The sequence below is a fragment of the Pongo abelii genome, chromosome 4, assembly GCF_028885655.2.
Source record: "Pongo abelii isolate AG06213 chromosome 4, NHGRI_mPonAbe1-v2.0_pri, whole genome shotgun sequence".
NCBI classification, from domain to species: Eukaryota; Metazoa; Chordata; class Mammalia; order Primates; family Hominidae; genus Pongo; species Pongo abelii.
The window spans coordinates 27,189,989-27,262,077 of NC_071989.2; positions in this window are offsets into that span (position 1 = coordinate 27,189,989).

Genomic DNA, 72,089 nt, shown 5'->3' on the forward strand with positions numbered 1-72,089 from the left:
GTGTGTGTCCCTAATTTTAAAAACAAATGAACAGTTTATACTGGTTGAATTAATTAGAGCTAGATAATTTATGTTATTGTTAATGTTAATCCTCATGTTTTTGAATGAAATCAATATCTTATATAAACATAGACTATGATAATGAGTGTATATATGAAAACTCATGGCAAAATTCAACATTTCATGGATTTTCTCATACGTACAATGTTAAATTTTATATTTAAGTCTAAAATTCATTTTGAATTAATTTTTGTATAAAGAAAGTCATAAATCAATCTTTTTGTTTGTGGATATTTGTTTCACCACCATCAGTTGAATAAACAAGTTTCTTCATTGAATTGCCTTTGCACCTTTTTTATAAATCACTCTATTTGTGTGGGTATTTCAGACTCTCTATTCTGTTTTATTGATATATGCATATCTACATTTTCACCAATACTATACTGTCTTAATTACTAGCTATCTTGATTACTGTCTAAATTAGTTAATTACTAAGTTTTCAAATTGAGTAACTTTTAACTTTGTTCTTTTTATAATTGTTTGGGCTATTACAGTTTCTTTTTTGCTTTGAATAAATTTTGAATTCACCTTTTTGGGATATTGAATTGCATTGGATCTATAAATCAAATAATGGGTAATTAACATCATAACAATATTGAGTCTTCCAATGCATGAACATAGTGTATCTCTCGATTTATTTAGATCATCTTTGATTCTACCATCAAGGCTTTACAGCTTGTAACAAACGTGTATTGCACATATTCTGTTAGATTTAGGCAAAACTATTTTATTTTGGGGGGACTATTGCATTTTGAAAATTCCAATAACTAGTGAGCAATGCTAGCATATTACGATTAACTTTTATATGTAGATGTTTTATACCACAACATTTCTAAACTCATTTATAAATTCTAGAAAAGTTTTACATATTTTGCAGGATTTTCTACATAAAAATTATGTAATCTGCAAATACAGACAATTTTGTTTCTTTATGTCTATTCTTTTTCCAGCCTTTTTTTCACTGTCTAGGACTTCCACTTGTTAAATTTAAAAAAAAAAAAAAAAAAGGGCCCAGTGCGGTGGCTCTCACCTGTAATCCCAGCACTTTGGGAAGCCGAGGTGGGTGGATCACTTGAGGTCAGGAGTTCGAGACCAGCCTTGCCAACATGGTGAAACACTGTCACCGTCTGCTAAAAATACAAAAATTAGATGGGCGTGGTGGTGTACGCCTGTAATCCCAGCTACTCAGGAGCCTGAGGCAGGAGAATCACTTGAATCCATTGAGTCAGAGGTTGCAGTGAGCCACAATCACGCCACTGCACTCCGGCCTGGGCGACAGGGTGAAATTCCATCTCAAAAAAAAAAAAGTCATCAGAAAAAATTATCTCCAAATATGTTGAATTTATCTGGGAATAAGCAAAGAGGATTATAATCTGGGATGCCTGGCCACGGCAAGCCACTGGTGCATCCAGAGAGAGAAGAGTAAAGGGAAGCTTGTATGGGCTTAAGGGAGAAGTTTACATAAGAGGCTCGGAATCAAAGTTGACTGGTTTCATAGACTCAGAGTCAGAGTTGTCAGTTTATTAGTGGAGATGCTGTTATTGGGCAAGTATTATTTTGAGAACATCTAATCTGAATTGCTGTGTCCTACTAAATATTTATAGAAAACTCTTGCCATAGACACATGTCCATAGGTGTGAAACGTGCAAGCAGGAGATGTGTGAAGGACATGAAGGGATTTCGTGTGAGGCTTTTAGAGAGTCCTTGGAAACAGTTATTTCAGACACGTAAGCATGAGTCCCCCTCCTTCATGCCTTTCTGACCATAATTTTTCTGGATCTGACTAGTGACTTTATCCTCATAGCTGTAACTTTTATACAGTATGATTTTGAAGAGGAGTAGGGAGAATTAACATCCTTGATTTTTTCAGAAACTTATGGGGTATATTAGTCTGCTAGAGCTGCCGTAACAAAAGACCACAGACTAGGAGGCTTAACCAGCAGAAATTTTTTTTGCATAGTTCTGGAGCCTGGAATTCCAAGATCAAGATGGTGACAGGTTTGGTTTCTCCCAAGACCTTTCACTATGTCTTGCAGAAGGCTACTTTCTTGCTATGACCTCACATGGCCTTTTTTTTTTGCATGGGCATTGCTGGTGTCTCTCCCTTATAAGAACATCAGTCATGTTAGATGAAGACCCTAGCCTTATGACCTTTAAAGATTTATCTTCAAACACACCACATTGGGGTTTAGGGCTTCAACATATGATTTTTGAGGGGAGACAACTCAGTCCATAACAGTGGGAGAGTATTCACTGTGTCACTATTAAGCGAGATGGTAGCTGTAGATTGTAGTAGATACCCATTATTAGATAAGGGCTAGGAACAAACATGCCTATTTTACTGAGAGATTTTATCATGGATGGGTTTTGAATTTGAATGAGTGTTTTTTTCTGCATCTATTGGGATAATCACACAATTTAATTTTCGTATTTAGTCTGCTAATATGGTGAATGACATGGATTGATTTTTGATTGTAGAACAACTTTTGTATTCCTGAGATGAACTCCATGGTCATATGGTATTATCATTTTATATATTGCTATTATAGGTTAAATTTGCTAATATATTATTAAGGATATTCACATCTATTTCCATGAGAGATATTAGTCTGGAAACATTATCTTCAATTCAATGTTTTCGTTGATTTTGGTATGTGACAGTCACTCTCTAAGAGGGTCCCTAATGATTGCCAGGTACTGGTATTTGTTGTCTAGGGCAAGCCCTTCCCCTTAAGTAATGTGCTTCTAATAGTATAGAGCAACACTGAGGGACGTCATATCTGTTATTAGGTTACAAAAAATATGACATCCATAGTACCAATAGATTCTCTTTAACGCTGGTTCTAATGAAGCAAACTCTCATGTTTGAGCCCCATTTGGCAAGAAACTGTGGGTGTCCTCTGGCAATTTTAATGAAAATGTTATTACAACTTTTATAAGTTGACAATAAAGTGTAACAGGAAAATAAGTAATAATAGTTAATAAAATCCTGTAAAATAAGACACGGAGAATCATGAAAAACAAATTTCAAAAAATATTAAGGAAACAAATATTATGAGATATATACATTTAAAATATGGCAAATTTAGTATTTTGATCACTGGTGGAGAGGCTGTAATATACAGTGCTTTATGTTTAATGGATTGTCTTATAATTTAAACAAGTACATTTAATTTTACTTTATATACAATGCAATTATAGATCAAAAACCTAAAATAAACATAAAATATTAAAAAAGTATTGGGGACAATTTTCTTGGTATGAAACCAAGTAATAATTTTGAGATTACAAACTACCACTGGAGAACAGTTTCTATTAAGAAAAAGCTACATGTTACATTTGAAATAGTATTTGTGACACGTATTAAATTAAAAATATATCCAAAAGCAACATGGCAACCACAAAGAGATAATAATATATGTTCAAATAATACATAACGGCAATTTATACCAGAAAAAAAGGGAAATAAACATAGGTAAAGAGGTAAAATGTGATAAAAATAGGACATTGAAATCAATGCACTCTATTTTAATTTTTGACTTTCCTTTTAGAAAATAGTAAAAATATTTTGTTAAATGTTAATAATGACTATTTTTGGAGAAACACACCCTATAACAGACTTAATGATATTTACAATTTCTAACCCATACCTCAAGGGGAATTTGGCAATACTTACTTATTTGTAACATGCACATAACTTTGACAATATGAATATGAATAGAAATGCAATAATATTAGATTAAAATTATTTGTAGATGAGGAAATAATAAATTTACATGGTGATTTCCACCATATAATGATTTTCTTGATTCCCTTCATTAACTAGGACAAAGGGATATTATTAAACAAGTTTTTATAAACCAATGGCTTAAGGATTTGTTTAGGTTTAATTTCTAGCTCTCTCATTTATTTCTAAAATATCCTCTAATTCCTTCCCCCCATTCTCCTCTCTCTTACATTTGTCTCTTAAGTCCTTTTATACTATTATAAATGAAGAAAAGGAGATTCAAGGAGTTATGAGCCTTACCCAAGGTCATAGACTTTAATATGTGTCAGAAACAAATGTAAATTTAAGCATAGCTAACTATAAAACCAGCAATCTATCTGATATAATAGAAAGGACTAATTCTGGCCAATATTAATCTACTTATGAGAGTAATAGTAAGGTGATATTTTTCTTCAAGTATGCAGATATCATACAAAATGTTCATGCCTAGCATTGTTTAAAATACTTGAAATATAGCAGTGTATATACAGAACTAGAACATGTATGTACTTAATATGTTTTTAGTTTTCATAGAAAGAGTATGTCACATTTTGTTTAACACACTAGAACAATTGTTGTTAAATCACTTCCATACCTGAGACCCTACCTGGTAGTGATTTGTGAATCATTACGTTTATTCATTAAGTAATTTAAAAGTGCTTTTTATTTTTTTCTATAAAACTCATTTATAAAACCATTTTATAAAAACAGAGTTTCATAATTACTACAACATTTAACACTTACACAAATTTTGAGGGTAGTCAAACCAGGAATTATTTTCTGAGGAGTAAATTAAGGTTCAGAGCTCTTAAGCTTCCATTTTTACTACCTGGTGGTGTAGGCACACAAATACCAGTCATTGAATGCCCTATCAGCTTTCCTACCATTTGTGTGTTTCTCCTGAATGTCATCTACAGATGTTAGCACATAAGATACTGATAACTTAAAAAAAGAAAAAAACTACCCAAGACAAATTTTAGTTTGTCTTGGGTAGACAAAGGAAAGAAACATGTCGAACCTCTATCACTCACGTATGATTCAATCCTTTATTTCAGAGTTTTATTGATTTTAATTTTTCAAATTATCTAGAAGTAGTCTTGTAGATAGATATATTTTGAACTTCTTGTAAAAACTGGCCTTCTTTTAATACTTTTGGTTTTTTGATCATTTACATGGTTGCTTTATGTAGTACAATATCTAAAATAAATAAATAATAGATGTATTCATTTATTTTTGTCTGAGGAGACAAAAGTAGAGAGAAAGTGCATTATTTTTTCAAGTATCCCTTTGGAATGATCCTCTTTTAAGTCAAGTAGAAAAAAGCTCTTTTCCGTTCCACTAACATGTTTAACCATTAGATTCTGTGTAGCTATGAGTCATCACCTTAAGGTTTGTTTTCCTAAACATCAAATGCATAGGCAAAACTCAAAGCAAGATGCATTCTTCTATATATATATATATATATATAAATAACATTTCTAGGATTTTAAAAATACTAGAAAAGCAGCAATATAACTGTCTAGTTAACTCAATTCTACTCCATTTCTTTAGGTAGCATTTTCAAACTATTTCTAAGTTTATTATTTGCATCTGCATGTAAGTCACACTGTTATTCACCTGAACAGCTTCTTTTGGATAGCTTCCCAGATTGGAGCCATTTATACACAAAATTGCCTTTTTGGCAGAAGTTCTAAGTGAAGTAAATAGTCTTGATTGGTCGGTACATAAAACCCACAAATGTACAGTTAGGAAAGGAAGAGTCTGTACTGTAATTGTCCAAAAAGCAGTGCGTGGCAGTTGTTAAATGAAGTATTTTTATTGGATATTTCTATACTAAGAAGAAGACAAGATTGCAGTTTTCATTTAGTGAATGGAATAAATTCAACCCTTGTAATTTCCCATTCACTTGAAGATCTTTGTTGCCATAGTGCCATTAGAGTGATACTCCACATTGATTTGTATTACTGCAGCTGAACCTCACCAGGCTTTTAGGAGCTACATAAGTGCTTACTGACTCTGTTTCATATTTGTATATTTACAATTACACCATAGCTTCTTTTTATCTGGGATAAGTGAGAAAGACTGTATCAGGCTACTAATGAAGACTATTAACATATATTGTACATTATAGTTAAAAGCAAAGGCTTTAAACTATTTGGATTCACATCTTGCTCAAAAGGTGAAATCATGGGCAAGTTCAAGGGCAACTTACCTAATCTCTACAGGATTCAGATTCTTCAGCCTTTATGGCAAGCAAAAATTAAGGGCATGGCTAATAGGGTAAGTGTGAGTAGCAAATGAGGCAATAGGTGAAAATAATTAATAAATGATATGAGGTAATAAGTGAAAATAATTAATAAATGATCTGTAATATGTGTTTCTCTTCATGATAGTAGTAGTAGGTTAATATTAGCAGTATTTAAATTCATTTAAATCTTTTGATGTTAACATTATAATAATTTTAAAATATAGTACTAATCTTTATTTTATGATTAAAGAAAATTAAGTACAGGGACATTGAGTCACCCCTTACTTGTCAAGTAGGAAAAGCAAACCCTAAAGAAAAAAGTCTATTTTTCTATTGCATGTGATTTAATATAAGAATAAGCATTCGATATTTGAGGGCTTTATTTTTCCAAATAAACATTTTTTCAGGTTCTTGTAATGCCTTAGTTTTATCATTCTAAGCACCAGTTATCATTCTTAAGTCCTATAATGGGACTGAACTTTTTACTTAGGTATTTTGTGCTTTAGGTTGTAAAGGCCGTATATTATAATATACTTCATCTTAAATATGAGATTATTTAGTTACTTCTTTCCCATTAAATCACAACAGAAAATTTGATTTAATAACCAGCAGAAGTTGTATGTGATACTGAAAAGAATCTCTCATACAAAACATAAATAATAACAATAATACATAAATAACTGTAGTAATAAAATTGGCTTTTCTCAACTGAGCATATTTATTACTTTTTAAAATAGGAAGTCAACAGTAGCATGAAATATGAGACATATTATCGGTAGAAAAATTATTCAAAATTATTAATTTGAAAGAAATATTGCTAAATATTATTCTTGCCCACTGAAAATTTTGTATACTAAAAATATGCTCATTTTCAATATTTTCCTGAGTTAAATATGTATCCTTAAATTGCTGAACAATTTAATTTACTCATTTATTTATGAATACATATTTAAGGTAATGCTATATTTAAAACTGTTAAACACAAAAAAAACACAAATCTGGTTGAAAGGATCTTACAATTTTCTTGAAAAGGTATCTATATTGAGAAACAGTTATGAAAACATTATAATTTATAAAATTATAAAATATGCATTAAAGAATGCAGAATTTTAAAAGAATCAAATTCTTCAGTGTTATGAAATAGAACACAAAAATAGATAAAAAACAAATAGTATGTAATTGGCAGAAAATAAGGAGCAGAACAGTGAATTGCTGGAGGAAACACATCATGAAGATGTTCTAAATAATCTCTATTGCCACAAAGGGAAAAGATTCTCACTTTCTGTGATTTGTCAGGAGAGTTTCAGTATTAGAGCCAGACAAATTTGATTATAACTGTAGAGCCAAAAGCTGCTAGTGTATAATACTGGGCTTCAATTGCACCATCAGTAAAATAGAGATAACATTCACTTTACTGAGCTGCTCAGATGATTACGTAAAGTAACACATTAAAGTATCAGAAGTCTATTAACTGAAAATTTTAGGAAATTTTAATCTCCTGTTCAATAATTCCTAAAGAAATATGTCACAGATGATGGAAGAGAGAATTACAAGGAAAATACAATTCAGCTTCTGAAGACTTTGAGGAAAGATACAACAGTTTCAGAGAGAACAGATATTTTTCCTATTCATCTTTACCCATAGTAGCTAATCATATAGGCAGAGTCTGTTTTACAAATTAGTCTTTTTAAGTCTTTCAGTCTTATGTTAGTGGAAGACACAGACTTTAGTAAATTATCCAATTGAAACATGCCCTGCGCGGCCGGGCGCGGTGGCTCACGCCTGTAATCCCCCAGCACTTTGGGAGGCCGAGGAGGGCGGATCACAAGGTCAGGAGATCGAGACCATCCTGGCTAATATGTTGAAACCCTGTCTCTACTAAAAATGTAAAAAAATTAGCCGGGCGTGGTGGCGGGCGCGGTGGCGGGCGCCCGTAGTCCCAGCTATTTGGGAGGCTGAGGCAGGAGAATGGCGTGAACCCGGGAGGTGGAGCTTGCAGTGAGTCTAGATCGCGCCACTGCACTCCAGCCTGGGCGACAGAGAGAGACTCTATCTCAAAAAAAAAAAAAAAAGAGAGAAAAAAGAAATATGCCCTGCTCAAAAGTGAAGCTGTACACTGAATTAGGAGACCCTCCCTAAAAGAGGATATATCACAGGGGATTTAGAGGTAATTTCTTGAGAAGGGAAGGCTTGTTCTGACATGTGAAGAATGGGAAACAGCGAACCGTGTGTAGAGGAGAATATAAGGAAATATTCTTACAGGAAAAATCTCGCTAACAAAAGAATGATGATAAGTAGAAGAGAATGGGAAAAAGGCCAGCATGACCGAAATGGAAAAATCAATGGATAAGACAGGGAGGAAGAGAGAAAGAGAAGAGAGAGAGAGGAAAGGGCTAATTTCAAGATCTTTCAGGATAATGCAAGCAATATTTGGAGGAAGATGAGTTGCTCAGATTTGCATGTTAGGAAGTGTTCTGCAATTTCAAGAACTGATTAGTATGGGAGAGGTGGGACAAGACTGAATGGTAGTAGATCACTCGGAAATTTAGATAATTATTTTAGAAAAATATACTTGTGTCCTAATTGAAGTGTTCTGATTGACTAAGTTATTGTTGACCAATAGTAGTTGTTTAATTTGTGGGGGATAATTGAACTTCTTTTTACAGCCTGGTTTATACCTGTGACAAATTTTCACCATTGAATTATATGTGAAAATGTCACTTAATAGAAGAAGCAGCTACAAGGGCCACTGTGGTCTCTTTTCTCACTGCCAGGAGACCAGCAATATTCCACTTAGAGAATACTCTATCAACTGTGTCTCTGAATTAGGACAACATAGAGCAAGGCTGAAGCCAACCTGAAATTACCATATAGTACAGGAGAGTTAAATTTTAAGCCACTGACATTTTGTAGTCATTGTTACTAGCGTATATTATCCTGATTGATACAGTGGAAACATTGCACATGAAGATAAGTGATCCAATTTGAGGGATATTTCTCATGTAAAATGGATGAACATCATGATGGATTGGATAATAGGTCTGCATCAGAGAGAGGTGTGAAGATAAACTCCATCTGGTTTCACAATTGAGAATCAGATGGATGGAGATTACTGAGCTTAGATAGAAAAGAGAAGATACGAATTATTGATCAGAATTAATTCTAGATCTCTATTCTTTAAAACTATTCCTTGCAGTTATCTTTATTATCTTATTCCAGCATTAGTATCAATCCAGTTGAGTAATCATTAAACATAAAAGATCTTCTGGTGTCAAAGAGATTTTTGGACATGATAGTCATATTCATGAATATAATGAGTCAAAGCACCTGTGACCATGCAAATGTTATCCTGGTTAAGAATTTCTCTTTCCAGAATTAAAGCTAAAGTTTTCAGAGTTCTAATATATTTTCAATAGATAATGTCATTAATGATATTTCCTGTTTAATTCATGGGATATGAGTGTCACATGCTGAACGACATTATTGGGCATGAATCATACCCGAATGACTTCTCTTCAATGTCTTCTCTTTAGCATTAACAATTATAATTGTCTCCTTTTGAATAAGAGGAGTATTTCTAAATGATTCAAGTTTTTACACAACTCATTACTGGCACCTCATAATAGTCTCTAAAATATGCCAACCATCAGTAACAGCTTCCGATAAATAAATAAAAATATTTATTCTTTAAATAGCATTTTTCTTTATATTATCTATGTTTTCCATACTTACAATCTGTACTATAATCCACCTTTAGCTGACGGAAGCAAAGGTGGACATTGATTTTGATATTGTGTGGTTCACAAGAGTACAGAATTTTTGTAAACACTAATCTGTAGCCTTATCTTTACATGAGAATAGAATTTTTTTTTTACTCCACTAAGGATATGCCCATTCATTAATTATACTGTAAGCGATTCATAGAGAGATGAAACCAGCAGACAGAACATGTGAGTGTGTTTTGCTTAAACCTGATTCATAGTTAATTATGAAATTAGAACTTCTTAAAGTGATTTCATGATGTGGTTGAACAGTGTAAAATGTAGTGCTAATATAGATATATACATAAAGGAAATAGGACATTCTTAGAAGATCAATCCATAAATACACTTTTTAAATACACACATACTTCTGTTTAGCACTAGAGTGCTAAATAATTGAGTTTATGAATGAGATTTTTGTTTCACTGTGAGAAAAGTTTCAACTTCAGAATGTCATGGGTCTCTTTTATATGCACTCTTTTAGAGAATATCATCCATTCTTTCCAAATTGAAGACAATTTGTAATATAAAAGATAAAGTTTGCCAAATGTAGTACTAATGTGTTGATGAACCAATTTACTTAAATTGAAAATGCCTAGATTAGATTTACTGATTAATAATTCTGTAAATGTTTTATTAATTTATTTGCACTTTTATGACACCCTCTAAAATATCTCTGATCTTACCCCACAACATGATGCTCCGATTTTAAACAAACAGCATTCCACTAATGGAAACAGAGCAATCTTTTTTTCAGTCCAGAGCTTACCCTTTAAATTCTACTTCTATTCCTGAGGAATTCTGAGTGCAAAACTTACTTTTTGTAGTTCTACTACTTTTGCAAACATGCATTCTCAGGTTGAGCATCTGATTTTCAGAATTTTAATGGAAAACTTACTGAAAGCATTATTTTTCCTTTTATGTTTTCCTAGGAGTTCGCATATTTTCTAAAAATTTTAAAAGGATTTTCTTACAGCTAGAAATAACATACACGTTTTATTTTCTCTCTGTCTCCCCTTTTTCTTTTTCAGTTGTCCACAGAATTGTCCATTTTATTAGATTCTAAAACACAGCATTTATGTTTGTTGATATTCTGTTGCAATTTCACTCTCTATTAATTTAGTTTGATTTCATGAATTAAATATTGTATATGTCCACTTATTTTTAGTGTCTAGAGGCAAATACATAAAAAAATTGATTTTAAAAAAATTAATGAAATATAATTTATATAATGAAAGGATAAATCTTAAACATACAGATCATATAGTTTTTCTTTTTTTATTTTTTATTTTATTTACTTTTTTAAATTAAACTTTAGGTTTTACGGTACATGTGCACAATGTGCAGGTTAGTTACATATGTATACATGTGCCATGCTGGTGCGCTGCACCCACCAACTCGTCATCCAGCATTAGGTATATCTCCCAATGCTATCCCTCCCCCAACCCCACAACAGTCCCCGAAGGGTGATGTTCCCCTTCCTGTGTCCATGTGTTCCCATTGTTCAATTCCCACCTATGAGTGAGAATATGCGGTGTTTGATTTTTTGTTCTTGCGATAGTTTGCTGAGAATGATGGTTTCCAGTTTCATCCATGTCCCTACAAAGGACATGAACTCTTCATTTTTTATGGCTGCATAGTATTCCATGGTGTATATGTGCCACATTTTCTTAATCCAGTCTATCATTGTTGGACATTTGGGTTGGTTCCAAGTCTTTGCTATTGTGAATAATGCCGCAATAAACATACGTGTGCATGTGTCTTTATAGCAGCATGATTTATAGTCCTTTGGGTATATACCCAGTAATGGGATGGCTGGGTCAAATGGTATTTCTAGTTCTAGATCCCTGAGGAATCGCCACACTGACTTCCACAATGGTTGAACTAGTTTACAGTCCCACCAACAGTGTAAAAGTGTTCCTATTACTCCACATCCTCTCCAGCACCTGTTGTTTCCTGACTTTTTAATGATTGCCATTCTAACTGGTGTGAGATGGTATCTCATTGTGGTTTTGATTTGCATTTCTCTGATGGCCAGTGATGGTGAGCATTTTTTCATGTGTTTTTTGGCTGCATAAATGTCTTCTTTTGAGAAGTGTCTGTTCATGTCCTTCGCTCACTTTTTGATGGGGTTGTTTGTTTTTTTCTTGTAAATTTGTTGGAGTTCATTGTAGATTCTGGATATTAGCGCTTTGTCAGATGAGTAGGTTGCGAAAATTTTCTCCAATTTTGTAGGTTGCCTGTTCACTCTGATGGTAGTTTCTTTTGCTGTGCAGAAGCTCTTTAGTTTAACTAGATCCCATTTGTCAATTTTGGCTTTTGTTGCCATTGCTTTTGGTGTTTTAGACATGAAGTCCTTGCCCACGCCTATGTCCTGAATGGTAATGCCTAGGTTTTCTTCTAGGGTTTTGATGGTTTTAGGTATAACGTTTAAGTCTTTAATCCATCTTGAATTGATTTTTTTATAAGGTGTAAGGAAGGGATCCAGTTTCAGCTTTCTCCATATGGCTAGCCAGTTTTCCCAGCACCATTTATTAAATAGGGAATCCTTTCCCCATTTCTTGTTTTTCTCAGGTTTGTCAAAGATCAGATAGTTGTAGATATGTGGCGTTATTTCTGACGGCTCTGTTCTGTTCCATTGATCTATATCTCTGTTTTGGTACCAGTACCATGCTGTGTTGGTTACTGTAGCCTTGTAGTATAGTTTGAAATCAGGTAGTGTGATGCCTCCAGCTTTGTTCTTTTGGCTTAGGATTGACTTGGCGATGCGGGCTCTTTTTTGGTTCCATATGAACTTTAAAGTAGTTTTTTCCAGTTCTGTGAAGGAAGTCATTGGTAGCTTGATGGGGATGGCATTGAATCTGTAAATTACCTTGGGCAGTATGGCCATTTTCATGATGTTGATTCTTCCTACCCATGAGCATGGAATGTTCTTCCATTTGTTTGTATCCTCTTTTATTTTCTTGAGCAGTGGTTTGTAGTTCTCCTTGAAGAGGTCCTTCACATCCCTTGTAAGTTGGATTCCTAGGTATTTTATTCTCTTTGAAGCAATTGTGAATGGGAGTTCACTCATGATTTGGCTCTCTGTTTGTCTGTTATTGGTGTATAAGAATGCTTGTGATTTTTGCACATTGATTTTGTATCCTGACACTTTGCTGAAGTTGCTTATCAGCTTAAGGAGATTTTGGGCTGAGACGATGGGGTTTTCTAGATATACAATCATGTCATCTGCAAAGAGGGACAATTTGACTTCCTCTTTTCCTAATTGAATACCCTTTATTTCCTTCTCCTGCCTAATTGCCCTGGCCAGAACTTCCAACACTATGTTGAATAGAAGTGGTGAGAGAGGGCATCCCTGTCTTGTGCCAGTTTTCAAAGGGAATGCTTCCAGTTTTTGCCCATTCAGTATGATATTGGCTGTGGGTTTGTCATAGACAGCTCTTATTATTTTGAGATACGTCCCATCAATACCTAATTTATTGAGAGTTTTTAGCATGAAGGGTTTTTGAATTTTGTCAAAGGCCTTTTCTGCATCTATTGAGATAATCATGTGGTTTTTGTCTTTGATTCTGTTTATATGCTGGATTACATTTATTGATTTGCATATATTGAACCAGCTTTGCATCCCAGGGATGAAGCCCACTTGATCATGGTGGATGAGCTTTTAAATGTGCTGCTGGATTCTGTTTGCCAGTATTTTATTGAGGATTTTTGCATCAATATTCATCAAGGATATTGGTCTAAATTTCTCTTTTTTGGTTGTGTCTCTGCCCGGCTTTGGTATCAGTATGATGCTGGCCTCATAAAATGAGTTAGGGAGGATTCCCTCTTTTTCTATTGATTGGAATAGTTTCAGAAGGAATGGTACCAGTTCCTCCTTGTACCTCTGGTAGAATTCGGCTGTGAATCCATCTGGTCCTGGACTTTTTTTGGTTGGTAAGCTATTGATTATTGCTACAATTTCAACTCCTGTTATTGGTCTATTCAGAGATTCAACTTCTTCCTGGTTTAGTCTTGGGAGGGTGTATGTGTTGAGGAATTTATCCATTTCTTCTAGATTTTCTAGTTTATTTGCATAGAGGTGTTTGTAATATTCTCTGATGGTAGTTTGTATTTCTGTGGGATCGGTGGTGATATCCCCTTTATCATTTTTTATTGCATCTATTTGATTCCTCTGTCTTTTTTTCTTTATTAATCTTGCTAGCGGTCTATCAATTTTGTTGATCCTTTCAAAAAACCAGCTCCTGGATTCATTTATTTTTTGACGGGTTTTTTGTGTCTCTATTTCCTTCAGTTCTGCTCTGATTTTAGTTATTTCTTCCCTTCTGCTAGCTTTTGAATGTGTTTGCTCTTGCTTTTCTAGTTCTTTTAATTGTGATGTTAGGGTGTCAATTTTGGATCTTTCCTGCTTTCTCTTATGGGCATTTAGTGCTATAAATTTCCCTCTACACACTGCTTTGAATGCATCCCAGAGATTCTGGTATGTTGTGTCTTGGTTCTCATTGGTTTCAAAGAACATCTTTATTTCTGCCTTCATTTCGTTATGTACCCAGTAGTCATTCAGGAGCAGGTTGTTCAGTTTCCATGTAGTTGAGCGGTTTTGAGTGAGATTCTTAATCCTGAGTTCTAGCTTGATTGCACTGTGATCTGAGAGATAGTTTGTTATAATTTCTGTTCTTTTACATTTACTGAGGAGAGCTTTACTTCCAACTATGTGGTCAATTTTGGAATAGTTGTGGTGTGGTGCTGAAAAAAATGTATATTCTGTTGATTTGGGGTGGAGAGTTCTGTAGATGTCTATTAGGTCTGCTTGGTGCAGAGCTGAGTTCAATTCCTGGGTATCGTTGTTGACTTTCTGTCTCGTTGATCTGTCTAATGTTGACAGTGGGGTGTTAAAGTCTTCCATTATTAATGTGTGGGAGTCTAAGTCTCTTTGTAGGTCACTCAGGACTCGCTTTATGAATCTGGGTGCTCCTGTATTGGGTGCATATGTATTTAGGATAGTTAGCTCTTCTTGTTGAATTAATCCCTTTACCATTATGTAATGGCCTTCTTTGTCTCTTTTGATGTTTGTTGGTTTAAAGTCTGTTTTATCAGAGACTAGGATTGCAACCCCTGCCTTTTTTTGTTTTCCATTTGCTTGGTAGACCTTCCTCCATCCTTTTATTTTGAGCCTATGTGTGTCTCTGCACGTGAGATGGGTTTCCTGAATACAGCACACTGATGGGTCTTGAGTCTTTATCCAATTTGCCAGTCTGTGTCTTTTAATTGGAGCATTTAGTCCATTTACATTTAAAGTTAATATTGTTATGTGTGAGTTTGATCCTGTCATTATGATGTTAGCTGGTTATTTTGCTCGTTAGTTGATGCAGTCTCTTCCTAGTCTCGATGGTCTTTACATTTTGGCATGATTTTGCAGTGGCTGGTACCGGTTGTGCCTTTCCATGTTTAGCGCTTCCTTCAGGAGCTCTTTTAGGGCAGGCCTGGTGGTGACAAAATCTCTCAGTATTTGCTTGTCTGTAAAGTATTTTATTTCTCCTTGACTTATGAAGCTTAGTTTGGCTGGATATGAAATTCTGGGTTGAAAATTCTTTTCTTTAAGAATGTTGAATATTGGCCCCCACTCTCTTCTGGCTTGTAGGGTTTCTGCCGAGAGATCCGCTTTTAGTCTGATGGGCTTCCCTTTGAGGGTAACCCGACCTTTCTCTCTGGCTGCCCTTAACATTTTTTCCTTCATTTCAAATTTGGTGAATCTGACAATTATGTGTCTTGGAGTTGCTCTTCTCGAGGAGTATCTTTGTGGCGTTCTCTGTATTTCCTGAATCTGAATGTTGGCCTGCCTTGCTAGATTGGGGAAGTTCTCCTGGATAATATCCTGCAGAGTGTTTTCGAACTTGGTTCCATTCTCCCCGTCACTTTCAGGTACACCGACCAGACGTAGTTTTGGTCTTTTCACATAGTCCCATATTTCTTGGAGGCTTTGTTCGTTTCCTTTTATTCTTTTTTCTCTAAACTTCCCTTCTCGCTTCATTTCATTCATTTCATCTTCCAGGGCTGATACCCTTTCTTCCATTTGATCGCATCGGCTCCTGAGGCTTCTGCATTCTTCACGTAGTTCTCGAGCCTTGGTTTTCAGCTCCATCAGCTCCTTTAAGCACTTCTCTGTATTGGTTATTCTAGTTATACATACTTCTAAATTTTTTTCAAAGTTTTCAACTTCTTTGCCTTTGGTTTGAATATCCTCCCTTAGCTCGGAGTAATTTGATCGTCTGAAGCCTTCTTCTCTCAGCTCGTCAAAGTCATTCTCCGTCCAGCTTTGTTCCGTTGCTGGTGAGGAACTGCATTCCTTTGGAGGAGGAGAGGCACTCTGCTTTTTAGAGTTTCCAGTTTTTCTGCTCTGTTTTTTCCCCATCTTTGTGGTTTTATCTACTTTTGGTCTTTGATGATGGTGATGTACAGATGGGTTTTTGGTGTGGATGTCCTTTCTGTTAGTTTTCCTTCTAACAGACAGGACCCTCAGCTGCAGGTCTGTTGGAGTACCCGGCTGGCAGTGTGAGGTGTCAGTCTGCCCCTGCTAGGGGTGCCTCCCAATTAGGCTGCTCAGGGGTCAGGGGTCAGGGACCCACTTGAGGAGGCAGTCTGCCCGTTCTCAGATCTCCAGCTGTGTGCTGGGAGAACCACTGCTCTCCTCAAAGCTGTCAGACAGGGACATTTAAGTCTGCAGAGGTTACTGCTGTCTTTTTGTTTGTCTGTGCCCTGCCCCCAGAGGTGGAGCCTACAGAGGCAGGCAGGCCTCCTTGAGCTGTGGTGGGCTCCACCCACTTCAAGCTTCTCGGCTGCTTTGTTTACCTAAGCGAGCCTGGGCAATGGCAGGCGCCCCTCCCCCAGCCTGGCTACTGCCTTGCTGTTTGATCTCAGACTGCTGTGCTAGCAATCAGCGAGACTCCGTGGGCGTAGGACCCTCTGAGCCAGGTGCGGGCTATAATCTCCTGGTACACCGTTTCCTAAGCCCGTCGCAAAAGCACAGTATTCGGGTGGGAGTGGCCCGATTTTCCAGGTGCCCTCTGTCACCCCTGGAAAGGGAACTCCCTGACCCCTTGCACTTCCCGAGTGAGGAAATGCCTCGCCCCTGCTTAGGCTGGCACATGGTGCTCTCACCCACTGGCCTGCGCCCACCGTCTGGCACTCCCTAGTGAGATGAACCCAGTACCTCAGATGGAAATGCAGAAATCACCAGTCTTCTGCGTCGCTCACACTGGGAGCTGTAGACCGGAGCTGTTCCTATTCGGCCATCTTGGCTCCTCCCCCCCAATCATATAGTTTTTCATAGTACACTCCTATATACCTGCCACTCAAAACAAGACATCAAACATTATTTATCATTCAAGATCTTCAGAGACCCTTCACATTCATCATCATTCACAGAGTAATCACTTCTGAAGACAGGGTTTCAGGATCTTCGTGTAAAGACTTTGAAAATCTGTTACTTCATTACAGCAATGAGAAAATAGGGCAACATTTTCAAAATTAATTTTATCAAAAGTCTGAAAATTAACCTAAGACTCAAAAATCGAATGTGGGCTTTGAAGAAAAGTGGCTGGATCTCAATAAAAATTTCAAGTTTTTTTGCATTTTAACTTGACTTGTTCCGTTTCCCCTCTCTTTAGCTCTTAGGTAGCTGATAAAAAGAGCAGGCTAGTGGCTACTGGATAGGACAGACCCATTGCCAAAGAATTTTCACCACTTAAGCTATCTGGAAACTCCAGAAAAAGCCTTGTCTCAGGGATTTTATTATTTGACTTAACTCAGAACTCACCTCAGTGTGAAAAGCCTTACCATGATTCTGTCACCCAAACAAACAAACAAACAACCTAACAAAACAAAAGGAAAAGAAAAAACAGTAGTAACAGTTGAATACTGAAAATGCCTGAGAGAGTGACACCAGTTGGGACAAACACAAACCTGGACAAAAAATTAAACAGAGAACTTGGGGGTTTTGAAATTCCGACACATCCCTTGGGATCCAAAAATGTGCACACAATGTCACCATTGGCATGCCCAGGAAAGATTTGAAACAGCACTAATATTTTACCTCTGACTAATTTTGAGCCTGTGCACTAGCAGGAAATGGAGGTTAAGGAAGAGTTATAAGTTCCTGGAACACACACACAGAGACATTTAGCAATGTGTGGAAGACTTAAGCTCAAAATATTTAAGAAAATTCCCACTTAGTACTTAGCTGATTATAAAGCTAATGGGCAAAAGCTTTGGGGACTGTTCATGATACAGAATATAGACTTCAAAGAATTGTGACAAGAAGATTACAAAACAAAGAGTAACATAAACAGTTGGAATTTTTAAAAGATAAACAAAAATAATAAATCTTTAGATAATAAAAAAGGAGAAAAGACTCAAAATCAGAGATGAAAACAGAGAAAACATTAAGACTGATGCCACAGAAATGCAGAGAATCATAAGGGACTATTAAGATTGAGTCATGAGAAAACAGAAAATCTGAACTGACAATTATTGAGTAAGGATACTGAATCAGTAATAAACAGTCTCCCATTAAATAAAAGCCTAGAAACTGGTGTCTTCAGTGTTTAATTATACTAAGCCAAAGAGTATAAACTTATAGTCACATAGGAGGAATAAATTCAAGAGATCTATTGTGCAGCACAGTGACTAGAGTTAATGATGATATATTGTATTCTTGAAAAATGCTAAGAGAGTGAATGCTAAGTGTTCTTACCAACAAAAATAATAACTATGTGAGGTAATGCATATGCTAATTAGCTAGATACTCCACAATGTTTATAAACTTCAAAACTTCTTGTTTTATACAATTAATGCTTGCAATTTTTTGTCAATTTAAAATAAATAAATAATTAAAATAAAACTTGCATTCTTGATTATCCGATCTAAAAATCAAAACAACCCATTATTTTTGTGAAAAGTTAAACAAATAACGTAATGAATACATCTCTTGGAAGAGCCTAAATGTCACCAATAGGACAAAATTAATAGATTTAAGAGAAGTAGGAAAAATGGTTGCTGGGAGGAATATGATGGTACAGGGGACATTGGATGCTGGAGAAAATTATTGAAAATTTTCTTCACACCATGACAATAGTTGATTTTAGAATATAATTAATAATTGAGTATTGTTTGTCTTTTAAAGTCAAGCCCCTTCAAACACATACAATGACCTCAGGTGATCCACTCGCCTCGGCCTCCCAGAGTCCTGGGATTACAGGTGTGAGCCACCATGCCTGGGCAAGTCTGAGGTTTCTTTATTAATTTTTCTTTTTGAATGAGGCCAGTCCATTTACTGAAAGTGGGGTGTTGAAGTTCCCTACTTGTATTGTATTGTACTGCATTCTAACTCTTCTTTCAAAGAATTTAATATTTGCTTCATATATTTAGGTATTCCAATATTGGGTGCATACATATTTGTAGTTGTTATACCCTCTTGCTGAATTGACCCCGTTATTGTTAATAATGACCATTTTGTCTCTTGTCACAGTTTTTTACTTAAAAATCTATTTTATATGATACACATATAGCTACTTCTGCTTTTTGTTGAATGCTCTCACCTTTATTTCTTTCAGTATACCCATGATAAAGATTTTTCATACATAACAAGGTAAATGGCATGTGCATGTTTTATGTAAAATAGAGGCAGAACCATGGCTAAAACATCTAGCCCAGCAATCATCTCATTATCCATTAGGAGTAGGGGCGAGAGGAAGTCACAGGCAGTTCACCAACACCTGGAAATTCCATGACTATATAGCATATAGCAGATCTGCTATATGTATATGTGTGTGTATATATATATACACATACTATACAGTATATAGTATGTGTATTATATATACACATACTATACAGTATATAGTATATGTATATATAGTATCACAGTATATACATATATAGTATACTATACTGTATGGTATATACATATATAGTATACTATACTGTACGGTATATACATATATAGTATACTATACTGTACGGTATATACATATATAGTATACTATACTGTACGGTATATACATATATAGTATACTATACTGTACGGTATATACATATATAGTATACTATACTATATGGTATATACATATATAGTATACTATACTATACAGTATATACATACAGTTATACTATACAGTATATACATATACTATATATAGTATATATATAGTTATACTATAGTATATAGTATATATAGTATATAGTATAGTATATATATAGTTATACTATAGTATATAGTATATATAGTATATAGTATAGTATATATACACATATACTATACTATACAGTATACAGCATATGTGTATATACATATATACTATACTATACAGTATACACTATAGTATAGTATATATGTATATAAGTATATATACATATATACTATAGAGTATATATGTATACTATATGTATATGTCTGTATATATACCATACTATATGTATACTGCTATATATATGTCTATGTACATATATGTACATATATAAGAGAGCAATATTATATACATATAACAGATCTGCTATATGATACACATATACATATAGCAGAAGTGGCTATATGTATATAGCTCTCTTTTGTTTTTCTCTTACATGGAATATCTTTATCCATCCCTACACTTTCAGTTTCTGTGGAGTCTGGAGAATTTAATTCATTTATATTTAAGATTATTATTAAGAGCCAAGGACTTACTACTGATATTTTATTCTTTTGTAGTTGTTTTATAGATTCTTTTCCTCCTTTCTTCCTACTTTGTTGTCTTCTTTTATGGTCAAGTGATTTTCTCCAGGGGCATGTTTTGATTACTTGCTATTTGTATTTTGTGTATTTACTATAGCTTTTTGATTTGTAGTTATAAGTCTTACAAAAATTATTTTATAGTTGTAGCAGATTATTTTAAGCTCATAAGAATTTATTAATTTATCAAGGAAGAAATCTCAAGGTACATAAAAAATACTTTTTCAGATAAGAACAAAACCATAACAAACCAAAACTTATGGGACACAGCCAAGCAGTGGTAAAGGAAAATTTGTAGCAGTAATGCCCAAATTGAAGAAAAAAGCCACAAATTTAATAAATTAAACTTCTCCTGTAGGAAATTAGAATTCCTAATTTCTAAAAAAAATCTTAGGCAATAAAATGGAAGGCAGTAATGAGGATTAGTACACCAATAAATGAAATAGAGAATGGAAAGCAATACAAAATATCAAGAAAACAAGTTTCTTATATTAAAAAAAATTTACAAATCTTAAACTATTTTTCCAGGACAAAGCAAGATTATAATCAATAAAATCTTAAATGAGAGAGCATCATTATTATGAAACTTACAAAAATTAAAAGGATTGTAGAGAAATATTGTAAAAACTTTATTTGAAAAAAAATAGCTGACTACACATCAATATGCCTTATAAATAAAGACACAAAAATTTTGAACATATTACCAAACCAGAACCAGCACTGTATAAAAATGATTATACAGAATGACCAAGACAAATTTATTCCAGGAATAAAAGTGGTTCAACCTGTAAAATCATTCAGTGTAATACATGAGAGTAATTGAATAAAAGACAAAAGTAAATAATGATAATCTCAATAGAAATAAAGAAAATCTTTTGATAAATTCCACCATGCTTTCTTTATTAAAATGTACTACCAAACTGAGTGTAGAAAATAACTCTCAATCTGAAACTAGTTGGCTTTTCTGAAAAATAACAATTAACATCATACATAATGATGAGACTTAAATGCTTCCCCTCTAAGATTTCAAAAGAAAACAGAATGTCTGCTCTTGCTACGTATACTCAACATTATACTACAGGTTCTAGACTGGGCCGTTAATACAGAAGAAAGAGATAATATGTATCCTGATGGACTGGAAATAAATAAAACTATTTCTCTTCACATGTGCCATGATCTAATATGTGGAAAACTCCTAAGGAATACACACACACACACACACACACCACAGACAAAACTTTCATAACTAACATACAAGTTTATAAAATTGACAGAATTCAAGATCAGTGTACAAAAATCAGTTGTATATATAGATACCTTCTATAGGGAAGGTGAAAATGTTATTAAAACATATTTGTTTATAATAGGTTTAAAAATATTTAAGAATAAGTTAAAATAATAAAAATACTTTTAATCTGAAAACTCTAAACCTTCATTGAAAACACACAAGTAGGTCCAAATGAATGGAACTACATTTTATATGCTTGAACTGGATGACTTAATTACAATGGCAATACATCCCAAATAATTCTGCATATTAAAAAGAATGCTTACAAAATCCCAGCTTCCATTTTATAAGAACTGACAAGAAAATTCTAAAATTCAAATAACTGTGAGATGAACACAGCCAAAAAATATCTTGAAAAACACTAAGTTGGAGAAATTACATTTTTTATTTCAAAATGTATTACAAAGTTACAGTAATTGATATGATACTGGCATAAGCATAGACCTATAAATCAATGGAGTAGAACTTAGCGTTCAAAAATGAACATCTTCATAAACAATTTTTACAGTATTATCAAAATAATTTGATAGGGAAAGAATAGTCTTTTCAAACAATATTACTGGGACCACTGAATATGCACATGCAAAATAATGAATTTGGATCCCTACTTCATTTCATCTATAAAAATTAACACAGAATTGAACTTTCAAACTGAACATAATAGAGAAAACCTTAGAATTCTTATTAAAAAAAAGACGTAGTAGTAAATCTTTCTGTTTTTCAGATAGGGAATGGTTTATTAGAAAAACACCAAAAGTACAAGAGAACAGGAAAGGATTAAGAGGGATACGTTAGACTTCATCAAAATCAAAACCTTGTGTTTCAAAGGACAGCATTAAGAAAGTGAAAACACTGAACCCAAAGGAAAAAAAATACATATTTGCAAAGTATATATCTGATAAGGGACGTATCCAAACTCTATAAAGAAGTCCGACAACTCACATTATAAATAAAATTAGCTCTAACATACACACACACAAAAAAGCAAAAGATTTGAATAAGTATTTCTCCAAAGATGGTCGTAATTACATAAAAAGAGGATTCATATCACCCATCACAAGAAAAATGCAAATCATAATTACCATTTGATAATATTTGACTCTCACTATGATGGCTAAAAAGAAAGTAACAATTGTTAGTGAGAAAGTAGAGACATTAGAACACCTGTAGATTCCTAGTTGAAGGTAAAATGCTGCAGTTGCTTTGGAGAATAGTTTTGCAATTTCTCAAAAAATGAAACATACAGTTACTAATTGACCCGGCAATTTTACCCCTTGGAATATACACTGGGAAATAAAAATATATTTGCATGAAACTTTTACATACAGCAGCATTATCCTTAATCACCAAAAAGTGGCAAAAATACAAAAGTTCATCAACTGTTCAATGGGTAAAATACGGCATATCCCTACGATGAAATACTATTTTCTAATTTTAAAAGTGAAGTAAGAATACTACATAGTATCAATGTGTAGCACAAATTTAAAACCATTCACAAAGGCCACGCATTTCATGTTTCGGTTCACATAAAATATTCTGAAGACAAAATTCATTGAGAGAGAAATTTCAATGGTTGCCAGTGGCTAGAGTTACTAGCGAATGGAGATTGACTTCTAATGGCTATGTATTTTTGTTGCTGTTGTTGTTTTTACGGTGATAAAATCTTTCTAAAATTAGATACTATTAGTTGAACAACTTTGTGAATATTGTGAAAACCATTGAATTGTACACTTTAAAAGCTGAAGTTTTTGATACATAAATTACATCAGATTAATGCTGTTATAATTACTCTTCTGAATTATAGCATTATATATTATTTTTCACGTTTCCGGAAGTGCATTTAAATGAAGTAATATAGATTATAATCTTTTGTCTGCCTTCCTATATATAAAAAATAACTGCAAGATCCATACATACTGTTGCATATATCATTATTTCATTCTTGTTCTTGCTATGTAATATTCTATTACATAAATATATCAGAAATATTTATACATAAATTTATAAATGTCTGCCTGGTTTCTAGTCTGGACTATCATGTGTAAATGCTAGGAAATCATCCTACATATCATTTTGTCACCACATACATTTATTTCTCCTTTGAGAAGACATAAAAGTGCAATTGTTGGAGCATAGGGTAGGCATATGCTTGGATTTATTACACATAATCCGTCATCAAAAATTGTTAAATAAATATCCTCTCCCATCAACAACGTGTGAAAGTTTCAATTGCATAACACAACACAGTGAAACTGTTTTAAAAAATTGATCTGCCACTAGCTTTTGCATTTAATAGATATGATTCATTTTAAATCTATTTTTGCTGTTTATCTCCTTTCTTCTTTTCTTCTTTGTTTTATACTTTTCCTGTTTTTCTGCCTACTTTAAGTTTAGCAATTAGCTATTACATGCAATGTATCCTTTCATATTTTAATTGAATTTCATTTTCTTTGTATATTGAAGTCTAATAAGTGATTAATTAGATAACTCAATGAAGCATTTTAAATAATTAAAGTATAATCCTAATAAGAAAGTCATTTATCATGAAAAGCACATTGCAAAGATTTTTCAATTTGTAAATTTAAATACAAAAATCTGAGATCTGAAGAACTGAATTTCTAAATCTAGCACTATAGTTTCAGTATTGACATACATTTTACACATAATCTAGATAAGGCCATAACTTTTAAAGAGAAATATGCAGTCTTTGAAGGAAAAATTTGTTTTATAGGCTACAGTGAGGCAACCGTGGGCCTAAAATTCAAGACTTTTACTGGTCTAATGCCAGAACAACAATGATATTCTATTGACATAACTTATTTATTGCTTCAAAACTATTTTTCTTTCTAGTACATGAAATTTCGGACACAGGACAAAGTTACATTGTTACTTTACATTTCTTCTGATTCTTCCATAAAATGCTAGGGGGAAATGAAAAACCTATGGAACAGAGCAATTTTTAAAATTTATTACTATTATTCTTTAATATGAAAAAATTAAAATATATCATTCTGTCTCTTTTAATTTTATACAAACATCGGAATATATACTAATTTTAAAGTTATAAGAATTTGTTTCTAAGTTATCAATTGTTAATAAAAAAATTGGCTGGGCGTGGTGGCTCACGCCTGTAATCCCAGCACTTTGGGAGGCCGAGGCAGGCGGATCACAAGGTCAGGAGACGGAGACCATCCAGGAGATAGAGACGCTGAAACCCCGTCTCTACTAAAAATACAAAAAAAAAAAATTAGCCGGGCTTGGTGGCGGGTGCCTGTGGTCCCAGCTACTAGGGAGGCTGAGGCAGGAGAATGGCATGAACCAGGGAGGCGGAGCTTGCAGTGAGTCGAGATCGCGCCGCTGCATTCCAGCCTGGGTGATAGAGCGAGACGCTGAAAAAAAAAAAAGAAAAAGAAGAAAAAAAACTTGTATAAATTTTGGTAATGTTCTGGAAGGTCTAGGATACGATATATCTCTAATAAAAATACCAGGTTATAGATTTTTTATTCTTAAAATTTACATTTACATTAAATACAAATAAAAAGTATATCTGAGATTCTAATGCATAAATATCCCATATAAAAAATTTAAAATTGGCCGGGCGTGGTGGCTCACTCCTGTAATCACTTTGGGAGGCCGAAGCAGGCGGATCAACTGAGGTCAGGAGTAAAAGGAGTTCCTTTCACTATGTTGGCCTGGCCAGCATAGTGAAACTCCGTCTCTACTAAACATACAAAAAATTAGCTTGGCTTGATGGCGCGCGCATAATCCCAGCAACTCGGGAGGCTGATGTGGGAAAATCACTTGAACCTGGGACGTGCAAGTTGCAGTGAGCCAAGATCACACCCCTGCACTCCAGCCTGGGCAATAGAGCAAAACTCGGTCTCAGAAAAAATAAATAAATAAATAAATAAATAAATAAATAAATAAAAACTTATTTGTTTCATAGTAAATATAAAGCACTTTCTAAAACCATTGCGCATGGTGACCTGGGCAGGGAAATTCATTGTGGTTTCCAACGAACACTCAACCAGGCAGTATCAGTTAATTTTACTGATATACCATCCTAGAATATAAATTTATCTAATTGTAATTGTTGGATTTTACCATTATTAAATTACTGTTATACCACTTACGCACTTTGATTACATTATTTTTGCCTGTCTAGAAACAATAAACTTGAATAAAATCAGTATGCAATGCTTTAAATTGTTTCAAAATTAAAATATTTGTATTATGTTTGTGCAAATTTTCTTAAATGACCATGTACAGGCATCATCATTTTTCCAAAATGTTGTGTGTTGTATGTGTCTATATCTCCTGGCAGAAATTAATGACTGAGATGGAAAGAGGAAGAGAGAGAGAGAGAGAGAGCGAGAGAGAGAGACAGAGAAATGAAACCATACACCTGCCTGGCTCAGATGAATGACGTACCATAGATTTGGCTTTGAAATATTTACTTAGAAGATTTATTAAATTACTTCGTGGTGTACATACTTGTTTCCTTCATTCATGTGATTAAGCTGAAAGCTATGGCACAGGCTATCTTATTCAGAGGCAGAGCGTTGTGTGCTGACTATACAAGGCTATTAAGTGACTGGCTCCATTCTCCTTCAGACTGAGGCCAACGCCTACCTGAATTGCTGGAGTTTCCTTGCCTCCAAACCTTTTTTAAGCTTAAAATTTATAATTTCCTTCTAAACGTAATGATTAAAAGTCTCAGGTTTGTTTTGTGTTTCACTTCATATTATTCCAACGCTGATACTTCTTGGACAACACTATTAAACACAGTATTATTTGAAATATAAAAATGAACATTCCATTTAGCTATGGTGTATAGACTCACTATGAATTAACCTGATATCAATGATTTCAGATTTTTTTCCAGGCATTTTTGAAGGGATCCTGTAAAAGAGAAAGGTGAGATTTCTGCTTTACTAGAATATATTTCAAGTAACTGTCAATATTTTAATTATTACATGGTGGTTAACCTAGACAAACCCAGTTAGGGCACATTCTTTCCATCAACAGCCAGTTCTGTCGCTATCAACCCCTCTTTAGGTCCTTTCTGTGGTCAGAGGAGAAAACATTTGACACTGATGGAATGCTTAAAAACACTTCCGAAAATTCTGAGTTATGTGTTGCTTTCAGTAGGACTCTATAAAGCCTTTATACCAAGACAGGTCTGAGGGTCTTCTGCACAATACTCCTAAATCTTCATTCTTCTCATCCAGAAGAATATTCTTGCATTGTGGGAAAAAGAAGAGTGTAGTATACGTAAAGTTTCTGAGTAAAGTGCCTGAAAACCATACTTTTGGATCCCACCCTCCATGTCCATTGAAGTGAGTGGTTCCAAGAAAGGAAAGTGAGTTGTCAACGTGCAAAGAACAAAGGAGAGATCTACAGGTAGAATGCAGATAGTGTATCTGGAGACTAGCACCCTGTAACAAATCAGACAGCACACATGTAAACAGGCAAAAATGCAGGCATCAGGAAGTGGATGCAATAGAGAGTAAAATAACCCCTTCCTATCTTATTTCTATCTTTTCAGTGATGTATATTTGGAAAGTAATCTTTTCTATAGCCAAAACCTGTTATATTACACGAGGAAGCTTCATGAAGATTATCACATCACAAAATATTTTTGAGGTATATGCCCACAAAGAGTTAGCACAGTCCAAGCCCAGATATATACATAGAAAAGAATTTTTTTTGGCCGGGAGCAGTGGCTCACACCTGTAATCTCAACACTTTGGGAGGCCAAGGAGGGGGGTGGATCACCTGAGGTCAGGAGTTCGAGACCAGCCTGGCCAACATGGTGAAACTCTGTCTCTACAAAAAATACAAAAAAACTAGCCAGGCCTGATGGTGGGCGCCTGTAATCCCAGCTACTTGGGAGTCTGAGGCAGGAGAATCACTTGAACCCGGGAGGCAGAGGTTGCAGTGAGCCAAGATCACGCCATTATCCTCCAGCCTGGGCAACAAGAGCAAAACTCTGTCTCAATAAATAAATAAATAAATAAATAAAAGTGAAAAAGAAATATTTTTGTATTAGCTCGTATTTTCACAGAATACTACTTACATTAAAAACATAAAATATCGTCGTATAACATAACAGACACTGTGCAAAAAATACACAGGTTTGAATTTTTCACATGAACTTTAAAAATCATTTTGAAAATGTAAGACATTTCAGGCTTTGTTCCAGGAATCACCTAATTCTCTCACACCTGAAGCTTGGCATATTTAATATGTAAGCACCTGGGAAATTGTCTGTTTTCAAAAAATTAATTTCTAGGATCTCCAAATGAAAAGATTTTTTTGGAGCAGAAAATAGAAAAAGATTGTGAATGTGTACATGTATGTGTGTGTTTGGAGAGGTCAGAGTTATTGTATGTAATTGTGTGAAGACTACTTTATTCTCTTAGCAGCTGATACAAAAATGTTTTCAATTAGAGGCTGGTCTTCATTGAGAAAATATTTTGAGGATCTCAACATCTAGAACCTGATTGCTTGCTCATAAACAAAGAAGCAATGCTGAAAAACAAGGGAGATAAAAATGTAAAGTTTTTACAGAGTGAGCAGGCAGTTTGCCAGTGCTCCAGGCAGAAGACAATTAAGATATCTAATGCTTACTACAATTTTAAAGTTTTTCTTGGGCATACCTATCTTCCCAAATTCAAGTCTTACAAAATCATATAGTACAGTCCACATTGTTCATTAATGTTGCCATGTGTTATTTCTCCCTGATAAGCTAGAAAAAATTTAAGATTCTTCACACAGGTAGATTTTGGATTAATGAAAAGAATGCATATTTGGCCAAAAAAAGCAGAACTTGAGAAAACTGCTTACGTTGTTACAAAATCATAAAATTGTTCCAGTGAAGGCCTGATTCTGGTACTGGTAAAGCTGTGGTGCAATTATTATGTGCCACTGTGTGCTCTGTATGCCTAAGCTAAGTACCTTCTTTATAAAAGTGCTGAAGTTTATTCCTATAACATTTCCACCTGGAAAAACAAAAGGAGCTCATTCAAATATAATTGTTACTTTTTCTTCTCCTCCTACCTAACTGTCTTTGCAGAGGGTTCTACCAATATCTTTAAAAGACAAAAATAACAGTTTTATTTCAAGTCTCTAAAGTCAAAAATTGAGATTTTTTAATATCTCTCGACTTGCTTATTACATTATTGAGAAAACCTATTAACAAATAAGCCAACTCATTATATATAAAATAACCATGTGTTCATGATATTGTTAATTGCATATGATCTATTACAGTGTTAATTTACAAAATTTGGTACAAGTTGGCAGGGTAAAATACCAGCTGAAAAAGATGATGTAGTTGTCACAAGGTAAATATTAAGCAAAATGTACACATAATTATTTTTAATAGAATAATCTAATTATATTTCACAATTATTTGAAATAATTTACTTCTTTAAGAAATTGGAAATGTTATATCATACTCAGAGTCCAAAATTTAAGTGAAAGATTAACTTAGAGATACATAAACGCTTGCCGTAGCTCATTTAATTTCTATTTTCTGTTTTATTTATTTACATTTCTAATAACAATTTGAAAAAAAAATTGAGTTTTATTGGCAAGTGCCTATTTTCCACTAATTGCAGTCTCAGTGCTGTTAGTTAACATATTTTCTTTTTGTCCAGAAGATGCTGCTGCTGCTGCATAGATGCTGATACAACTTTGGCTACTGGCTGTTCATAGTCTCACTGTCACATTCATCGTTGACTAAAAAGGAGATTGATGCACTTTTTTCTCAATGACTTTGTTTTTCATTCCACTCCTTGATTACTGCAATCTCAGAAAACAAGGTATCATAAAACGTAAAGGGTCTTATAAGAAATCCATTTATGTTATCTGATCCAGGAGAGAAACAAAAAAGAAGATTGGATTAAGATGAGATCAGGCATTGAAGATTTACAATAGAAAGGGTAAAGGTGGTAACCAATGTGCATTTGCAAACACCAGAAAACACTTGAATAAAGTGTTTTAACTGAAAAGCCAGTTTTCAGCTATAGAATATGCTGTAATAATTCAGAATGTCATGTTCAAAAACAGAAAAAAAAAACTCACGATTAGATAAGGAATAAGTAAAATGTATTTTTCTTTTTTTGCTAACATGTTAAGACATACCATGCTGAAAATATATATACTTTTAAAAGTCCTCATTATACTTTAAGTAACTATTGTGTATGATCATGTTCATTTATATGCCCAATTCTTTGTTTTCTAATTATAGAATTGAATTAATTAATTAGAAAAACAAGTTGAGAGGAACTCTGAAATAGTGTAGCTCTACTCTTACTCTGAAGAAGTTGAAGGGATCTTTAAAGTAATACACATGTTCCATCCCTAGACCTTCTTGTTCATAAAACTGCTGAAATAATCACAATGTCTCTAAGTCTCCTCCACGCATATACATATATGCGTGCACACACATATACACACAAACATAGATTAATAATTTATGGTAGAAATTTTATTAAGGTAGAAATTTTTGGTTAGTTTCTACATACAGTGTCCTTGAGAGAAAATGTGTATCTTTTCACATTTATGGTCCTAAAGTGGCATTTTTAAAATAAAATAGGAGCTTTCAGAATGTGGATGTGTAGATGCATGAGTTATGAGTAGTATTAAAAATATTAACCTAGCATTTGTTTAAAAAATACTGAGATCTGGTATGGCCAAGAGTTGATATACAGCATAAAGCTTATTTTTGAAATAAATTTTAATAAAGATTACATTTAAAAGTTACTTGGGAAAATAGTCATTCTTTTTCATTCTTTTCAAGTACAGATAGAATTCAAGTTGACCATGTATTTACAGCAAAAGGAGTCTTAGCAAATGCCAAGTAACAAAATCATACACATCTTCTTTCTAAGCTATAATGTGGAAATTAAATTGATAACAGTAAGTTAGTCAAAATAGCATAATTTGTGAACTAGAAGATACTTCAGAAAACTGCATAAATAAAATAATAAATAAAAAATAAAATAATATCAATTTAGAACTAAAACAAGGAAAAACATTCTTTTAAAAAGTGTTTGAAATAAGCATGGCCATGTCCTATATGCCAGGACTTGTTCTGAACAATAACGACAAAAATTATGAAGCACAGAAAAAGACAGCAGAAATCAATGATGAGAAATGGGGTCAGACACGACATAGATATAGGACTGACATGGTAATTAAAATACCTATGCTTAATATATTAAAGCCTTTAATGGAAAAGAGAGCCCCAGAGAGATAATTTCAGCCACAAAATGGAAACCATAAGAAAACAATCAAGTAGAAAATGTAGAAATCACAGCAATGTGTAGAAATGAAGATCTTCAATAAACTCATAAGTAGACTCAGCATAGTTGAGGAAAAAATCAGTAATGTTGAGTAAACAATGATTGAACAGCCCAATTAAAATGAAAAGAAAAAAGAGAAACAAAAAAAATTCTAGATCTTTGGCACAATATCAAATATTCTAATTTATGCATAATTGGAATTGTTAAAGAAGAAATGTCTAATGAAATAATGGGTGACACATTTTCAGAAGTAATGCCTAGCTGCAAACTGCTTCTAAGGTAACTTAGTATCAAGCTGGAAAAAAACCCAAAATATACAAACAGGCTTGCATATACACACATGTGTGAATGTGCACACACACACACACACACATAAACACACAGCCCTAAGCATTTTATAGTCAAACTGCTGACTGGTGAAGTCTATGAGAAAATGTTTAAGACAGATAAAAAGGCATTTTGCTTTCAGAGAGCCAATGATAAGAAATACAGCAGACTTATCATCAAAGTCCATGTGAATAAGAAGACAATGGAGTGACATCTCTGACGTTGTAAATGAAACACCTGTCAACCTCAAACTCAATACCAGTGAAAGAATCTTTCCAAATTACAATAAAAACACATACTGTGACAAACAAAACCTGAATGATTTGTTTAATCCCGTATTCATTGCCAGTAGAACTACACTACAGACAATGTTTAAGAAAGTTCTTCAAGCAGAAAAAAAAAATGTGATATAGTCAGAAACTTGGATCTATACTGAATAGAGATTTGCCCATGGAATAAATGTTACTTGATTCTTAAATGCAAAATGGTAACAATATACATGTGCGCTTATGCATATATAATAATATACATGTATAAAATTAAAATAACTAATGGAATATGGAATGAAAGAAATATATTGGAAACATAAGGTCCATAAACTGTGTGTGAGTGGCATAATATTATGTTAATATAGCCTCTGATCATTTACAAATGTATATTGTCAACCATAGAGATACTGCTGAGAAAAAAGATAAAAAATATGAAAATAGACATATAAAAGCCACAAAATTATAACATACTTAGTTAAAACCTGAGATGATTGGAAAAGTGGGAAAAAAACAAATAATAAAAGAAATAGAATACTGCTAGAGAGATGATATATTTTAATCAAAATTTTTTGATAATCAGATTAATTGTGAATGGCCTAAACTCAGTTGTTAAGCGGTAGATTGTGAAATCAGATAAAGAAATGTGGAACTCAGCTATATTCTTAATACAAACATTCCAATGTAAATAAAAAGATACAAATTTTTTCTTAAAAGGATGAAGAAAGATATTCCATTTAAATACTAATTCAAAATAAAGCTAGACTGGCTATATTAATTTCAGACAAAGTAGATGTCAAAACAGGAACGCTTACAAGAGACAAAGAGTGACATTAGATAATTGTAAAGATAACAATTATCTAAGAAGATACACCAGTCCTGTGTGTGTATGTAACTAAAAACAGACGTTCAAGATTTGTGAGGCCAAGAAAATGCTAGATCTGAAAGGAGTAGTAGATATGTGCACAATTACAGTGGAATATTTTACTTATTTTTCAGTAAACTATAGATAAGCCAACAGAAAATAAGCAACAATTTCTACGACATGAAAAATCAGCTTGATCTAATTGACATTTTAGAACACTACACCCAATGAGAATAAAGAAACACATTCCTCTCAAGAGAAGATTGATGATTCACCACAACAGATTATACTTGGGGTCATTAAATAAACCTTAGTACAACAAATACACACATTGAAATCCTATACAGTATGCTCTAAAAACAAGAAAATGTAATTAGAAATCAATAACCTAAATATATCTGGAAATTACTTAATACATGGAAATTAAACACACAGCTAAACACAGAATCCAAGAGCAAGATTCAAGAAAAATGTAAAATTTCTTAAATACATATATTTTTAAAAATTGAAAGTAAAGAATAAAACATCACAATTTGCGAACTGAAATTAAAGCAGTGCCTAGTGATAACCTTATAACATTAAAGGCTTATATTAGAAAAAGAAAGATTTAAAATCACTACCCTCTGCTTCCATCTGAAGGGACAAGAGGCAGAAAAGAAAAATGAACTCAAAGCAAATAGAAGGAAGAAAGTGATTTTGATAGCACAAAAATCAATGGATTGCAAATTAAATTAATAAAAATTCAAATAATGAATCAAGTCAACACATAAAAAAATTAGATAAGACAAAAATTATCTTAAGAGGATGAAAAATGGCCCACCTACAGAGGCCCACATTCTAATCCCTGGAAATTTTGAATACTGCTTTACATGGAAACAGGGTCTTTGCTGATGTGATTAACCTATGAGTCTTGAGATGGAGAGAGTGTCTTGGACGAAAAGGGTAGGCCCTAATGCAACCCTTTGTATTATCATAAGAGGGAGAGCTGACACAGATATAAGAGGAGAAGCCAATGTGACTATGGGGGCAGACATTGAAGTGTCGTGATGATGGAAGTGGCTGCCCATCTGGCTGTGTGCTCCTCAGAGCTAGCAGGAGCCAGGAGCAGGTGGGAGACCCAAACCCCACCAAGTTGGCTGGGCAGGAGCCCTATGTTCCTGGGCACAGCTGCAGATGCCCAGCTGCCGCTCTGGACCTAGGCATCCCTGCCCTCTCAGAGGTCCAGGAAGTCCCCCTTGCTCCTGCAGGCTCCGAAGCACCTGCTCTTGCTCCCTGGCCTCTCCCTGCTCCTGGCTCTTATTTTGGAGCAAAGTTGCGGCCAAACATGGGTGCTGTTGCAACCCGGCCAGGTGTGAGTGTGTTCAGGGCAGCACTGACACACAAGATCCCCTCTGCCATCTCTGCCCCTTAAGACTTTGGGAACTGATAAGCACAAGAGGGAGGCATGGGGTGGGGAGGATATTGGGGTGCTGAGGGCAGCTCGGAACTGGCCCGAAGTCACCCCTTGGTGCAAACAGCCAGGCCGCCATTGATGGTGATAGGAGCTTCCTGAGGGAGGGCTGTGACACTCTCTTTGGGGATCTGAGGTTCCTGGTGTATCCAAGATTCTGACCACCATCGTGTTCCCCAGTGCCTGCAGTGGAAGCCGCCTGTGGTATGCCTGGTCCAGCCACCACCTCGCCAGGAGCCGGTGTCTGTGCCAGCATCTGGAGCTGCCCGCCCCACTGCAACCGATGTGCCTGGCTGTGCACAGTGGCCAAGACCCTACACTCACTCACAAACCCTTCACTACTGCGCACCTGGTTCAGCCTTGGCAGGCTTGGGATCTGGGCTGGTAGTGTGAGCAGAGCGCAGCCTGCTGGGCTGAGTGGTACAGTGAGCCCCACAGGCACAAATAAAACTCTGACAAAGGTGTATTGGCCACAGAGATATTGAGCTGGAAACGTAACACCCTAAGGATACTGTGACAATCAAACACAGTCAAGGCATGTGGGCAGCCAAGAGGCCAGAAGTGATTTGTCCCCTGGAGCCTCCAGAGGGAACATGCCAAAGCTGACACTGTGATTTTAAACAAGTGAAACTGATTTCAGACTTCTAGACTCCAGAACGATAAGAACATAAATTTAATCTTTCCGTCATTTGTTAAAACAACCACAGGAAATGAATACATTATCATATCAGGAATAGAAGAGAGAGCATCACCATTTAGAGACCATTAGAGACTGTGGTCTAAATGACCACAGTCATTTAGAGAATAATAAAATTATACTGGGAACTACTGTACATCTGTAAATTTGATAATTTAGAAGGGATAGACTTATAATTAACAGAAAGGTTGAACTTTATTGGTACATGTAGATAAATATATGTAGATGATATAAATATAGCTAATATAAACGTGTGTAACTAAATGCAACATGATAGTCTGCATTGAGTTCTGAAACAGAAAAAGAACTTTAGGTAAAGAAAACTATTAATATACAAAATAATGTTCATTATTTAATTAATGGAATTCGACTAAATAGAATTTCTTAATTTAGACAGATATACTTTGTTTATCTGATGGTATCATTAAGGGAAGCTGAGTGAGGACAGATGGTTGCTTTCTGTACCATCTAATTTTGCTGTCAATCTACAATTATTTCAAAAACATTTTTGGCCAGGCTCAGTGGCTCACGCCTGTAATCCCAGCACTTTGGGAGGCCAAGGCAGGCAGATCACAAGGTCAGGAGATCGAGACCACCCTGGCCAACACGGTGAAACCCTGTCTGTATTAAAAATACAAAAATTATCTGGGCGTGATCGTGTGTCTCTGTAATCTCAGCTACTCCAGAGGCTGAGGCAGGAGAATCTCTTGAACCAGGGAGTCGGAGGTTGCAGTGAGCTGAGATTGTGCCAATGCACTCCAGCCTAGAGACAGAGCAAGACTCCATCTCAAATAATAATAAAAAATAAAATTTATAAGAACATAAAGCAGTTATTTGTAGTCAATGGTTTGCCAGAAAATATCTACTAGGCAGTATACTTATAATGATCTGTCATTAGAGATGGTCAGAAAATTTCGAACTATTGTCTGTTTGTGCAGAAAAAAAACACATACCTAATTTTTAAGTTTAACTTTTTTTTCGTTTTTGTTTTTGGTTTTTTTTGAGACAGAATCTCACTCTGTCACCCAGGCTGGAGTGCAGTGGTGCGATCTTGGCTCACTGCAAGCTCTGCCTCCCGGGTTCACGCCATTTTCCTGCTTCAGCCTCTGGAGTAGTTGGGACTACAGGCACCTGCCACCACGCCGGGCTAATTTTTTTGTATTTTTAGTAGAGACGGGGTTTTACCGTGTTAGCCAGGATGGTCTCGATCTCCTGACCTTGTGATCTGCCCGACTTGGCCTCCCAAAGTGCTGGGATTACAGGCGTGAGCCACCACTCCCGGCCAGTTTAACTCTTTAAAGTATGTCTTTACTAGAATAACATTGGTCTTAGTTTTAATACTGTAAATAGTCTACTAACTACATGTCTTATTTTTTATAAAAGAAACCACCTCCCTTCCTGTGTCCATGTGTTCTCATTGTTCAATTCCCACCTATGAGTGAGAACATGCAGTGTTCAGTTTTTTGTCCTTGTGATAGTTTACTGAGAATGATGATTTCCAAGGGGAACATCACACTCTGGGGACTGTTGTGGGGTGGGGGGAAGGGGGAGGGATAGCATTAGGAGATATACCTAATGCTAAATGACCAGTTAATGGGTGCAGCACACCAGCATGGCGCATGTATACATATGTAACTAACCTGCACATTGTGCACATGTACCCTAAAACTTAAAGGATAATAATAAAATAAAATAAACAAAATGAAACAAAACCAAAAAAAAAAACCACCTCAATATTAAAATGTACAATAATAAATAATCTATGGTGTTTAAAATCATTTATTTCATCCTCTAAACTACATAGGTAACTAAAAATAGGGTTTTTTGTATTTAAATGGGTAGTTAAAATTTAATCAGATGTAATTAGTTTTTGGAATATATTTGGCACATATGTCAAAAATATTTTTATATAAAAATTTATTAATTATACCTTTCTATGCACATTTTTAAAACAGAAGAATTAACTGTACAATGAAGAAGTTTTCCAGTACGCTCCAAGAAAATAAATTCAGACCAGGTGCAGTGGCTTATGTCTGCAATCACAGCATTTTGGGAGGCCGAGACAGATGGTTCACTTGAGCTCAAGGGTTCAAGACCAGCTTGGGAAACATGGCAAAAACCCATTTACACACACACACACACACACACACACACACACACACACAGTAAAACAAAAGTACAAAAATTAGTCGGGTATGGTGGCTCACATCTGTGATCCTAGCTATTCAGGACGTTGAGGTGGCAGAATCAGTTGAGCCCAGGAAGTTTAGGCTGCAGTGAGCTGAGATCAGGCCACTGCATTCCAGCCTGGGTAACAGAGCAAGACACTGTCTCAAAATGAAAACAATATATTATTTCAGCATTGTCAATTTTTAAAAATATAAACATACATCAAGCAATGCATCAAAGTTTCCATATGATAATTACAATACAACAACTTACAAAAACACAAGGCTCACGTGATTACTGTATATCTTAGGGATAGCCTTAACATGAGAATATCTATGTTGTATCTTAAAAATGAATCACAACACTATAATGTTTTTAGTTCCTTCAGAAATGTCCGGTAACTTATTTTTCCATCCTGTTTTCTGTTCCAAGGAATTTTAATGGATGACATCAATGATTCTGCTTAATTGGCCCTCAGATCACAGTGATGGGTTGCTACATTGTCCTTGTATGGTTAATCTTTGTCACTTTTTAACAATAAACCAGCACAGCCAAGGGAAATAATAAAGTAAAGAAGTGTAAAATCATTAAGTTAATCAGAGAGTCTGTGGATAATTTTCCATTGTGCATTCATTAATGATTATTTCTAAGCTAAAATTACAATTAATTTTGACAATTGAGGATACTAAATAATTTTATAGACTAATGTAAAATGTAATGGGTTCTTAGAATTTTCTGTTATAATGTTTAAAAACCACCATAACATAAAGAGTAATGATATTTTATATAAAATATTACATTAGATCCTTCAAAACTCAAATGAAGAGAGTGATTAAAATAAACACCTATAGATGAATTTTAATGGGCATACATTTTACCAAACCTTTTTTGTACTTCATCTAATTGAATCTCATGGTAATCCTGGGAAGTAAATTGTTTTATCAATATTTTACAGGGGAGAAAATTGGCAAAGTAAGCTTATGTGAGGTACAAAAATTCTACCTTTTGTAACTATGTATTTTATGTATTTAGTAAAAAATGATGTATAATATTTCTAGTATCTTTTGCAATCTAGTCTTTTATTTAGAAAAATAACTGCTGTTTTAATGAATACAGACAGATATGTGTGTATATAATTATGCACACATGTGTGTTTGTTTGTATATTTATGTGTGTATCTATGTGTGTGTGTGTATATGTATATAATTCCAAAATTCCAAAATTCTGAATTAACTATGTATGTATATATATATAGTTAACAGTATATATATAGTTAACAGTATATATATAGTATATATATAACACTGTATTATATATAGTATATATATACTGTATATATAGTATATATACACAGTATATATAATATATATACATTTAACAGTATATATAACAGTATATAACATATATATACTGTTAACTATATATATACTGTTATATATATATACAGTTAACTGTGTGTGTATATATACATACAGAGTTAATTTGGAAACTGTACCTTGAAGAAGAATAAAATGAAAAATGGAAGAGTATTTTAAAGTGAGATCCTTTATTAAGATACTAGAATAAAAGCTATATATGCCCTCTAACAATTAAAGGCAAAGCTTGTATTAAATTTGTGGTAAGAGAAACATAGAGCAGACATTCACAGAGATTGCATATTGTAGTGATGAAAAGAAAGAAGAGAAGATATAAAAAATACTTTCTCTTTTCCTGTTGTTGTTTAAGTTAGTTGCTAGAAAATGTTGCCGTATCATGAAGCTGGAAAAAGAAAAAAAAAAAAAAAACGGAGATAATAAGTTTTTTGGGGAAAGAATGAGAATTCTATCTTAAACATATTTTATTCAGATATTTTGAAAAATCCAATTTAAATGTTAAAAAGTCATTTAGAATTTTGAAGAATCTGAACCTCAAAAAAATTGTAAGGTACAAAAGCACATTGAAGGTAATCGTTACATAGGATGACATCACCAGGGAGAGAATACAGGAGTAAATTTTCCTAGGATTGGGCCTTGAGCTATTCTAGGAGCTTATTTTGGAAAGAGGCAAAGGCAACTAGGGATAATGGACCGTATCAACTTGAAAAACACGACAGCACAAAAGATTGTTGTAGAAACAGAGGAATAATTGTGCTGTAAGAATGAAGTCAAATTAAGAGGAGAATAGAAAATTTAATTGACAAAGAAGCTGTGATTCCTGAAAAATGCAGATTCCAGGAAATGGTGAGAAGGAAATACTGATTGATATGGTTTGATTATGTGAAAAAATAAAGTATTCCATGATTTTTGAAGGTGGAAGGGCATAAAAGGGGTGGTACACTGGTGAAACAGGCGAAACTAAGATTGCATTTTATACAACTTACAGTGGTCAGTTTTGGTGTTCTTTTCCAGTAACACAACTTTGCAGAATATCACTAAATAATTCAGAGGGGAGGAGCCAAGACGACCAATTAGACACAACTCCAGTGTGTGACTCCCACCGAGAAGAAAGAAAACAGCAAGTGAATCCTGCTCCATCAACGGAGGTATCCAGGTCCTCTCACTGGGAATGACTAGTCAGTTGTCATAACCCACGGAGAGCAAGGAAAAGCAGGGTGGAGCAATGACCCAGGAGCCACCTGGGATAAAGGGAACTCCCACACCCAGCCAAAGGAGGTGATGAGTGAATGTACTACCCCACCTGGGAAACCAAGCTGTTTCCATGGATCTTTGCATCCTGCAGATCAGGAGATCCCCTCATGAGCCCACGCCACCAGGGCCTTGGGTCTCAAGCAAAGAGCTGTACAACCCACTCAAGTTGTGGCCACTGGCAGGAGGCGGGACACTGCCTAAGATGACTGAGTTCGCGCGGTGAGTGTTGGCCATCATCACTGGCTCCAGTCAGCCATTTCCCACAGCTGGTGTCAGGGACACTGGGCAGTTTGGACTGAGAGGAATTTCCCACAGCACAGCACAGCGGTTGTGGCGGATCGTGGCCAGACTGTTTCTATAGGTGGGACCCGATTTATCCCTCCTCACCAGGCAGGGCCTCCCTATAGGAACTACAGCAACTCCAGCCAGGGGTTTATGGACAGAACTCTGATATCCTTGGGAAGGAACACCTTGGGAGAGAGGCAGACACAGTCTTGTGGTTGGGCAGACTTAGTGTTTCCTGCCTGCTGGCAGTCTGGATGAGGGGGATTCTCCCTAGTGCAGCTGAACCTACTCAGCAAAGGACCCGCTTTTTAAAGCAGGTCCCTGATCTCTTGCCTCCTGACTAGGTGAGAACTGCCAACAGGGGTCGCCAGACACCTCATACAGGAGCATTCTGGTCAGCATCAGCTCACGCCCAGCTGGGATGGAGCTCCATGAGGAAAGAGCAAGCAGCCATCTTTGCTCTTCTGCAGCCTCTACTAGTGATACCTCCAGGTGCAGCAGGAACCCAGGGCAATAGTGTCTGGAATGGTACCCCAGTGAACTGCATAAACCCTAAGGAAGAGGGACCTAACTGTTAAAAGAAAAACAAACCAACAGAAAGTAATAACAACATCAACACAAAAGACCCCACAGAAACCCCATCCAAAGGTCAGCAGCCTCAAAGATCAAACATAGATAAACCCACGAAGAAGAGAAAGAATCAATGCAAAAGTGCTGAAAACTCAAAATGTGAGAGTGCCTCTTCAGTTTCAAATGATTGCAACACCTCTCTAGCAAGTGCACAGAGCAGGGGTGAGGCTGAGATGGATGAATTGACAGAAGTAGGCCTCCGAAGGTGGGTAATAATGAACTTCACTGAGCTTAAGGAGTGTGTTCTAACCCAATGCAAAGAAGCTAAGAACCATGATAAAACATTACAGGAGCTGTTAACCAGAATATTCAGTTTAGAAAGGAACAAAAATGACCCGATGGAGCTGAAAAACACAACATGAGAAATTCACAATGCAGCCACAAATATCAATAGCCAAATAGGCCAAGTGGAGAAAAGGATTATAGACTATCTTGTGAAAAAAAGACAGGCAGACAAGATTAGAGAAAAAGAGAATAAAAAGGAATGAAAAAAAAAAAAACCCCTGAGAACTATGGGATTATGTAAAAAGACCGAACCTATAACTGATAGGGGTACCTGAAAGAGATGGGGAGAATGGAACCAAGTTGGAAAACTTACTTCACAATATCATCCAGGAGAACTTCCCCAACCTAGCAAGACAGGCCAACATTCAAATTCAGGAAATCCAGAGAACCTCAGTAAGATACTCCATGAAAAGAACAATGTCAAGACACATTATCAGCAGATTCTCCAAAGTCAAAATGAAGGAAAAAATGTTAAGGGCAGCGAGAAAGAAGAGCTAGGCCACCTACAAAGAGAAGCCCATCAGACTAACAGTGAACATCTCGGTGGAAACCCTAGAAGCCAGAAGAGATTGGAGGCCAATATTCAACACTCTTAAAAACAAAAATTTTCAACCTAGAGTTTCATATCCAGCTTAACTAAGCTTCATAAGCAAAGGAGAAATAAAATCCTTTCAGACAAGCAAAGGCTAAGGGAATTTTTTACCACCAGGCCTGCCTTGCAAGAGCTCCTAAAGGAAGCACTAAATATGGAAAGCAAATCTATTATCAGCCACTATAAAAACACACTGAACTACACAGACCATTGACACTATTAAGCCACTACATTAACAAGTCTGTAAAATAACTAGCCACCATGATGAAGACTGGATCAAATTCATACATAACAAGTTTAACCTTAAATGTAATTGTGCTAAATGTCTCAGTTAAAAAACACAGAATGGCAAGCTGGATAGAAAGAAAAGACCCATCAGTGTTCTGCATTCAAAAGACCCATCTCATGTGCAAAGATACATATAGGTTCAGAATAAAGGGATAGAGGAAAGTTTAACCAAGTAAATTGAAAGCAGAAAAAATCAGGGGTTGCAATCCTTGTTTCTGACAAAATGGACTTTAACAAAGATCAAAAAACACAAGGAAGGGAATTGCATAATGGTAAAGGGTTGAATTCAACAAGAAGAGTTAACTATCCTAAATATATATGCACCCAATACAAGAACACCCAGATCCATAAAACAAGTTCTTAGAGACATACAAAGAGACTTAGTCTCCCAAACTTTAACTCCCCACTGTCAGTATTAGACAGATCATTGGAAAAAATTAAAAAAAATATTTAGGCTTGAACTCTTCTCTGGATCAAGTGGAACTGACAGATATCTACAGAACTCTCTACCCCAAAGCAATAAAATATACATTCTTCTTGGCACCATGTAGCATTTACTCTCAAATTGATTCAATAATTGGAAGTAAATTGCTCCTCAGCAAATGCAAAAAACTGAAATCGTAACAAAGAGTCTCTCAGACCACAGTGCAATCAAATTAGAATGAAAGATCAAGAAACTCACTCAAAACCACACAACTACATGGAAATTGAACAGCTTGCATCTGAATGACTCCTAGGTAAGTAATGAAATTAAGGAAGAATTCAATAAGTTCTCTGAAACCAATGAGAAGAAAGAGACAATGTACCAGAATCTCGGGGATGCAACTAAAGCAGTATTAAGAGGGAATTGTATAACACTAAGTACCCACATCGAGAAGCTAGAAAGATCTCAAATTGACATCCTAGCATCACAACTAAAAGAACTAGAGAACCAAGAGCAAATAAACCCCACAGTTAGGAGAAGACAAGAAATAAGCAAGATCAGAGCAGAACTGAAGGAGATGGAGACACACACACATGCACACACACACAAAAAAAACCTTCAAAAAATCAACAAATCCAGGAGCTGTTTTTTTTTTGAAAAAATTAATTAAAAAATGGACTGCTAGCTAGACTAGTAAAGAAGAAAACAAAGAAGAATTAAATAGACACAATAAAAATTGATAAAGAGGGTATGACAACTGACCACACAGAAATACCAACAAAAATCAGATAATATTATAAACACCTCTATGCATGTAAACTAGAAAATCTAGTAGAAATGGATATATTCCTGGAAACATACACCCTCCTAAGACTGAACCAGGAAGAAGTTGAATTCCTAAATAGACTATTAACTAATTCTGAACTTAAAGCAGTAATAATCTACCAATCAAAGAAAGCCTAGGAACAGATGGATTTACAGCTGAATTCTACCAGAGGTACAGGAGCTAGTACTATATTTTTCTGAAATCATTTCAAACAATTGAAAAGGAGGGACTCCTCTCTAACTCATTTTATGAGGCCAGCATTATCCTGATACCAAAGCCTGGCAGAGATATAACAACAACAGCAACAAAAAAAAAAACAAAACAATAAAAACAAATGAACAAACAAACAAAAAACCCATTTCAAGTTAATACCACTGATGAACATTGATGCAAAAATTCTCAATAAAATACAGGCAAACCTAATCCAGCAGCACATCAAAAAGCTCATCCACCACGATTAAGTTGGCTTCATCCCCAAGATGCTAGGCTGGTTCAATATATTCAAAATAAATAAACATAATTCATCACGTAAACAGAACTAAAGACAAAAACCACATGATTGTTTCAATAGATGCGGAAAAGACCTTCAATAAAATTCAACATCCTTTCATGTTAAAAACCCTCAATAAACTAGGTATTAAAGGAACATACCTAAAGTGATAAAAGCCATTTTTTTTCAAATCCACAGCTAATAGCATACTGAATGAGTAAAAGATGGAAGCATTCCCTTGAAAATCAGCACAAAATAAGGATGCCCTCTCTCACACCTCCTATTCAAAACAGTATTGGAAGTTCTAGCAAAGGCAATCAGGCAAGAGAAAGAAATAAAGCGTATTTGAATAGGAAGAGAGGAAGTCAGATTGTCTTTCTTTGCAGATGACTTGATCCTACATATAGAAAACCCTATCATCTAAGCCGCAAAACTCCTTAAGCTGGTAAGCAACTAGACAAAGTCTCAGGATACAAAATCAATGTGCAAAAATCACAGGTATTCCGACACACAAACAGCAGGCAAGCAGAGAGCCAAATTATGAATGAACTCCCATTCACAGTTGCTACAAAGAGAATAAAACACCTAGGAACACAGCTAACAAGGGAAATGAAGGGCAACTTTAAGGAGGACTACAAACCACTGCTCAAGGAAATCAGAGAGGACACAAACAAATGGAAATACATTCCATTCTCATGGATAGAAAGAATCAACATTCTGAAAATGGCCACAATGCCCAAAGTAGCTTATAAATTCAGTGCTATTCTCATCAAACTATTGACATTCTTCACAGAATTAGATAAAACTACTTTAAAACTCATATGGAACCAAAAAAGAGCCTGTATAGCCAAAACAAGCCTAAGCAAAAAGAACAAATCTGGAGGCATCACACTACCTGTCTTCAAACTACACTACAAGGTTTACAGTAATCAAAACAGCATGGTACTGGTACCAAAACAGACTCATAGACAAGTAGAACAGAATAGAGAACTCAGAAATAAGACTGCACATCTATAACCATGTGATCTTAGACAAACATGACAAAAACAAGCAATGGGGAAAGAATTTCCTATTTAATAAGTGGTAATGGGAAAACTGGCTAGCCACATGCAGAAAACTGAAACTGGACCTCTTCCTTACACCTTATACAAAAATTAACTCAACATGGATTAAATACTTAAATGTAAAACCCAGAACTATAAAAACCATAGAAGAACATCTAGGCAATGTCGTTCAGGATATAGGCACACACAAAGATTTATTGATGAAAACAGCAAAAGCAATGGCAACAAAGGCAAAAATTGACAAACTGTATTGAATTAAACTAAAGAGCTTCTGCACAGCAAAAGAAACTATCATCAGAGTAAATAGATAACCTAAAAAATGGGAGAATTGTTTTGCAATCTATCCATCTGATGAAGGTCTAAATACAGAGTCTACTAGAAACTTAAACAGATTTACATGAAAAAAACCTGACTCCATTAAAAAGTGGGTAAAGGATACAGACAGACACTTATCAAAAGAAGACATTTATGCTGCAAACAAAGATATGAAAAAATGCTCATCATCATTGATCATCAGAGAAATGCATACCAAAACCACAATGAGATACCATTTCACACCAGTTACAATGACAATTATTAAAATGTCAAAGAAACAACAAATGTTGGTGAGGCTGCAAAGAAATAGAAATGCTTTTACACTGTCAGTGGGAATGTAAATTAGTTCAACCATTGTGGAAGACAGTGTGGTGATTCCTCAAAGACCTCAAACCAGGAATACTATTTGACTAAGCAATTCCATTACTGTGTATATACCCAGAGGAATATAAATTATTGAATTTTAAAGATACATGAATGCATATGTTTATTGCAGCACTATTTACAATAGCAAAGACATGGAATCAACCCAAATGCCCATCAATGATAGAGTACATAAAGAAAATGTGGCACATATACAACATGGCATACTATGCAGCCATAAAAAGGAAAGAGATCATGTCCTTTGCAGAGACATTGATAGAGGTGAAAGTCATTGTTCTCAGCAAATTAATGCAGGAACAGAAAACCAAACATCACTTGTTTCTCACTTATAAGTGGTAGTGGAACAATAAGAACACATAGACACAGGGAGGGTAACAACACACACTGAGGCCTGTTGGGGGTGTGTTGTGGGGAGGAAGAGCATCAGGAAAAATAGCTAATGCATGCTCGGTTTAATACTTAGGTGATGGAGTGATAGGTGCAGCAAAGCATCATGGCACAGGTTTTCCTACATAACAAACCTGCACATCCTGCACATGTACCCAGGAACGTAAAATAAAATACAATTAAATTTAAAAAGTGATTCAGATATTTAAGCCAGTCTGAAATAAAAAGGTTAGTGTGTGTGTTTTAAGAAGTGAGATGTTATAATCTGTTTGGATGTGGATAAAATGATCTAATATCAAGTTAAAGTCATGAGTTAGCAAAAGGCATCTTTAGGGTGGAAGACAGCTATGGATCCAGACTGCAAGAAGAAACTAACCATAGGCAAGAGAAATAAAATACCTTCCAGCATAAAAGGATTGAAGAGCAATGGGAGGGCTATAGGTAGAACTTCAGATTGTGTATTGGGAAGATGCATTAAATTCATTTAAATAGTATTTTTCTTGACAACGGTATAAGGCAAGACAATCTACTATGTGTGAGGAAGAAGGTGTGTGGCAATTGAGAATAGAAGCTAAATAATCACTTCAGAATTTGATACATCAAATAACAGATTGCTGGACATTGCTTAGTGTCCATTTGAGGTTTACAATTATGAATTTTAAATGAACTTATGTAAAAACATCATTGTTTTAAACGAGTATGAATGGGAATACATACCACGGATTTATTTAGATATGCCTTTTAAATCATTTCCAATAGTTTGTTAAAAGCATGCTAGTATCTTAGCTTCATTAAATATTTAATGGTTCCACGTCTTATGATTTGAGGAGTGGCTATTGTCTTATAAATTTTATGAAGTTCTTATTATCAATTTATGTCAGTCATAACAATAATTCCACGATTACCAGGCAATATTGTATTTTGCCTATATTTACCCAGTTAATTCACACAAGAAAAATATGAAGTAGGTACTATATCTTCTTGACAGATGAATAAGTAGAAACAAAAAGAGTTAAATAACTTTCTCAAAGTCATAGTAATTGTTGGAAGAATTATGGCATGTTGACAAGTGGGCAAAAACAATTATTTTTTTGAACAAAATGAGATGTCCTGGTTCAGTGTTGTGCAAATGTCTATCACATTTTGAATATCATGTGCCAAATAAACATGCTTGAAATAGGTAAGATATTTAACAAATTTAAAGTACTTTCGGATTTTAAATCAACTGAAGAATTCTCAAGCAATAGCTTGCGTGAAGACACAACATACAACATTGAATAAATTAGCAAAGTTTCGGACTCCAGAGAAAAGAAAAAGGTAGCCATAGAGATTATGAAAGTCAGACCATTTAAGTTCCAAAACCAGTTTATTGAAAAAAAATTTAAAAACTGGAGCAAATAGTATTAATAGATTGGTAATTCAGTGAGCATGAGGAAACACTATTAAGGAAGATATAGTGATAGAATTTTGAATATAAAGAGAGAAAGAAAAATGGTACATAGTTATAATGTGAAAATACACCAGTAGAAAAGCTTATTCATACAGTTTTTAATAAATATTGCTGTTTCTCTAATCTGCTCATTCTTGATATTGGATTCGTAGCGCAGTTGGTATTTATGGATCTTCCAACTCCATAGTCATTATGTTAAAGTAGCTAAATATACTTTTATTTAAAATGCATGTAATTAACAAAAATATATTGAGAAATCATTTACTATTAATACAATGCAGATGGCTAAATATATTTAATGTTCTTTTAGAATTAAGCACATTTGCATATATAGCAGATCACAAATTCAATTGAGTGTGCTGCTAATATTAACTTGAATAACTTTACAAATTAAGTGATAGGCTTAGGGATGAATAATGATGGTTTGTTCTTCTGATAACCATTTCGTTTTTGGCTTAATCCTTTTATAGCAGGTCTTTTTCTCAGGCCAGTGTGCATTTGAGTGGCTTGTTTTCTAGAATTTGAGCATTTATTGCCTACTTAATATAGCTCAATTTATTTTTGTGAGTAATTGCCTGAAATTTAAACTTTAAATGGTCTTCAAAGGATGTGTTTGGTCAAAAACCATTTATTCCATTGATTTCTACTTATTGGTACTGTGTTTCTTTGCTTAATGTAGTTAAGAGAACAAGAGCAGACTGTCTGGGGCTGAATCTAAATTTCAGTAAATATTACTTGCATAATTTTGGATAACTTATTCTCCCATGAATCTAGGATATCATTCTTTGTAAGATATTTAAACATTAATTCAGAGATGTTTAAATTTGCAGAAAATATATCTCAGTAAACTGTGGCCTTTAGTATACTGAATTTTATCCTCTGTTAAAAAAAGATAGGGTGAGAAAGAAATAATGAGTGGAACTCCCTTTTAGGCTGGTTGAGAGGATTAATAAGTTAGTGTATGTAAAGTGCTTAGAAAAGTACCTAGTATATCATAAACAATAAATAAAAGTCATTTTGTGGTTATTTTGCGATAGCTTCTCCTCATTTGTGCCATGTTCTAGCTCTCAGCTTTAATCTTCCGCTTCATTCTCCACTGTAAGCTCAATTCTGCAAATGCCTCTTTACGAAGTAGGACTGGCAGGTCCTTTATAATGGGATTGGAAGACTCTGGAAAATGAGAGTAACATCTTCCAGGCTCAATTCAAGTTGAAGAGGGGCAGATTCAATTTTCTAGAAATTTGTTTTGCTTACTCCCTTTAAACATCCTCTTTCTTCAGGAAATTTTATGGGTTAATTGTTTCATTGTTTCCATATAATTTTTTACAAAGCAAAGGCTTACAAGATACAGACAAAATTATTTGGAATATGTTTTGCTTAAGAATTTTCCTGAAAACTCAGTTATAACTTTTCGTTAAAATATTTTGTTATATCTGTACTAGATACAAAGAAAAGCATTTTTTATGAATAAATACGTGTATACATTTAAATTAGATTAAGGAAATGGTAATATCTAATATATTTTATTTAGTTTTGGTGATTTGGAGAAGAAAGCCAAAGATATTTTTAAATTCATAATCTATTTTAAACTTAGAAAATCAAGTTTGGACTCTATCTCTAAAAACTTACTATCATTAGAAGTTCAAAAATTAAAGAAAACTAAAACATAGAAACATTTATCAGAATTGTCTTAATTGGTATTATTTTCAATTTATTAAATAGAAATTAGTCTTGATTTATTTCCTATGCATTCAAAATATGTATGCCCATATTATTAGATGTATGATTGCTTCAGTTATGCTTATATATAGGAAGTTGCATACAATTCCATATTTTAAAGCCATCTTGTTTTGTATTTAACAAAATGCAATATAAATTAGTCTAACTTGAATTTTTTAAATCCTGCTTTTTAAAATGTTGTGGGTTTAAATGAAGGTTTTCTTATTGCTTAGATTATCTATAGCAACTGAGCCAAAGTTATCTAACCAAGATTTATTTTTCAGTTACACGATGAAATGACAAGATTTAATATCACTAAATAAATATTAGGGGTCAGGATGAGAATATAATACAGTTGTATGTATTACCAATTGTAAAGAAGGTCAACTATTAATCCATATTAAACAGAAAACAAAATTATCCTAAATTTGATAGTATGAGGTTAAACTAACTTAAATAAATTAGAAGATATACTAGATTTAAAGGAAAATGATTATTTTTGAATTTTAGGATTGGGTTATATTGAACAAGCTGAGCATTTGCATATTTTTGAAAAAAAATAAATAAATTATAAATCAACAATCAAACTACAAATATGGATATGTGCAAAATCTGTGTTAGGTGTCGTTAGTGCACATTAAGAATAATTTGTGTTTGTGTTTTTAAATACAACCTAAAATTCAGAGTTTGCTGGTGGGCAATTTTTGTTGTTGTTGTATTTTTATTGTGGGAAAGAGTTTTAATACAAAAGTTAACATTAAGTATAAAACCAATGTTTCTTCAATGTGACAAGTGTCTTAGAGAAATGTTTCTTTTACTTTAAGATTTTATTCAATAGTAAACTTATAAAAATAACTTATTTTAATGGTGAAGACATTACAAACATAGGACAAAAAGTATAAGCAAAATTTACTTGAAGACTTTGCATTACTTGTATTGGTTTCATTGATATATTTTTCTTGAGTAGCTATATAATACATTACAACAAGATTAAATTTCAGGTTAAATTAACAAACCCCCATCTTTTTTATTTTATTTATTTATTTTTTTGAGACGGAGTCTTGCACTGTTGCCCAGGCTGGAGTGCAGTGGCACGATCTCGACTTACTACAAGCTCCGCCTCCTGGGTTCACGCCATTCTCCTGCCTCAGCCTCCCGAGTAGCTGGGACTACAGGCACCCGCCACCACACCCGGCTAATTTTTTGTACTTTTAGTAGAGACGGGGTTTCACTGTCAACCAGAATGGTCTCAATCTCCTGACCTCGTGATCCTCCCGCCTCGGCCTCCCAAAGTGCTATGATTACAGGCTTGAGCCACCGCGCCCGGCCAGCAAACCCCAATCTTTATAGAAAGGCTAGTTGCATATAGATTTGCTGGCAAAAAGAAAAGAAAATCCAATATTACATCAAAATGTAATTATTTAAATGAAGCTAAAAATTCTGAAAGATAATATCTTCCAAGACTCAATTATTCATTGCCTTTTCTTCATCAGGACCAAAAATAAATTGGTTTTGATCAGTCAGGAGTCTGACAAAAATGGTACCAGGCATTTCTCAGTGAGCTTTCAGTTGATTTGTACATTTCACGATCCCCTCCACAAAGGCTGAAGAGCAACGTATGTGTTTCCCTTCTAAGGATGGTACCTCAAATAAGTAGAAGCCCTGCGAAAGCATCAGTATAGACAGACATATGTTTGTAAAGCACATCCCAGAAAATAAATCAATAGATTATTGTAGACATTGGCCTCCTTCCCTGCCTCTTCCCTTATTTTGGGAATGTTCCTATACATTGCCCTAAAGATTTGATACAAGCTTTGCACTAGGACTAGCTTAAAACAGTAAACATTTAATTCCTTTCTAGATGTTTCAAATAAGTATTATTGACAGAGTTTGACTTCATTAAGACTGGGATGTTACAGTGGTATATAAATTCGAACGTTTCATACACCAATATATAGAAAGGATATAATAACATCTTTTTAAAAACTGAACTTACTCTGAAAGTGAGACTGGCAAATCCATTCATATGCCATAGAACTAGTGATACTCTGATGCTAGTGAATTCTGACATAAAATACAATTAAAGTTGCCTTAAGTTTTATATAGAAAATATTTTGAAAAAGGTGACATAAAGTCCTTTTAAAATATCAGAACATAATGTAAATTTGAAAAGAATAATGGTAACCATATTTATAGAATGCTATAATGTTACTCTGTATATCATTGTTAGTAAAGTTTATTATTAATAATTTTGTATAATAATGTACATGAAAATATTTTCATGAATTGCTACTTATTTCATTGTTGATATTCTTGTAGGTACTCAAAACTAACAAATTTTCACATAAAGACATTCAATACCTATTGGATAAATGAATTACTAAATGAATAGTTGGACATTATTTTCACTCTATATAAGCAAATTCTCATCATAGGAGAAAATAGGTAAAATATAATTTATTACATATCTAATCTTGCCTCTAAGTCTGTCTCTACCCCTTTGCACCTAAAATTATTTTCGTCTATTTTTTTTCTCTTGGTTTGACCAGCATTTTCAAAGTACTTTATGTGGAATATTTATTCTTTAGTATGCTAAATAATTTTTACCAGCTAAAAGTAATATTTATCAAATATGTTTGCAATATTCAGGTTCATTTTTAATGTAATATTTGTGATCTCAGAAATTTGATTAAAGTGCAGATGCAGAAACTATGACAGGTAATATCACATGTAACATAAGTTCCCCAACTATAACCACTGCTAGTAGATTTTCTCTTTTTCTTATTTGTTTGCTCATTATCTGTCCATTTCTTTGCTTCATACTCAATTTATAAGTTACTTATAGTGCTTGCAAGAACAAAGGAAAATGCTAGGCTAAATGGCAAATAAAAGTGGAAATTAAACAATAACTAAAAAATTAGTACATGAAAACATATATGCTCTTAGATCATGTATAATTTTTAGACTTGTTCTACTAAGTCAGCTACAAGATTCTTTCTGACACAGAAAAATAATCAGAATCAGTTACAATAAGAAAAATTAGTTAAATACAAAATACCTTGAGAAGCCCATATTTTCAAGACAATGAAAGTTGAGAATAATTTTTTTCTTATAGAGTCTCATGAAAAAGGGAGAAAATATCAACAAGATCTCTAAAATATATTCCATATTAAAAGTCTCATGACTATATTTTATAAACTCAAAATATAACCTTAGATATCAAGATCGAACTAATAGAATATCTGAGAGATTAATAAAGTATAGTGTTCTTCTTGTATGATATTTTATGATTTTCAGGTTCTATCCAATGTTATTATTTCACTAGTTCAAATATTAAATATAACTAAAAAATACTAAATTATGTTCTATTAAATTGACTATAACTTATTAACTTCCACTACTCTACTAGAGCTATTTAATATTATTCTGGATGTCAAATTTTTCAAATACATTCACAAAGGGTCTAGGATAACATTGGGTGTGATTTTACTATTAAAATTATCACCTTTTATTCACCCAATGATGCTGCCATACACTGGAAAAATAAAAAGATGCTTGAACTGTATTTTTTAAATTCTGAGTATAATATAGAGAGCATAACAAAAGCTTACAACTTATTTCCACATATTTTTACTGTTCAGCTGTATGAAAACCATATGAAAAAAATGCTGGAAAATGTCTTTCAAATATTTTATGTTATTTTATTTAATTTTTGCTTTCATGATGACCTTATAGGTTTTTAACTCAGAATGTTATTATAATGAGGAACAACAGTCATCACCCTTATGCGTCAACTGAAAGTTGATACTAATTTGGCATTTGGATAGCTACAGGAGCAGCTACATCCTATACAGCCATCTGTAGTCTCTTAAAGACTTTAACATCAGGTCTTGATCAGAAGCTGGCATTTTTAAAGGTCATCTGGCTTCTCAGTGCTAGTCAATTACTGAACAAGAGAGTACCACTGACAGTTAAACACTCTGCAGAATTAGCTAAAGCACTACAGAAAGACACCAAGCACTTCTCACAGAAATATTCTGCATACATTTCAGAAAATCCCCCTGGTATTTTCAAATCAACTTACGTTCAGCGGTACATAAACAATTCTATTTCTGTCTCCAAAGAAATTCTCAAACTACAGGTTGTAGAAAATGGTCAGAATTTCAGTCATTATTTCTGTTTTGAGGTCCTGATTTGGAATTCTTCCTTTAATGCTTTCTTACAATAATATTTTGAGATAATATCCTTAAAAATGAACTGAATTCTATAGTAATAATGTTACATAAAAAATATAATCTATTTTCACATACATACATATGTAGTATCCAAGATACTATGGTGAAGCCTACATAGACTATAAACCTATCGCTAGACCACAGTCTTTATGAGTGTATATTTTTTTTGTCAGTTTTGTTCAGTGCCATATGTCCAGTGCCTAGATCAATGCCTGGCTTTGAATAGTTAATAAATATCAATTGAAGTGAAGAATGAAAAAAAAGGAAAAAAATAGAATTGGCTATCTTTTCAATATCTAGTTATTGAGCAACCAGAATAAACATAATTATGAGGTAAGCATTAATATTTAGGAGGTGGCTTTTATGTAATGAAAAGAACACAAACTATGGGGTTTGAAGAGAGATTTTTACATGTTTGTGACATACAGCTTGTTTCTGAGCTCTGAATTAAAACGGTTTGGGTCAGAATTCCAATTCTACCTGCAACTTGTTGAATGGCTGTGTATGAAAGATTTTATTTCTTGTCCACAGCGTATTCAAATAAAAGGCAAAGGTAAAATTATTAAATACTTACCTCCTTGGTTTAACCTGAAGATTTAATGAAGTAATAGAATAAAAATATTTGTCATCTACTGTGGGTTGAGTTGTGTCTCCCCAGAAGACAGGTTCAAGTTCTCACCTCTGGTCCTCTTGTACCTGTGAATATGAGCTTTTTTGAGATAGAGTCTTTGTACATACAATAAAGTTAAGATGAAATCATATAGGAATAGAGTGGGCCCTCAATCCACTAACAGGTACCCTTATAAGAGGACAGGTCACAAAGAGATACAGGGTAGAAGGCTATGTGAAGATGGAGGCAGAATGTGGAGTGATGCAGCTGCATCCAAGGAATGCCAGGAGCCACCAGAACCTAGGAGAAGGCAAAGAAGGAGTCCTTTCTGGAGCCTTTGCAGAGGTCGTGGCCCTTCTGACACCTTTGTTTTAAAATTCTTGCTTCCAGAACTCAGGAAAATAAGTTTATGTTGTATTAGCTACCCAGTTTGTGGTAATTTATAGGGAAGCTCTAGGAAAATAATACAGTGTAGTTAAAGTTCAATAAATATTATCTCTTTATAAAATATTATCACTCCATGACATTATTTTCTCATAAAAAATGAAACATAACATCTAACTTGCTATATTAATGTCAGAATGTTTTAAAAATATGTTATCAACTGCTTTCTTGTACTGATCTCTGATAGATGTTGATATAGTTTGGCTCTGTGTCCCTGCCCAAATCTGATGTTGAATTGTAAGCCCCAATTTTGGGGGAGGGGCCTGGTAGGAGGTGCTTGTATCATGGGGGAGGATTTTCCCTTTGCTGTTGTTATGATAGTGGATGAGTTCTCATGAGATCTGATTGTTTGAAAGTGTGTAGCATGTCCCCCTTTCTCTCTCTCTCTCTATCTCCTGCCAGCCATGTGAATATGTGCTTGCTTCCCCTTCACCTTCTGCCATGATTGCAAGTTTCCTGAGGTCTCCCCAGAAGTAGAATTGTTTTTGAGTTCTGTACAGCCCACACAACCTTAAGCCAATTAAGTCTATTTTATTTATAAATTACCTAGTTTCAGGTATGTCTGTTTAGCATTGTGAGAGCAGAATAAAACAGGTATTATCATGAGAACATATTTTAACTGTAGATTTTATAAAAGAAATATTTTTGAGGAGTAGGTGTTGTGAGAACATGTATCCATGTGCAACGGAGATATATACTTACCAAAAGGCAAATCACTGTATATTTTAACCAGTATCTTAGAAAACTTGGTGTACCATTTTGTGCATGAGTGCCTTAATGAATATTATCTGATAAATCTCACTGATATAAGTGGTACTAAATATTTTTCGTTTAGTATTTTTGAGGCTAATATTATTAGCATGAGAGATTATGGAGGAAAAACAGCTTAAAGCGAATACAAACATTCAAAATTATGCAGACTATGAAACTTTAAAGTAAAACATGCAATTTATTTTTCCCCTGTGTTTGATATCTAGCAGAAAAAGAAATCCAACTGAATTAAGAATGATAATCCAGATAGATGACTGTTCTTTTGGCCCCAGATGGCTCTGACATAAAACTCATCCTTTCATTGGCTTCCAAACAGCATCTAATCATAGCAGTATAATTTGTTTTTTATAATTTTATTCAAGACATGTGAGGTTACAAGAAGGGTCAAATTTCACTGTACACTCAATACTGAATTTTATTTGAATAATTCCATTGTCACTGTTTTTTCTCTAATTTGCTATTTATTATTTATTTATTTATTTATTTATTTATTTATTTATTTATTTATGGCTGCTCTTACCCATGTAACACCAAGCCCTCTGGCTTTCTTTCTTTCTTTCTTCCAGGAAAGTGCACCTGGCTCCTTTCAGTTCCATTAAATTGACCTTTGATTAAGTAAAACAATTAGTCTGTTTTTCTGTTACTTCTATAAGCGAATATTTCAGTACCAAAAGGTTTTTAGCAAGAAAAAGTCTTAACATATATTTGGCACAACTTCACAGCCTCACTTAGAACTCACTGTCTCTTTCACATCCTTCCAGATTATTTTAAAAATAAAATCACAATCATGTTTAAACTTTACCTTGCTCTATTTCTTTAACTCTAAAAGAAAACTCTTTTTACATACTCTGTGATACAAATACAGTACCTTAGAAAGGAAAACAGGCTTACAGTATAATTTCTCACTAATTATCAATCTGAAATCACAGGATGTAAATGGTGTCTACTATCAGGCTCTTTCTCTTCTCAAATATATTTCTATCTGAGAAACTGATAACAAATTTTGTCAAACACACAAAATAAAAAGAAAAGATGCTTGTGTATCTAGCCTCTGCCTTGATATATATTGATTTTCTAGGTACCTTAAAATAGAGTTAAGATTCAGCACTCATCTAGAGAAAATCTGCTCCAAGGGGCAATGTATTGGGAAGCTAAAGAAATAGGGTTAAGTAGAGCTCTCAGTGAGCTCACAAACAGTGAGAGGACAGACACGTATGTAAGTAAGCAACAAACAAATGATACATGTGCCGTTAGAGGACTCCAAAATCAAAAGCTGTTTTTAAAAACATCGTTGCACTACTCACATTTTGATACTGAGTAATTTTCTTAACATCTTTGTGCCTCAGTTTGTTATATATGAAAATGGAGTCCTAATAACACTCAACTCAGAGGGAGGTTACAGTTATACAGGAGGACTTAGTTCTGATGTTGCACCATAGGGTGACTACAGTTGACAATAATGTATTTTGATTTCCTAGCTAAGAAAGAGGATTGTGAATGTTCTCATCACAAAAAAATGACAAGTATTTAAGGTGATGGATTTGCTAATTACCCTGATTTGATTATTACCCAATGTATACATGTATTGAAACATCGCACTGTACCCACAAATATATAAAACTATGAATCAATTAAAGCCAAAATAGAACTTTAAAAAATGATACAATTCCTATAAAACTATTTGATTCCTGTGTGGTATATTTTAAGTACAAAAATACATGTTTGTTCTTATTAATGCTGTTATTCATATGAGAATGAATAAATACAATTTGAACCAATTTTTTCTAAAACTTGATTGTCTTCCTTTTCTTCATTCTCAGCTGATACCCTTCCCATTTATATTATGAGGATATCAAGGAAGGAAGATGCCAATGCTTTTAATTTTTCAAAATTACAAAAAATAATAAGTGTGCATACTTGAACTGCAGTTGTACCATATTCTCCACTTTTTCTCCTCTTATAAAGAAAAAGCATATATTTTCTTATTCAAGACCAAATCCTAGCCCCTTATTAAGTGAAGTACAGTTGAAGGGCAAAATTTCCCCAGATCAACCAGTTCAGGTAAATTGAATCAGAATGTTCAGTATTTCTCCAACTTTCATGAATTACATATGAATTCCTGGGAATCTTCTTAAAACGCAGATTCTGATTTCGTAGGTCAGGGATGGAGATAGTTTTTTGTTTTTCTAACAATCTTCCAGAAGCTGATAATGCTGCTGGTTCATGGACCACATTTTCCTTAGCGAGAACCTCACAGATAGATTCCTGTATCCCACAAGGATTTCCTCTTTTCTGTAACACTTTTCATGCAGTGTAACAAACTATCCCTACGCGATAGATCAATTATAACTTTACAACTATTCTGGTCTCTCTTTCATAAAGTAATATTTCCCCACCTAATTTTCAATGTTCTGTCAAACCAGTACTCTCTTAATTTGTAAATGTGACAGGCTATTTTCCTCCCTGGAGATTTATCCATGTATTTTCCTATTACCGGAAGAATACACTCTAGCTTAATCTCCATTGTGTCCTTAAGTGTTTGATTCCTTCTATTTTTATGTCTCACCGTGTCACTGATACGATTTAGCTTTGTGTCCCCACCCAAATCTCATCTCCAATTATAATCCCCACATGCCGAGGAAGGGACTTGGTGGGAGGTGATTGGATTATGAGGGCGATTTTCCCCATGCTGTTTTCATTATAGTGAGTGAGTTCTCAAGAGAGCTGATGGTTTAAAAGTATTAGGCAATATCCCCTTTTCTCTCTCTCTCTTTCTTGCTCCACCTTGGTAATGAGTGCCTTGCTTTCCCTTCACCTTGTACCATGATTGTAGGTTTCCTGAGGCATCACCACCCATGTGCAACTGTGAGTCAATTAAACCTCTTCTTCTACAAGTTACCCAACCTCAGGCAGTTCTTTATAGCAGCGCAAAAATGGACTAATAGAGTCATCTCTTTGAAGAGCCCTTTAAGAATATCCAAAGAAAAGCAATCCAGCATACACGTGTTATATTGTGTCTTCAGCAACACTACAACTCTGTTTTTTTTTTTTTTGGAGATGGAGTTTCGCTCTTGTCACCTAGGCTGGAGTGCAATGGCGGCATCTTGGCTTACTTGGCTTACTGCAACCTCCGCCTCCAGAGTTCAAGAGATTCTCTGGCCTCAGCCTCCCAAATAGCTGGGATTACAGGTGCCCACCACCTTGCCGGCAAATTTTTGTATTTTTAGTAGAGACGGAGTGTCATCATGTTGGCCAGGCTGCTCTCGAACTCCTGGGCTCAAATGATCCACCCATGTCGCCCTCCTAAAGTGCTGGGATTACAGGTGTGAGCCACCACGCCAGGCCCAACCCTCTGTTTTCTTTGTTGCAGATGTGGTCTGGATGTTCCTCCCCTCCAAATCTCATTTTGAACTGTAATTCTCACTTGAGTTAATTTTTGTACATGGTGTCAGAAAGGTAATCAGTTTCAATCTTCTGCATGTGGCTAGCCAGGGACAGAAAACCAAATACTGCGTGTTCTCCCTTATAAATAGGATCTAAAGGATGAGAACACACATAGAGGGAAACAACAGACATTGGGGCCTTTTCTAGGGTGGAGGGTGGGAGGAGAGAGAGAGGAAAAATAACTAACGGGTAGTAGGCTTAATACATGGTTTATGAAGTGATATGTACAAAAACCCCCATGACATGAGTTTTACCTTTCTAGCAAACCTGCAGTTGTATCTCTGAACTTAAATTTTTTTAAAATACAAAGAAGTGTAGTTTCCAATGTTGAAGGTGGGGCGTCATTAATTGCTTAATACAATTTTCTTAGTGCTGAGTGAGTTCTCACTCAGTTAATTCACACAAGATGTGGTTTTTAGAAGGGTCTGGAAGCTCCTCCTTTGTGATCATAATCCCATTCCTGCTAAGTGCCATGCTTTCCACCATGATTGTAAGCTTCCTGAGGCCTTCACCAGAAGCTGAACAGATGTTAGCACCATGCTTCCTGTACAGACTGCAGAACGATGAGCCAATCGAACCTCTTTTCTTTATAAATTACCCAGCCTCAGGTATTTTATACCAATGCAAAAACAGCCTAACACAGTCGATGACTTTTTAGTCATCTCTCAGAGATAGTGCTTCACCAAATGAATAATAATTTGTGTTAATTTCCTTTTGCTGTCTTAGAAGTCACTACAAGGTTAGTGACTTAAAATGGCACATATTTTTAATTTACAATTCTGGAGGCCTGAAATCTAAAATGAATTGTAGAACCTCTAGGACCCATCGTACCCACTTTCTGTTTGTGAAGACATATATTTGGTTAAAGGAGCTAAGTGCTATCCACTAGCCATATACATTAAGGTATCTACCTGAACCAGCACTATGTTTCATTTTTATTTCTGTGTGTGTGTGTGTGTTTATGTAAAGACAGATCAGGTTGTGTTTGAGTGATGAGCAGGGTTGTATGAACAAGAGTATAAGAGATATATTTCCAAATTTTAAAGAAATTTAGATAAGATTTTGCTTTGTTAGTTTCTGTTTGTTTGGCTGGTTTTGAAAAAAAATAGATAATAGATTTGCTATTTAAAGTGTTTGAAGTAACATTCAAAACACGTTTTCATCTGTTCCATCAGGAAGTATGTGATTTTAGAGCACCTGTCTCAACAACATTAGCATTCGTACAAGGAATTAAGTCAGTAAACAGTATTGGGGTACCTAAAGACAGGCGGAAGACAGTAAACTTAAGCAAGGTGGAGCTATAGCTAGAACAACTGCATAGTAGACACTTCATGGCGATTCTAGTTATAAGACTCATCTGTGATAACAATAATACCCTGGTTTTATTGAATTTCTTAGAAATTCCAGTTGATATTTGGATGGAACTTTTCATGAGGTTTAGGATTAGGTAAGGCTATTGAACTGTTGGGTGCTTAAGGACATGCCATTAGACATTAATATTGATTATGAACTTTGTATCCACAATGATGGTGATTCTTGTATGACCTTAAATCTTTCTAGCCCCATTCTCAATGTGGTATGTTTGGTGCATAAAGGTTGGCTAAACATTGAAAAAAAAGAAACCTGAGTTATAATGAAACTGATGTTCCTTTGATGGCCTTGGGTTTTCTAATTGATGATATCCTAGTTAGTTCCTTGCAAACAAAAAACAAAGGTCAGGGAAGAAAAAATGAGGTTTCCTATTTGAAAGGAGACAAATAATGAAAGTCTAATAATATCTTAACTTCCTTCTAAGTAAAATTGAGCCCAATAACAAAGTGATACTTTGTTTAAAGTGAAAATAAAGTATTAATCTTTAGCACAATGAGTTTGACATACTTGAAGATATTAGCAAATGAGTGTTAAGGCACTGAAGCTTGAAGCTAAGAGCTAGAGAATTTCTAAATCACTTTGTCTAAATAAAAAGCATGATCATTCATTACCTGACATCGAGAAGATTTCAAGTTATGTGGGATAGATTCAGAAATAAAGCAAAATAAAAGATTTCCCTAGGTTCTGTGAGGATTGTTTCTGCTACTTTTTATGTGCTGCTCTTTGAATAGGCATCTTGTACAAGACTGTGTCTGAGAAAATAACTCTGCCATACTCATCCCAAAATTAATCACTTTAGTGTGAATGACACATCCAGTGTGTGATTCAGTGAGGGTTGCATGCAAATTGCAAAGAATCTGAATTTAGAGCTCTCCCCATTTTTCCATGTATCTTTGAATTCTGTTATTTCTGTTTGCACTAATAACAGTTACTCACACACCACTTTCCTCAAAGCAAAGAGACAGAGGGAATGACTCATCACTAAATTTGAGTTAGAGAGAGGAGCTTGATGCAAGGTCATAATCCTTTCCAGATTGTGAAATTACCCTCATGAATTCTCTCTGCTGCTGAAATATTCCCAAGGGACCTTTATTTTAATTTCATAAAAGAAGAGGAGGAAACGATTATTTGTGTATGGCAATCACGAGGGTCAGGTGCCTCATATAAACTGTATGTATCTTCCTCACTCATTTCTCTCATGGTGGAAAAAAAGTAGGCCACCATATTTCTTGAAGAAAAAATTTTTTTGAAGAACATTTCTCTTGAAGAATGTGACATGGAAAGAGACATATTCAGGCCAACTGCTTTCTAATGAGAATTGGTAGTATGGAATCGGCTACACGGAAGCCAACAGCTACAAAAAAAACCCCTCTACTTGGGATAACAGATTTGGTTGGGTACAAAAAGTGAAACATTATATGGGGGGATTTATGAAAAAGAACAGCCATCTGGAGGTCCAGCTAGGAAGAGAAGATTGTGAAGGGTATTTAGTAAAATATCACCTGTGGAATATTTTATGTTCCTCCAAATAATATCTCTCTTAGAACTCAAAATTTTTATGAAGTAAATTTTCCTAGAGTAGTAATTGCATAAACATTGATTAATGGTATGTGTAATCTTTACCCTACCCAAGGGGTCCCCAACCCTCAGGCCACAGATGGGTACCAGTCCGTGGCCTGTTAGGAACCAGGCTGCACAGCAGATGGTGAGTGGTGGAAGAGTGAGCATTCCACCTCCTGTCGGTTCAGCTGTGGCATTAGATTCTTATAGGAGCATGAACCCTATCGTGAACTGTGCATGTGAGGGATCTAGGTTGTGTGATCCTTATGAGAATCTAATGCCTGATGATCTGAGGTAGAATAGTTTCACCCTGAAACCATCATTCATCTTCCCTCACCCTCCATCCCTGGAAAAATTGTCTTCCACAAAACTGGTCCCTGGTGCCAAAAAGGTTGAGAACTGCTGCCCTACCTTATGCCCTAAACGCACTAGGGATTCACCTGTCTTCTTTATGGTTTTTCTACCAAGAGCACTACACTAGCTGCTTCCTTCTTCTAAAACTTTTTGGACTTATTCTATAATTGATGAGAAATAACTGAATGTGGTAACCAACTCCTCCAGAGTGCACCCAGAGTTCGCTTTTCCAACCAGAAGCAAGTTACCTGGCTCACAGAAGTACTGAATGTAATGGAATCCTTAAGTATTGAATGAGATTTTTTTCATGCATGGTAAAAAAGCTTACTCATCCAGACCTTGTATGATAAAATCTCGTTCCAAATGGAATACTGTATTAAATTCTAAAAAATTATATTCTGATCCTTAAGCTTCTTCAGAAAACTTGAGTGAGTGATCTTCCCTAGAAGTAAAGTCAAAAGAAGAATTTGAGGAATCCTATGTGTAACAGTGAACTAGTACAAGGCCCCTAGTACCCACCCTTATTTTGAGTGGTTAGGAAATGAGACTTATTCATTGGCCCAATATAGTGGAGGATTCCTTTCATCATTCAATCCAAAATCTATTAGAGTATTAACAAAAAAACTGAATTTTAGAGAAAACATATAATTAATTTTCAATATATGTTTTTCTTTCCTGGGATTCTTAGCCCACAAGAGAGTGAGCAGTGAACTTCATCTCCAGGTATTCACATTTTTATGTAGTCCTCTCTGACCATAAACACGACTGATTTGTAGAATTAATAGCATACTGTGGCTTTCAAGGTTAGGTTATAAAAGAAATTGTAACTTCATTTTGTTTTATTTAATATTTTGCTCTGAGGGAAGCCTACTGCCATGTTGTAAGGATATTCAAACAGCCATATGGAGAGGTCCACATGGTCTGAAGCTGTTGCCTTTTGTTGATGGCCAAGACAAACTTACCATCCATGTTAGCCAGCCATCTTGGATATAAATCTCCCAGCCATAGTGGAGCCTTACTATGACTGTAGTCCTGGCTAAAATCTTAACTGCAACTTCCTGTGAGTCTCCAAAGCAGGACAATTAAACTTTTATGCACCTGATTTTCTGACCCAGAAACAATGTAAGAAAAAACACATTTATTATTTTAAGCCACTAAATTGTGAGGAAATTTATTATACAGCAATAGAGCATTAATAGCCCCTGTTCTTCTTCTCTTTTCTCTTTCTTCTGTGTTTTAATTCTAATCATCCAAAATAATATATTTTCTTACAATCAGTAATCTGGATTGTAAATAACGATATTAAGTCTTGCCTTTAAATATAATGAGCTTACTAGAACACCCACATTTCAGAGTTATCGTAAGAACTCTTTTCTTGCAAATTATGGTTGGGTTTCAATAGAAAAAAATATATATATACACACACATATTCATGTTTAATATGTATTTACATATAAATTCATATTTATGTATATATGTATTTATATACATTAAAGTATTATATATGTATATATATTTATAAAGTAGGAACCTGAGATAAACAGACTTTAGCTAAGGAAGTTATCTTTTGGCTTTGTTAGCTACTATTCTCTTTTTTTTCCCTTTTGTTTTTATGATTTGATTTGTTACTGTGTTTTACAGGCACAAAAATGTTTATCTTTCAATAGCAGCGATAATAGTATCCAATATATAATTTTACAAATAGCTACTGAGTTTTTTCTCTGACTTTTACATTAAGCACTGACAGTTCAGCTTTTATAGTTTATTTACAATGTAATTAGGGTGAGTAAATTTCCTATTAAGATAAAATGAACAGAAAAAATATTACCAAAAATAACAAATGGAAAATGGAATCTGATACAATATAAAGTTGTATATAACATAAAATATAGTATATTAATATTGACAAGTTGATGCGAAGTGTGGAGATCAATTTAAAAAATGAAATCACACCCTTTATTCACACTTTAAAGCTAAAATAACCTAACACTGTAGAATGTTTCTTATTTATCTCTTAACGCCTGGGCTAGTTTCCAGATTATTGTCACAGTATTAATTTGCTTAACACATGTTTTGTAAGTTTAGTTTCATTTCAAGGATTTCTTCAGAATTTCCAGGTATGGTTTTTACTGTTTTATTAATGTTATTGACATTTTTATCATTATTTATAGTACATGTTCTTTCTTGTTTGGATGCTTGGCTGCTCACACTTTGTAAGTAAGGAATTATCCCTACAACTGCTTGCATTTCCACTCGCCTTCTTATACTGAAAAACAAAATTGACAAATTAGCATATGATAAAAACTTTTTAGTATAACATTATAAATAATATACAATAAAATTTTCCCAAGTGATTCCTGACTTTTAATTACTTATTTATATGTTTTCTTTCCAGTCCAAAAATCTTTCTTGGATTTCTTTTCATTAGACTATCTAGAAACCAGGATTATTTTTAAAGGAATAATTATGACATCTCACAAATGTAGCTTGTCTTTTAAATTCCAGTGTATTCTGCCCTTTTGTATGGATTTTTCTGTATTTTTTCTAAAACTTTTTCGTAAGTAGATATTAGATTTTGATTTGCTGAAATTATGCATGTTTTTCAGTATCTTTTTTTGACATTATTATTTTGTTATTGCATGTGTGTGTATGTGTGTATTTGTGTGTGTTTAATGTGTTTGATGTTTATCATATTTGCAGTGTGGTCATGTTTGGCTGAGAAGTTTGTGAATAATATAGCTTAAGAATTCATAGATTTTTATGTATGATGTATTGGACAAAAATATCCATTTCTTCTCAGATGTAGAGAAAGGAGACTGGGGAAAGAGAGTGACCAAATCATTAATCACCGAGATAATTAAAATGGAAATAGTCCTGGAAGGCACCTGTTGTGGCCTTTCCTGAAAGTATCTTTGTTCAGGTATGTTTAATGCCTAAGTCCTAAAGGAGATCAGCTTAATTATCTCTAGTACATATTTTAAGTGTTAGAAATTTTACTTGAAATAAAGACATTTTGAATTTAACTAAATATGATAGTATTTATGAGAAATTATCATGAATCTTAGAATTGTCACGATGAGTTAAAATTATTATGTTATTTCTGAGTAAATTTTGTAATTATTGCAAAAGGTCATCCAGTAGAGTTTAGTTAAAATCATTTATCTTAGCAATAAATGTAAAATATTTCTACTTGCTACTAAGCAAAATATGGGAATAGAAACGAGCTTTCATTTAAATTATTTATATATAGAGAGAGACAGATTTTTGAATTGAACTTTTGTCTATGGGTCTCGTGAACAATAGCTTTGGCATAATTTACAGTAATCATCCTAAAATTTAAAAATTTCCATCAAATGTAAGAAAAATAAAAGGATGACAAATCCAAAATTCTTATTCCAAATTTTATGACAATAGCCATGCCGTCCCTGAGGGTCCTTGAATCTCTGATTTCATTTGAGTGACCTAGAGGTTGACACATTTTAACAGTGAAATAGGTTAGCTTTAGCCATTCATTTGATAATAAAAGCCATAGGAGTAGCCACGAGACATCAGGAAGAATGATCATATGTACATTAGTGTCCCTGATGGATTTCATATTCCTCACGATTTTTTAGTTTTTTCCAAACCCAGTCCCTTAACCATGGGCAACCCATATCTAGCCAAATATCCTGTAGTTAAAAGTCAGCACGGCCCAGGACACAGATATAATATAAATATAAATTTTATATTTAATATAAAATTCATTTAATATAAATTTTACATGACATGTGAGCCTCCAAACATGTTTCCAGAGAAATAGGAGCCCCTGTGTATTTCTGTGCTCAGATTTGAAGAGGAGTGGTCAGTTGTGGGGAAGTATGATTGGACAAAAGATATGTTCTGATGGTAATGAACTGGTGGTATTTAGCAGGCCTGTTTGTTCAGATGTTTGTTGACATCTGTGTGTCTTTGAGGATGACAATGTTTCTTTCTTCTGGATATAGGGAGGCCGCCTGTGGAAAAAGATCTTTTGACCTGCTTCAGGGGAGAAGGATGAGGGAAAGGGGACAGTGGAATCCCTACTTCTTCTATTTTCTTGAATGCCAGTGTGCCATATTGGCATAGTGTGTCCTGAACCTCAACAAGTGAAAGTCATACTTGAAGTTCATCTTCTTAGAAATTTTATTTTATTTATTCATTTATCTATTTATTTTGTAAAGACAGGGTTTTACCATGTTGCCCCGATTGGTCTTGAACTCCTGGGCTCAAGCAGTCCGTCCAACTTGGCCTCCCAAAGTGCTGGGATTATAGGTGTGAGTCACTATGCCAGGCTGGAAATTTTATAAGAATGTAAACATAATGCTATTGGCATACTATTTTTTAACTTAATTTTGAGTTGCCTTTGGTGCATACACTCATAATTAGAAAGTTTGAGTTAAATATTGAAGACCAATTAAAAGTTTCAAATGATTAATAAGCATGAGATTATTAACCAGAAAAATGGCATTTGTGGTCAGTAAAACAATGCAAGCCAATTATAAGGCACAAAAAAACAAATACAAAAGGAAGTATAACAAAGGGATGATAATTTTTGATATAGAACCATTTAAAAATTGGCAATACTACAAGGTAGACAAGATTCTTGCTGTGTACTTTACAAATGTCAGTGTTATTACCTTTTACACATTGAATGATGATGGATCCTTGCAGTCAGTTTCCTATAACCCTCAGGATGTGATGTATGTGATATAAGAGCTAGCGTCAAATTTTATTTCATAAATCAAAAGAATGTGTCTTTCAATGACACAAATAAAATGTAACAAGTAAGTGCTTCATCTTCTAGACTATCAGGCTAGAACTGTATATTTATGAAAACATCTTTAAATATTTTTCCATTTCCATATTTTATTAAAAACAAATATTATTTTATTTCTCTTTAAATGTCTTGTTTTAGTTTGTAGTTTTGTATGACATGTAAATAGAAATGCAGAAACATATTTCCACCATAATAAGGATCTTGATTTTATTCCATAATATTTAATCACCAAAATAGAATTTTTAAAAAGTGTAAAACATTCACTTCCATAAAACACCCAGAGTCCTCGCATTTACGTTTCTAAATCATTACACATGATTCATTATGTATCAGTGAAAATGTCAAACATTTAAAATGATCTCTGTTCATTTAATGAGTCATTTAAGATGCTATTTTATTTTTTTCTTTCTGTAGAAACCATTGAAAGCTAATTCACATAAGTATATCATACATTGTCATGTTTTTATAGTATTGCATATGGAATGACTGTACTACTAAATCAAGTTTAAATAGTCATAGTATAGTTTAACCAGAAATCAACAACCAACAACATTGTCACTCAGGGAAACAAAACAAACAAAAATCATGCTTCCAGGGCACGTCTATTCCTTTTTTATTTTTGTTCCTCTATTTATGACAACCTCCTCTTCCTTTAAAGACTTTGCTTATGCCGCACTCCCACCCCCTCACTGTATCACTCATCTTATTTCTGTTTCGGGATTTTCCTACTCTTCCTCTCTCCTTCAAACCATATTTTTCAGCTTGGAACTATTTATATATTTATTTAGTAATTTACTCTGACTTATGTATGTTCTTGGTACTCATTTCTATCCATACACAGATTTTGACCTTTTACGCTGACCACTAAGATATTGTTTCTCAAACTGGTTGATCATAATAATAACTTAATAATACATAGTGAACAGGAATCCCTATAAATTCAAAACTTTTCACCAAAAATACAGAATTCTCTAAAAATCACTGGCTTTACTTTTCAAATTTATGGTAAAGTTTTTATTTCACTCTGTGATATGTTGACTACATGAAATAAAATTCTAAATTGCTTAGCTGATATTGTGAAATGCAAATTTTCTTAAACCACGACAGGCACAGTGGTTCACTCTTGTAGTTCCAACACTGGGAGACCAAGGAGGGCAGATGGCTTGAGCCCAGGAGTTCGAAAGCAACTTAAGCAACATGATGACACCCCATCTCTACATGTCTACAGTCCCAGGACTCAGGAGGTTGAGAAGGGAGGATAACCTAAGTCCCAGGAGGCTGAGGCTTCAGTGAGCTGTGATCGCACCACTGCACTTCAGCCTGGGTGACAGAGAGGAGACCCTGTCTCAAAAAAAAAAACCTAAAATCCAGATAATTTTTTTGATCTGAAAACACAAAAACAGATGAATTGGTATGAAGTATCTGTAGTGTTCATTTTCTCTGTTTACATGAATATTGGTGTTTTATTGCATATATATGATGTGTTTGTTTAGCTATATAATACACTAGATTACACAGTATATGCATCAAATTACATTTAAGAAATCCAAACATTTAGTTTGAAACACATTTGCCTGCATGGATTTCTATGTAATGCAGACCAGAACCAGCTAAATTGCATAATAATCCTTTCCTTGTATTTGCAAGTATAATTATGGCTTTCGGGTTCATTCTGGTTAATTAGCTCATATGTGGAGGTCAGAGTGAGGGCTAGGTTCTATTTGGAGAAGAAATGATCTACATCTTACAAATGTATTATGAGTGCAGGTGTTAACTCTTCTTTGCAAGTGTGGAGACTGAGAAAAGGAAAGATGGGATAGCTTGCCTAAGATCATATTACCAGGTCACCACTGAATCACAGCAAAGCACCTTCCTCAATGATTATATTATTGCTTTTCTTTCTCTCATCTATAATTCCTGTAGTATTCTTCTCTGAGACAGGATTCTTAGTCTCAGAAATGAATGTAAGCTGTGATATTACTAGGTGACAATAGTTAGAAAACATCAATATTTTATCTGCAACTTTCAGTTGCCTGTAATATGACATTATGGCAAGCCCCAAGGAAGAGAGACATATATTTTTAAATGTGGTTCTATTGTTGATACTTACAGAAGATCGCATGAGCCCAAAATCTGATTCTTGTGTTTAGTGAAAATCAAGGTTAGGTGAATTTAGGGTGCTACTATATCTGGGAAAAAGTAATTGCGTGATTAATTGATTCATTATTGTTAAATAGTCTTGTCTGTTTATGTCCATGCTAGTTTATACTTTAAGATTTCTATACAGAAGTATTTTCAAGAAATTGAAGCACTATTGAGTTAAAGGCAATAAAAAATGTCACAGCAGTTCAAATCAGTGGTAAATACAAGTCATGGAGAAAATTATTATTACATGATTCATCCTAACTTAAGAATTAAAGGTATTCTTTTGCTTACAATATCAGCTGTGCTTTTTCAAGTATATTTCACTTAAATAAAAGAGTGAAAAATATAAAATACCACATGTAAGCAACCTGCCAAATACTCATGCATCATGGGTACTGAGGTCCCATAAGAAATGGAAATTTTTAAATCAGTAAATAGCTCACATAGATACTTTTATCTATATAGTTTATTGCAGTATTTTATATTAGTAAATTTTTAAATTACATTTTATTGTCCTGTAATACAAATATGACTAAATGACAGGTTATCTTTTATTTTTCAAATATAACTGAATATAATCATATCAAATAATTTAACATGGGCCTTTAAAACTACATATAAATATGTTTGACATTTTTATCTTAGTCCATTTAGGCTGATGTCAAAAAAGTACCCCAAACTGGGTAGGTAGTAAATAACAGAAATTGTTTCTTACAATTCTAGAGGTTGGAAAATCCAAGATCAGGGCACCAGCAGATTCACTGCTAAGAGCCTACTTCCTGGTTCATAAAATGTGATCCTTTCATTGTGTTTTCATATTGTGGATATGGCAGAAAGCTCCTTTGAGCCTTTCTTATAAGAGCACTCACTCCATTCATGAGGGCAAAGCCCTCACATCCTAATCACCAACAAAAATGTCCAAACTCCTAATACCATCACTCTGAGCATTAGGATTTCAACATAGGAATTTTGGGAGGACACAAACATTCAGACCATAGCCATCATTATACACAAAAATAATATACCACTTAAAATTTCATGTTTATAAACTGACATTTATTCTTAAGGGAAAAAGTATTTGTTTACAAAGAGTTTTATAATTACTTATGTTACTGCAATTTATTAAATGAACTCAGTTTTTAAATAACCTTAGGATACAGGAAAAATGAAGCATTATCAGAAGATAATATACTGTCATGAATTGCTTAACAACACGGATACATTATGATAAATGCATCATTAGGCAATTTTGTCACTGTGCAAACATCATAGCATGTACTTTCACATATAAAACACAAACCTCTATTGTATAGCATAAAACCCACCTAGGCTGGATGGTACAGCTTATGACTCCTAGGCTTCAAACCTGTACAGCAGGTTACTGTACTGAATACTGTAGGTGATTGTACACAACGATGAGTATTTGAGCATCTAAACATAGAAAATCTACAGGCAAATATGGTATAAAAGACAAAAAATAGTACACCTGTATAGGATAACTCCACTATAATCTTACGGGACCACCATCATACATATGTCTCATTGTGGACTGAAACATCCTATGTGGCACATGAATAACTACTTTTCTGAGAACCACACATTCTAGTTTAGGTTATATTCAATAATAAAACTGTTTTATTTCTTTACTACCTTTGCAGAAGAGTTTTCACAATTCTTCTACCCTTTATTGCATATATGTAAGCCTACGAATGCATTTGAAGAGAAACTTTACTGAAATTTTATATTGGATTCTAGGCTGTGCTGGTTGGAAGTGTAGTTCTGTCAACTGAATTTTGGGCAAAGTCACGATTAATACAGCATTTGCATCTGGGTTTTTGTACTAGGTACAGGGAGTGAGAATGGACAGTAGGAAAGTCTCCATATACTGCAACCTATTGAGTAACTGCATCAGCCAGAATCATTTATTTGAGGCAAAATGTCACATTAATTACCTTCTTGTGAAATCTGGGGCTTTGGCTAGCCACCGCCTTATGATATGCCAGAATTTAAGTAGGGAAATTCCTACCCAAGATGCTAGGAAAATGTCAAAATCAAAGATCACGTAAAGCTATGAGTACAGTGGGAAAACAAAGTAAACATAAACCAAAGCAAGGGTCATAGAATTGGTAAATTAGAAGAAACAGGAGATGTACAAAAAACTAAATGTGAGTATCGAGATATAAAAGCCAAGGGAATAAGTGCAGAATCTAGCAGATCAAGAGCAAGTCTAAAAAATTTAAAAAACACACCTAAAAGAGGTTATCATAAGACTATCATAAGAGAAAATATATTTACTATTCAATGAGTGGAATCAGATAACCATAAAGGTCTTAATCCTCATCCTTTTCATTTTAAGTAGGCTGAGGAGGAGGAGGGAGAAGAGGGGTTGGTCTTGCTGTCTTAGAGGTGGCAGAGGCAGAAGAAAATCCACTTATGAGTGGGCCCTCGCAGTTCAAACATGTGTTGTTCAAGGGGCAGCTATAGACCTAACACACAGAAATATATTGAATACCACATTACCTAATTCAAAGTGCTCCAAGAGTGTACATTAAAAACACACAAACAGAAAACCTCTAAAACTTTTATGTAAAGAACCATTAGCTAGTCAAAAGAGAAGTTAAAATCTTGATTGATTGTGGGGGATCAGAGTGGTGGGAAAAAGTATAGGGAAAGGACGCAAACCTTCTGAAAGGTCGGAAGGTTCTTCAGAGCCCCGGGGGAGAATAGCTGAAGGCAGCTGTTACAATATTTATATATATACTGTTGCTGTTAAGCTGATAACTGTTTTCCCATGACGAAATCCTAACTTTAAAATCCCCTAGAACTTGGAAATCCCCTGCAGTCACAAATTACTTACTGCACAGTCACTTCACTTTCGTTTACTAGGATTCCCTCAAGATCAGCCGCAGAGTTCCTCACACTGGGTACCACCTGCGGGGTCTGTCCCACAGACCTTGGCTGATGGATGAAATGCATACTCAGACACAGGTATGCAGCGTAAGAGCAGCTAGGTGACTGCCCCACTCTAGTGGCCAGAGAGCAGCCGTGAGAAGCTGGAGCTGCTTGCTTTCATTCAGTGCAGGCACAGTGCCGAAAACCTGGAGCCAACACAACCTGTAGGTTATTAACTTTTATTGTTCCCTTTCAGGGAATGTCGTGCGTGCGGATGACCAAAGGTCAGTTCGGGGTCAAAATAAGTAAACAAGCCTGTTTAAGATAAATTCCCCCACACTCTTTTGTACCTACTCCTTGCCCTCTGCCTCAGGGTTATAGAACAATCGGCTACAGCTATTCTACCCTGGGGCTCTGCAGAACCTTCTGACCATTCAGAAGGTTTGCATCCTTTCCCTATAGTTTTTCCCACCACTCTGACCGATCCCCTACAATTGATTTCTCTGAATGAGTATCTGTGATTCATTATTAGCAGGAAAAATGTATGTTAGAGGATAATTTTATTCTATGATGTGTGCTCTGACTTTGTGGCACATATGTGTCTGAATATTTATGTTCCTGCTTGTAAATGTGTGTGTGTGTGTGTGTGTGTGTGTATGTATATACACATATATATGAAAATAAACGTGATTTTATCTTACTTGCTGATGTAGAAGTTAATTTCTA